General features: G+C 37.1%; 1 protein-coding gene and 1 long non-coding RNA gene across 9 annotated transcripts in view; one reads left to right on the top strand and one right to left on the bottom strand.

The window, feature by feature from the left end:
* The first annotated feature begins 27,104 nt into the window (after nucleotides 1–27,104).
* Nucleotides 27,105–45,317, top strand: LOC128027239 (uncharacterized). Its single transcript, XR_008186658.1, has 2 exons — nucleotides 27,105–27,235; nucleotides 44,972–45,317. It is a non-coding gene; the product is annotated as an uncharacterized LOC128027239 (long non-coding RNA).
* Nucleotides 45,318–65,098: 19,781 nt separating this feature from the next.
* The window catches only part of LOC128027237 (fibroblast growth factor 13), a 119,573-nt gene continuing 112,582 nt past the window's right edge, over nucleotides 65,099–72,089 (bottom strand). For all 8 annotated transcript variants that reach the window (XM_052614629.1, XM_052614628.1, XM_052614624.1 and 5 more), the window contains 2 exons: nucleotides 71,511–71,709; nucleotides 65,099–66,793 (listed from right to left, as the gene is read on the bottom strand). In XM_052614629.1, the coding sequence (XP_052470589.1) occupies nucleotides 66,657–66,793; nucleotides 71,511–71,709 (336 nt within the window). In that variant the 3' untranslated portion in view covers nucleotides 65,099–66,656. The remainder of the gene's footprint in view (nucleotides 66,794–71,510; nucleotides 71,710–72,089) is intronic.

Below are 72,089 nucleotides of genomic sequence, written 5' to 3'. Positions count from 1 at the left end.
TTTTTTTTTGTCCATAGTCACTGAAAAGGGTGTCCTGAGAAAATCACACCTGTTTCTATGACAGAGTTTGTCACACCACAGAAAAATGTGTTATTAACCACCCAGCCAAATTTTAATGATTTAAAAATAGCAAGTAAATAAAATGAGGTATCAAAATCTTGAAAAAATAACTAATATTCTCTACACTAGAACGCTGGGGGCGTGGCTGCTGTCCGTGCTAAAACCACGCCCATTCATGGGAAAGCTGCCGTCTCTCTCAGTTGTCAAATACATCTACAAATGAAATGAATACTCCCTCTAGAAGCTTAATTTAAATAAGGAGACCGAGCTGTTTCGCAACCAGGTAATATACATTTATGTAACGAAGGTATTGCTATCTAGCAAACTAGAAATTGCCTCTTTTACTCAGAAGACGGGTCTTCCTTCGATAGAGCGACCATATTGTTCTTTGAATTTTTCCCCATTTAAAGATATATGAGTAACACGTCTTGGGTATTTTATAGTTTTTGGTCAAACTCACCTCTTTTAGTGTTAGGGGAGGGGCCATGGTCAGTGATTTCAGTGTGTCATCGAGATTTCAGCCACACCCAAAAAAAAATCGTGAACAGAAAAATGGTGAAAAAATATTTATCTCCACATATCAGTAATACATAGTTCACTGTCTTTGCAATGTGTTTTCAGCAATACATTGCTAACATTTCTCTGAATTGCCTTTACATGGACTTTAAATAGACTTTTTAAATATTTAGTAGCAGAATGTTTAGATGAGATGATTGTGTTAATCAGGTGTGAGTAATAAAAATATACCACTCTACCTAAACATACAATCAGACATCATTAGAAAGACGTTCAATGATACAGAGATAATTCCAATTGCAATATTACTAAATACTGGGGCAAAGTATTATTGAACTATACATTTTTATTTTATGTTACTTCATTGTTATTGATTTTTCCAGTCATTGATCATGAGACCTACAGCCCTGTCTGATGACCTGTCATGCTTCTGGTTTCATATTATGCTGTCTTTGTGTGATTATGCGTCTACAGTGAATCTTATTTTATGGTTACTTCAGCATGCGTCTGTTTGTCTCTTACAATCCATTCAGCCAACTAAAATACCTGTACATAACCCACTGAACTCTAGGAACATGAGCATTTCTTCTTGTCCTGTCCTTTTGACCAAAAGCTGGAGAAAATGGATCAAATGATCTGTCCCCTGTTATTTAGGAAGAAAAGCAGCCCATGGCAGAATAGTGTTTGGCTGTTGAGTGGCAATAGAAATGACATGTCAGCTGGATTTTATTTCATAATGGTATCTGCCATCCTGGCTGTCCAGGCCGCGTCTTGTAGAATAGTGTATGGGCATCTTTGTGGTGGTTGTTCAGCTTTGTGGCACCCTGCTTCAGGCTCCTTCAGCAAGCAGTCATGTGGTTCAATCTTGTTATAGCGATTCTCCACCAGTTTCTGCTTGAGCAGGCCTCCCCAAAGTGTGTCATCAGCAGATGTCTTTATAGAGCAGACCAGTGCCGAATGGAATGGAGAGGCTTCATTGGCAATTTTGGTTTGGCAATGCCTTTTCCCCCTCACTCTATCAATCCCAGCAGTCATTTCAATCTGGTTTCTCAGTCTCCGCTGAAGTCAGAAATACTGCTTGCCTCAGCAGTTTCACACAGAAAAATATAGTCCACAGTCCAATTAACCTCAGATTAATAAATTGTCATTGATTAAAATCAGCAATGATTTCATGTTTAAGTAGAACAGGAACATGGGCCAACTCACATTACATTGAAGCTCCACAGCCTTTATTTCACTACTGGCTAGAATATCATTTGTAAGTGTTTAGTTTGACCAGTCTGTACCACAAAATGTCTCTGTAAACAATATTTTGCATGACATGACGAAAGTTGTATAATTTACAATCATTAGTTGTTTAACGGGGTCATATGATGTTGCCAAAAAGAACATTATTTGGTGTAATAAAATGTATTTACACTGTAGGGGAATTTACAGTTAAGACCCAAGGACCAGATATATTTCGCAATGAAGACCAGGACTCAGAGATGAGTTCAATTAATAATAATAATTTTACTTGAAGAAAATAGTTTGCAATTTCATCAGCAGAAGTCAGCTTCAACACTCTCGAAGGAGTTCGCAGGCCGCCCCCAGTACAATACAAAATCAACCACAGTTATACCCTGAAAGAGGATACTAATTGCGTCAATACATGAGTCAACAAAATTCTGATTGGTTCCAAAACCTAGATAAAACTCTCCAAAGACGTAGATCTGATACGCTGGACACTGGCAGTTGATTGTTTGTCCTGGGACTGTCTGAGCTTCTCCCTGTACAGACAGATACTAACACACATACACAGAGAACTTATCTAAAATTCAAGGCTTTCTAGCACTGGCAAGTGTCTTATCATTACGGTTGGATACACACACATAATATGTGGACATTAATCTTGAGGAAAAGAAATACAGCACACATAAGGTTACACATTTCACTCTTGCTATAACTTGATTAATAGCCAAACAAGAAATCATGTAATAATATAATATAATATCAGTATGAAGCAGACATGGGGACTTGGTCCCATCTCTGGTATGAAGGATATGGCAACTCGGCATCCACTCCTTCAGTCCCCCGTTTTAGATCAATGTGGGGTCTAATACCCCACATCTGGTCTAATAAATGAGGTCAGGTGTCGTTGTGATGCATGCTAAGAATGCAGACTGTTGGTCAACTTAAACATGTGCATACTTAAAATCTCTGGTACTGGCTGACATTTCTAGTAATAAACACATTATTTTGTACAAAATACTTCCCATATACATTCTTATTTCCCATATACATTAATCTACTTACTTAATCCCACAATATTGGCACTTGCACTAGTCTTTCTTCACATAATGTCTTTTCCAGTGAATCATTCTGTGTGTCCCTCTACCTGGAAAAGTGTCCTCACTTTCATCAACATATCTTTGTAAATACCTCTCTTCCTACTACAGCTACTTCACACTTACCCTCTAAAACCAAACATTTATCCAACAGCCTTAAGACTAAATTTGCATATTCATTAACCAGATTTAACAAATCATTAAAGAAAAACGCATACACTATAACCAATTCAAAAAAAAAAATTTAACCCTTAAGAAGGATATTTGTCTTATTTGTTTTCTTTTAACATGTCTTATACAACTATGATGAATTTTAGTTAATTTGGTAATATAGTAAAATAAACTCATTACAATAAACGTATATATATTATTCTCTGGAAGCCGGGCTAAATGAATAACCACTGTTATTGCATTCCTGACATATGTCAGACCCTCAGTCACCTCACAGATACCAAATACAGACATTGCTTATAACCTAAATCCCAGTAAAGATACCCTTATTTTATGAAAATCTATCATTTTCCCGATCAATGGTACAATTATAGAGATTGAATATCCATTTTACCCTTTCATTCCAAACTTGGTGTTAAAAACACAAAAATAAACAAACCAAAAATAAGTAAGATCAATATTGAGCCATCTTTAAAAATAAAAATAATCATAATCATTATTTCCTCGAAAACCTAGAGCAGTTCCTAGTTTATTACTTAATAGCCCTTTAATTAAGTTTTACTTTCACCACGAATCCATTTGCAGTCATCATAGTTCACATGCTGTTTAAACATATATTAACCATTAACCCAAACTTGTCATTGTTAACAACATTTGATCAAAATTACATTTTAAGTATCGAAGTGTCTAACTTCAAAAATACAACTAACCTATCCACTTATTGTCATGCATGTATTTTATACCAGGACATTACTGTTAACCATACTCATTGCCTTATTATTACCCTTTTTTTTTTTTTTAAATGTAAGTCTTGTCAATTATCATACCATATTACTGTACTCAGACTATATTAATGACACATTCAGAAGCAAATCCTCAATACCTCGTATTAAGTCAATTTAGTTCTCACTGTTTTGTCAGTTAGAAATGCTTACACATCAGCTACGTGATCAATGTCTTTAAAACCCTCGTTCATGTTTGTCAATTGGTAGTGATATTTATTTACTCATAAATTATTATAAACTAAAAAAAAGAGCACACAGATTTCCCAATACTATTACTAAATGAACAATACTATTACTTAGTTCTAAACGGCCAAATATTTATTAAAGAGACATCATCAGTTTCTGTAAATCTGTATTGAAGCAGTATACATTATCAAAAAGACCTGTCAGTGTTCACAGTATTAATTTGACTTGACAAGTGTTCATAAGCAGCTCCATAGAGCCTATTACAATTGTGTTGTTTAAACAAAATTTATTATTATAATTTTTTTTTTTGCTGTGCTATTTCAATTAATTCAAACCTCTTGTTATGGATTTGCTCCATTAAGGGGCTATCCACACGTTTTTGTTCAACTTATCTCTGTTCTACATAAACCACTACATAAAGCTTTTGCACTATAGTACACAAGCAGGATTCACTCCTTTGTTTTCCCACCAGGCTTCTTTATGTGAGGGTGCTCTCTGGATAATTTGGTTAGTGACGTAGCCAATCTGTCACTGTTTTTCTGCCGTCAAGTCTAAAATATTTACCTTCACCATTCAAACAACAAAGTGTTAACTTGTTAAAATTTAGACCCTCATTTAAATTTAGGCATGGATTTTAAACCCATTTTGGACGGCAAACTTAAATTTCACAAATCCAATCATATAAACACTCTTTAACATATTAATCCAGAGAGTGATTTAAATCAGTATTATAAAAGACAAAACAAGTCATTATTACCAGTAGCAGACAGAGCTGAATAACCAATCCTCTTAAAGCTCGTCCCATGTTTGGCATTGTCTTTTCATTAGTTCCACTCAGAATTATCGACTTCTGTAAAGTAATTTCACTTAACACATCTGTAATGATAAAACACTCATTCCAGAGGTTAGTGACTCAATTGAAACAAAACAGGAACAGAATTGTCCCCCAATAATATATATATAGCCATCCTCATGCATGCACATACTTAACACATTTATATTTTAATAGCTCATATTTAAGGTTTTCCTTTTGGTATTACATCGGAAGGATTTAAACTCAAACATTGTCTGTGCATTTTACCAAGTTTGTACCTAATCTCTTATCTAATCTCAAAGTTTGCCTGTTCATTAATGATTTTTATTTTGAGAAAAATCAGCTGGGTTGTTTTGGTCTTAAAATTATTGCTCTGTTTTGGTTACTCTTTCTTAGCAGGCCAATAATAGAAGAAGAGCACCATCCCTGTCTCCACTCAAGCACTCTCTCTCTCTCTCTTACTGTGCAAAATATTATTTATTTATTTATTTAGACAATTTTTGCCAAACTTTAACTAAATTCATTACAACATATAACCCTAAATTATTCAAATAAGTTAAAAATGTCAAAGTTTCTAGATCTAAAATCTCAGTTTAAACTGTTTAAAATACATAATGCTAGGAACATTTCTTTAAAATTATTTTTACCTTACATGCTTAATTCCCTTAACCTTTGTTATCTAAACCATCTCTTGATTAAGCAGAAGCAGTCTTCATTTTTAGCCACCACCATATCTTGTAATCATCTTATGCCATGCCTAATGACCTGCATGAGTAAAGACTATGATATAGACATATTAGTTCAATATCATTTTAGCCTCATAAGAAATTTTTGTCTCAGAATAATGGCTGTCATCACATGGTCTCAGATGGTTCTTGAAAGCCCATTGCCATTAACTTTTTATAAATAAGCTCCTTGTCCTCAGGGTGTGATCCACTGGCATAGTTGCATCAAGTTGTGGACGCTTGTCACAACAATCAGTCAAGGAATGCGGTTGCTGGTGATCAGGTCTGGAGGAGCTCACATTTTGAGGCAGATTGCTGTACTTCATACAGTTCCCCTCTTAATGATGCTCTAGGCCTATCAAGCATCTGCTCAACTCCACTACCATCTCACATATAACACCTCCCTTCAGGGCAGGTGCCCAGTGGCGGTGACCCCCTGCCTTAGGTTGTCCCCTATTGGCCAGAAGAGGATCTTACCCGTCATTGAGAAATCACCTCATGCACACTGGTAACCACTTTTTCCCGTTGCAACATCCTCGACAGTCTTCTTCCAGAATCCAGTATTTCCTGCAGCTTAGGAAAGGTGCACTCAAGAACCATGAGAGCCATTGACAGCACCTACTAGTGTTAAAACATTGAAAAAGGTTAATCAAACTAATATTTAATCGCTAAACTCAATTGGATACCTCCAAACTATCATGCTGAGATTACTCAGTGAATTTATTTTTCACACCCGTCCATTCATTGTAATTTTCTGTTGCTTCTGTAGCTGCAGCCATCAGGCCCTGTATGATGGTGGAGACTAAAAATAAGACAGATAAGTTACTGGTCATAGAACAAATAGCAATACAACTGTTTAACTATTCAAAATTATTACATCTATAGCTCAGGGTCTGTATTATGATTTTAAAGACCTCATGTCTCTTCAACAATTGCTCCTAAATTGTTATTCATTATTTTTATAATCTCTTATTTCTTACATGCATTGGGCAGTTGAACATTTAACTACCAATTGCCCTCTTAATGCATTAAATCTGAACTCTTTTTAGCATGTCCTTTAGCATCTCAGTGCCTATGATTTGACTGAAACACTGTGCTGTACTATAAATATCTTATCACTTAAACACAAGCTCAGATAACGGCATTTTAGCTTACTTTGAATGAGAGAGAGAGAACTCTGAGGGATTCAGGACTCGTAACAATGCATTTTTCATTCATTTTTAACATAATTTCATCGTACTATCATTTTACTCTAGCCCAGTTTAAAACTTGTCAGAAATTATATGCATTTTAAAAATAAACATCTTTATATTTGTATTTTTACTTTATTTTCGCAACTCAAATGTTTCTCAAAGTTCTTTGCAGTCATTGTCATTACTTTTACATCAACTTGTATTTATCCATTCACTTAATTCTGGCCATGGCTTCTGAATTTCAACATTGGTTTTAAATCTGTCAGAGGTTATCTGACCCAGGTATATTACTTTGGGTCTTGCTAGCATGCTGTCTTCAAAGTTACTTTGAAACCCCCGTTTATGTTACTTGTTTACAACTTTATCATCTCATAAACAAAAAATAATTTTCTTTTCTCTCCTTTTTTCTTTTTTTATGATGCTGCGTGACTACAATTTTGCAATCCAACAATAAAATTACTCTTTTGGCCAAACATTAGTAAATATAGGAATTACATTTTTTTTTTTTTTTTTTTTTTTACTCAGAACATGTTTCTGGTACTTTTAAAGCTTAAGCCAGAGTCATGGTGGGGGCCAGCATGAGATAAAACAACGGCTTCATTGTAGTCAAAGTAATTTTATCTTTTTTAAAGCAAAACATAAGCTTCTAAGTTTTTCCAAAATGCCACTGCCAATTTGTGTGCCTTCAGTTGTTTTTTTCACTAACCCAGAATTCTGTTCAGTATTCCTTATCAGGACTTTCAACAATTATATAGCACTCAGTTATTTCGGGGATTATTTTTAACAAATCGGCACATACATTTATAAATGTTTATTTCTCTGGTTCTGTCTTTGTTTAAAGCCAATACATTTTTTAGTTTTAACTTTCCAATCAGAATCAAAGCTCAGACTGACCATTCTTTCAATGAATTCAGAGAATATTTTTAAAGTCAGAGCTTCAGAGCCAAACTGTTTACAGCATTTGCTCTCTTCTGTTTCATTATTTCTATCAGGGCTTACCAGGTTACCTAATTTGTCAGTCATATTTCTATCATAAACCAAAAACATATTGAGGCGGCGATCTTACCAACAGCACTTGACTTCTGCGTGATGAAACTGCAAAGTATATTCCAGAATTTCCATATACTGGTCCAATCCAATCAGGGTCATGAAAACTACATTTTAGCTCTTTTGGGGTTGTTCCTGAGGCATCCCAGATCAATCAATACTTTCCCTTTGCATATATCCCTATATTTTTTATAGGTGCACATATGAATTATCACTATTTATTTTTAAACACTAATTTTGGATACTCTGTTCCCTAACCACTGACCTGGCCTATTTCTAAGCTCGGGGCGCCCCCGTCTGTAATGGTGGGTGATCGAGAGTTGGAAGAGCGAGATACGACTAGAACCCCCGTCTAGCGTCTTACATTCTTCTCGGGATTTCCCATACCCCTACTTTGGCTTCCCTGGCCGTAAATGCACTGCCCTTTATGGCCTCTCGTGCTTTTCGGCTTTCTGTGCTTGACCCAGCACTGCCTATTTACGGCTCTATGTGTCCCTTGTCCCTCGGTGCTTGACCCAGCACTGCCCTTTACGGGTTCACATGCCTGTTAAGAATGCGTTTTTGTCCCCCCCTGGACTGTGCACACCTAGAAAATTTTTACGTCTCTCTCTAAGACCTATAGGTGTGCACCTGTTCCCTCTGTAACTGTACACATCTCTAAATATCTTATATCAAGACCTACCGATGTGTACTTGTACCCCTTATACTCACAAGGTTACTTATTTACAGGTATATTGTGACACCAATTTACCTTACTCCACCCTGGAGCTGGTGTCTACCCCCTCACGTCTGAGTGAGTCTATCGTTCCTCCTTCTCTCGACCCCCTCCACTTACAGACAGTCCCTAACCAATAATATTAAATCTAAAATCTTTCCTACCTTGGTTTGATGATTGATCAGGGATGTCACCAAAGAACTATTGCCCGCCGATCCTCCACCATTAACTGTAGGGGAATTTACAGTTAAGACCCAAGGACCAGATATATTTCGCAATGAAGACCAGGACTCAGAGATGAGTTCAATTAATAATAATAATTTTACTTGAAGAAAATAGTTTGCAATTTCATCAGCAGAAGTCAGCTTCAACACTCTCGAAGGAGTTCGCAGGCCGCCCCCAGTACAATACAAAATCAACCACAGTTATACCCTGAAAGAGGATACTAATTGCGTCAATACATGAGTCAACAAAATTCTGATTGGTTCCAAAACCTAGATAAAACTCTCCAAAGACGTAGATCTGATACGCTGGACACTGGCAGTTGATTGTTTGTCCTGGGACTGTCTGAGCTTCTCCCTGTACAGACAGATACTAACACACATACACAGAGAACTTATCTAAAATTCAAGGCTTTCTAGCACTGGCAAGTGTCTTATCATTACGGTTGGATACACACACATAATATGTGGACATTAATCTTGAGGAAAAGAAATACAGCACACATAAGGTTACACATTTCACTCTTGCTATAACTTGATTAATAGCCAAACAAGAAATCATGTAATAATATAATATAATATCAGTATGAAGCAGACATGGGGACTTGGTCCCATCTCTGGTATGAAGGATATGGCAACTCGGCATCCACTCCTTCAACACGGTTTAAGGTTAAAAAAACACATTATTTTCCACATACGGGTGCATCTCAATAAATTAGAATATCATGGAAAAGTTCATTTATTTGCTTAATTCAACTCAAATAGAGCTGTATCCAAGGATGTTAACAGAAAGTTGAGTTAAGGAAAAAGTGTGAAAGAAAAAGATGCAACTGAACCAACTGAGAGAATCTCAGCCTTATGAGGATTGTCAAGCAAAATCGATTCAAGAATTTGAGTGAACTTCACAAGAAATGGACTTAGGCTGGGGTCAAGGCATACAGACGTGTCAAAGGATTTGGGTTGTCGTATTCCTCTTGTTAAGCCACTCCTGAACCAAAGTCAACTTCAGTGGTTTTTTACCCTGGGGTAAGGAGAAGAAGAACTGGACTGTTGCCCAGTGGTCCAAAGTCCTCTTTTCAGATGAGAGCAAGTTTTGTATTTCACTTGGAAAAAATGGTCAGAGAGTCTGGAGGAAGGGTGGAGAAGCTCATAGCCCAAGTTGCTTGAAGCCCAGTGTTTCCACATCCACAGTCTGTGATGTTTTGGGGTGCAATGTCATCTGCTGGTGTTGGTCCATTGTGTTTTTTTGAAAACCAAAGTCATTGTACACGTTTACCAATTCTTTTCATTTTCCAGCAGTATTTGGCACCTGCGCACACTGCCAAAAGCACCAAAAGTTGGTTAAATGACCATGGTGTTGGTGTGCTTGACTGGCTAGCAAACTCACCAGACCTGAACCCCATAGAGAATCTATGGGCTATTGTCGAGGAAAATGAGAAACAAGCGACCAAAAAATGCAGATGAGCTGAAGGCCACTGTCAAAGAAACCTGGGCTTCCATAGCACCTCAGCAGTGCCACAAACTGATTATCTCCATGCCACGCCGAATTGAGCCAGTATAAGTATTGAGTACATGTACAGTAAATGTACATACTTTCCAGAAGGCCAATAATTCACCCAAAAAGTTTTTTTTATTGGTCTTATGAATTATTCTAATTTGCTGAGATGGTGAATTGGTGGGTTTTTGTTAAATGTAAGACAATATCATAACAATTAAAAGAAACAAAGACTTAAACTACTTCAGTATGTGTGCACTGAATTAATTAAATACACTAGTTTCAAAAGTTTACCATACCCTTACCATACTGAGATGCTGTGTGTCCCGGGCAACGAGACAAAACCAACAGAACTCATTACAATCGAGGCATTTGTGGTATCCACTGGGGACATAACTACTGATTATAATGACTTATAATGTCTTTTTACGTGTTGTGTTGTGTTGTGTTGAGCCCCATAAACATAAAACCATATCTGCATTTGAGATCAGAGAAACAACAAACAACAAGCACTACTCTACACTGCTCAGAACTCATGTTTGAATTGTCAGTGGCAAATTCTTTAAATATGTAATCGTACTTACAGACTGTGAGTCAGAACAGCAGGCATTGTAGTCTACTATCCCAAGATCAGGAAACAGTCCTCCGTAAAATGCGCTGCACACATCTGAATATTTGGGTTGAAATGTTCTGGAACGGTGTTGTAAATACAACTTAACCACTGATTTCTAGTCGTGTCCTCTTTTGGATGGCCGAACAAAGTATTTTTGCTTTCGCAACAAAACACACAGCGTCTTCACAACATGCCGGTGGTGTTGGGAGCAAAAATAAAGCAACGCTGCCTTTCTTTGCATGAACATTTGTGCTGTGTTATACAAATCTTCCCACATCATGCCGTAGACATGGGGGCATGTTAGAATGAGCCGTTTTAGGGGCATCGACCAGTCTTTTATAAAGAATATCTCTTTGGGTTCTCTTTTGGGAAATCACATCATATGACTTTATATATATTTGTTTTTTCTCCCCACAAATAACTGAATTTATCTTCCTGTGCATTATTTGAATTTTAAGGGGACGCTTTAAAACATTAATAGAACAATTGTTTTTGTGTTTTATGTCTGTCGATTTTATATATAGAAAGAAACTGTTTACTGCATAAATTACAGCGGTCTAAGCACAGGTGAGGTGCGTTGAGTAATACTAATGAAGCACAAAAGTGATAACATAAATTATACATAAATTGTATAATCTTCATCGTAATAAAACAGCAGTACACTGATGTGCCAAACGAAAGTATACGGCATTAACAGGTACATCACCAAACTCTCAGCGTTGAATACTGTATTTATGCTGTCACATTCACAATGAGGGAAAGTGATAATAACCCAAAACAGCCCTTTTATTATGGATGTGCTTTCACACATCTACCGAAAACACCTTGATGTGGCACTTTGTATTGTGCTTCACACTACACGGTAATGGCGTCTTCCCCCTGCCATTGTGTGTAATAAAGCCGTTGCTTGTGACTTTGCGGCGTGAGCAGAGGTCATAGCTGACTCTTCTTTGTTATTGGGCATGGTGGGAAGGGGCCATATCTATTTGATATCAGTGGTACGGGCTCCCAGTGCTCATTCAATGTTAATTTTGCATTAAAGTGCGGAGCCACTGTAAGGTAGTGCTAACACCTCCCCCCTCATGTTTGTTTTTGCTGGCACTTCATTATCTAAAGGTTAACTGCTTTTCGGCGCCTCCTGCTGCTCCACCCAGAGGAAACTTGGGAACATTTGGAATTCAGCCCTCAGATTAAAAGGTAATAAGAATGGCCGGACTCAGCATGTTGAAAAATGTGATCATCCCACATTGTTATTTAACACAATGGACTGCGATCGGTCTTCCCTGTGATTTTTGTACATAAAAATTCAGCGCTTTATGAATTTGCGGAGATACATGCTGAAACTCATGCAGTTCGTAATCCAAATGTGTTCACGATGCTTCCTGAGAGGTTACAATGTCCTGTTTTTGAAGATGCAAGCGTTCCTTGCTTTGCCGTTTTGGATCATTTGTGGAAAATAAAGGAATTTCTTCAGGAATGCTCAGACATTCGATAGGATTCTCCTTTCCTGTAAGTAAATCCTGTCAGTTTGCCTGCATTTCTTTCCAGATGGACCAACTAAAGCCGTGTCTGCAGACAAGTGTATAGTGGTTTTAGTGGGAAGCTGTCAGCTTCGGCCAGGCTAGAGGTGTTCGGTGAACGGGTGGCTTTAGGGGTTCTGGCCACGGCTTCTAGTAGCATGAGGTGAATTAACAGAATGCCTGTGCCCACCATGTGTGACCACCAATGAAGACGCTCCCAGACAGGACCCTATCACCCTGGTAACAGGATGTCTTCATAAACAAGCCGCAGGACATTGGAAGGCCACTTCCTGGTTGTATAATGTGACCTGCTTTTCTGCAAAGGCAGATCACAGACCTTACTCGGGGGATGTGAATAAATTTAGGAGTCGTAGAAAAAAAACAGAAATAATATAACCCACTTTTGTTGCCTTAAATATAGTTTTCCCCAAATCTCCCACCATCTTTTAGATTGCCAGTTACTTTTCCACTGATGTCAGACCTTGTCCTCATTTGCTATTGTGCTTGATTGTTTTACACATTGCTGGAACCTGTTTTCTGAAAGTATGCCTCATTAGTGTAGAGCCAAAAACCTGCATGTCAGTGGTCTACATGCTTCTTCCCGCAAGGGGGCTTTAACATCTTCCCCTCAGCCAGTTTACACTCAGACTTGTCACCTGCTAAACACAAAGTGCTTGACAACAGTAAACCACGGGAGATGCGTTCTTGACAAATCTAACAGACAAATCATAGCATCTGCTGTGAGGAAATATGGTAATATAGTTAAGAGGGGCTCACATACGACATGCAAATAAATTAAAGGCACTACTAGTTTGTTATCAGAAATATTCAAAGTAATTTACTGTCTAATTGTTTTGCGTGTGTGTTTTATAATGGTTCTTTACTTTAGTTTTCAGCATTCGAGCATATGTACTTTCCATAGAAGTAAGTCTAAGGATGTACATTCATATTTATATTTTTTCTCTTCCATTTTCTGCTTGAATTAGAGTAGTATAATTTTAGCAGAAAAACAGTAATGTTCTTGGTTTTACATTGATGTAAAACATGAAAACATGACCTTGACATTGAACGGCGTAATGCTTTTAATCTCAATCTCAATCCATGATTTTCTTTTTTTTTATGTCTTGTTCTAAGGCGTATTTAAACAAGCTAAAATAAATAAATACTCACACACAATTTCATCAAATGATTTTGTATTGAACTGTAATTGAGTACTTTTTTTAAGCCATTCAAGGTCTGTTCCTTGAAACTGCGCTCACATTTTTAATCACTGATTATATGTAAATTGTGTAAACATTCAGTTAACATTATATATTTGTTGAATGCCTAAAATATTATTTTTTGTTTTTAATATGAACAAATTAAAGACCTTTTTTCTTTCAAAACAGAAAAACACACGTTTTATTATATTGTAAATTACAATATATTGAAAAATGTACTGAATTATGGAGTCGCAAACGGCATCATAACATTTATTTGTTCTTGACTGTAAATAATGAAAAGTAATAAAAAAATTATATTCAAAGACAGTGTAAAGATTTATTTTGTATGTGTCATTCATTAATTGAGGGTCTGTTAATTGCAATGATGCAAATGTTAAGCCTACCAATGAAGTCATACATTTTAGTTTTTTAAATAATCATCTAATAATGATTTTAATTTGTTAAAATCAGTCTTGAGCTATAGCAAGATTTAACAGATCTTTTTCTGTTAATGTTAATATTCATGTAATATTATTTTTTTATGTCTATATATTACACTATTGTTTTAACATTTATTTATATAGGAAATTGTTACAAAAAAAAAAAGGTTAGGCTGTTATTGAGGAAAAAATACAGAGAATACATTTGTAACATGTTGAATGTTGTCAACTATTTATAAGTTTCAAAGACAATTATATTTAAAAGACCACTACATACAATTGCAAAAGGCATTAAATTGCATTATAATGTGAAAAAAGCAGATGGCCTTTTTTTGGAAAAATAGATGATTAATTAAAAGCAAAATGTTGTAAACCGCATAACATGCACACTTTTTTGCCCCCTAAATTAATATAAAAAATGCTAACAAATCAGCACAAATCTTTTTACTTTTTAACGTTATTATTTTTTAGAGACCGTTTCATGTTTTTCAATATTATATTATATTATATTATATTATATTATATTATATTGTATTATATTGTATTTGAATATTAGTAATTGCAATATTTGAAAAGTTTTACAATGCATGCCTTGAAAGCTTTCCATGCATGTTTTCTAAATTTTAATTAGTGTAAAGTTTGTTGATTGTATAACAGTCAGACACTTGAAACTAAAGACAGAGTGTTTATTAGCTTTTTTCTTTTTTGAAAATCAACCATAAAGCTGTTAATGCTTTCTCAGATTATTTATCATTTTTTTTTTATTTCTCCATCGGTTTCAGAAGACTTTGTTACATTTCTTGTATTGTTTGTTTGTCTTGTTGGTGAAGTTTACCCACAGCATCAAAAGCTGGCTAAGTTCATTAGGTATTTCATAACAGAATCTAACTGGCGAAACTTTCTTTCATTTTCCAGTGAGGCTTTTTACTTCTTCAAGGAGATGGTCATGAATGGTTTATACTGAGTCATAAACTAATCATAGTTAATGATAGGAGGGAATCGACAGAGGCGCAGGCCTGATCAAAACTGCTCTCTTATTCAGATGGTTCCTCTGTGTGAGAAGGGAAACACTAGGAGAATGCTGAATGAAAGCATACCATCTGTTTTTCACATGTTCCTCAGTGTCGAGGACATCAGACTGTCATCAGCTCATTTTACACTTCTTCACTGAAGTGCCACTCAAACTCCATCTCTTTTAATTGATATTTACAGTCATCTGTTCATTTTCACCATTTTATTACACACCAGTAGATTTGCGCTATTTAGAGATATGTTAAACGCTCATCTGCTAAAAGTACAAAGTGTTTGTGCATTTGTAATTTTTAAGCTTAAGCACTGTGCGGGCTGTAGTGTGTGTGTGTGTGTATTTATACATAATGAATTATATTTATTTATGAAATAGCATGAATATATCTATGTAGATAGTGTACACTGCACAAAAAGTTTTTTATGATAAAAGGGTAAGTTTTTGGAAAAATTCAGCATGATGCATTTTAAATATTTGATTTATGCTACTTCATCCAGCATGTTTTAAATTCCTTATTAAATGTCTCTTTCAGTCCTTAAATTCCTATCAGGGCAGTATAAGATTTCTACAAATTATTGACAATGCAATTTCATTTATTTATCAATTTTCAGTTTTACTTACGATTTTATTTGAAGTGAACTGTAGTGCATGTGTTTCCCTTAGAGAACATTTAGCAAAACAAAATATATAATATGCTGTATTTTTATATAGACACTTGTAGACCTCAACACTTAAGAATAACCCCAATAACAATAACATATGACAAACGTTACGAAAAAAAATGCTCTGAATATCACTGCACAATAAATAAACATCAGTGATGACAAAAACATCAGCAACGGCTTAAAGTCAGCAAACAGCAATCCTATAAGAGTAACTGCAAAATGTATTCTTGCTGCAGTGCATGCTGGGAGCTTGTGAACTCTTAAAAAATTAGATGCATTCTCCTTTCTGAAATAGTCTATAAAAATCGATTTGAATAGTTTGTGTGGTTTGTATATGTAAAATTTCTGATTAGGCCTATCTGTCACTCAAAATGTCCTTTATACTGAATAAAATGTTTTTTCCCCAGTATATAGCGAATGGATTAGAATGAAAGAATGTACACTTCCATATTAAGTCCACATGCTGTTTGTAATGTTTGGAACGAGTCCCTTCTCTGTCCACTCATGAAAAAGTACGAAAACAAACGGTGGGTTCATATTGTGCTGCCGTTCCCATTTCTCCAGTCAAGCTCTCCGGAAACGGGAGATTTGGAAAAGTGGAGGACAGAAAGTTACTCTTCTCTTTCGTCTCATTCTAAATTACGAAAAAAAAAAAAAAAAAAAAACTCTCACATGATCTTAAAGTTAACCTTACATACAGAAAGAAAAGGAGAGAGAGGGGATGGTATAAAGAGGCCTTTCCTTCTCTTTGTATAAAAGCTTGTGTCAGACAGACCCATATATGTGGCTGTCATATTTAACAAACTAATAGGTCTTAATGAAAGTTACTTTTTTTTAGTGTAAAAGTTTAATTTACTCAATGTCCCTCTAGCCGTAAAGACATGCTCCATATATGCACTATTCTCATAGACCACTTTGGTGCAGCGGCATATGTTTATAATTTAAATTAACTGTCATATTTTCATCTCCTTTTGGTCTACAGTATGATTTATCCAAACAAAGGTGGTGAAACTGAATTCATATGGATCCTTTTAGAAGCCGGCTAGCAGAAAAGGAAATAGTTGCATAAAGATTTAATGGAGTTGCATTAAGATGCTGTATTATCTCACAAAAGGAGCAAAGTTTTAGTTTCAGATACTGTGGAATTTTACATCGACCAATTTTTTCCCACTCAAAAAAAAAACTAAACAAAAAAAACAAGGTACCCAAACTGTTACCTTTTCTGTCCAAACTAGATTTTCTCTTGTGTGTGTGTGTCTGCGGGAAGTAATATTCAGGCTGTGGATAAATCAAGAAAGAAATGATAGATCTTCATGTCTTTATTTAGAAAAACACATTTTATTCATATCTGCATGCGATTACTCATGCGATGGGAAATGCTTACTACAAATATATCACTTACAGCTCTCGCTCACTACCAGACAAAGAGGCAGCCATTTTGTCTGGCTTTCTCTGGATATGCCTCTATTCTCATTGTATGACACCTAAACCCTCATTTTACGCAACATTTTTTAATGCAACATCAAGTGTCCATATCACAGGCCCTGGCAGAAAATGCACATTTTGTGGTAGTGCCTATGACTTTAATCTTCGCTCTGAATGTTCCAGACACTATTGAGTAATAGCTATGCCACATGCCTCCCTTCTTTTCTTTCTTTTTAACGCACACACACGAATGCACCAAAGCGTCCAACATGGGACAAGATGAGGCTCATTGAAGAGCCAATCTCACACCTGCTCCCCCACCCGCCGTGTCCACACACACACACACACTTGTGCTCGCTCTCACACTGAGCTTGTTGTCCAGAGGTGACTTTATCCTGAATCGACAAAGTCAGCCAGAAGAGAAAATCTAGTTTGGACGGAAAAGGTAGCGTGATTAACTAGTAAGTGACAAATGTATTAATCAAATATTGATTAAATCTTTCTTTATGCAGTCAAGCCTTTCAGTCAGGTACATACTTAATTTCATCCAATCTGAAGATGGCAAACAGCTAAGGAATTCTGTGTGAGCACCAAATTCACTGAACTTTTTATACTCTGAAAGTCTGATTTAACTTAATTTGACTTTTTTTTGCAATTAAAGGCTTTAGAACTCTTTGAAGATGTATAATGTCCTTAATTAATAATAGATTTATTTTTAACATTTCCACATCTCAGAAATATTTTAACAGAATCAATACATATTTAATTTTTTCTTGACAGGCCGGGTCAGTGCTGAAGTTTTGTAAGTATTTTTTCACAGGAGAACACAAGATCCACATGACCATCTATTTTGAAAATCCCTCATCTGCAACTCATGATCACCCTGGAATAGGGCGAGTAATGTAATCCCCCTCAAGAAACGTTTCTTTCAAGCAGAGCTGTGGATACTGTTGAGCATACAGTAGTAGGTTTTATTTTTGAACATAGATTCATTATTTATTTATTTAAACTTAATATTTTGATTTAGCTGTAGTCCATTTTCAGCTAATGCATCTTCGGCCTTAACAGAATGCAAATGACATCGACTCACAATTAGGGAGTGCATGCATTTACCTGATCTTTCAATCGCAACTGGGCAAAGTCTACTATTGATTTATATGACCGCAAGAACATGCATAAAACAGCATACTGCAAAATGAATGACATGTACATAAACACTCACCTTTCATAATTGATGGTTTATGATGAGTAGCATGGAGCTTGCTGGACCAGATCTTATTTTCCTCTTAATCTTGTGCAACTTCTAGCCGTCTGACTCAAAGTCTCAGGCCAACTAGGAGAGTAAGGCACGAAGCTGAACTTCAGATATCTGCACAGGCCAGGCCTTTACTGGTCAGGAACGCCATGGGAGTGTCAGGCTGGCCTCCGCTGGGGTTTTTGGGGCAGGATTATGGATTGAGACACACAGCTGAGAGGCTAAACTTACACCTTTCATTACAGCTTCAAGGGGGTCTCGATACAATCTGGGAGCCAGATTCCAGACCTTTCATTTTACCCCTTTAATAAATGGACCCTTATGTAAGTTTTTTTTTTATTTTTTTAAATGGGTCATTTATGATGTGCAATTGACAATTAAAATCTCCCTGAGAAATAAAACTTAAAATAACATTTGCCGTTGTTTTTTTTAATGAGAAAAAATTGGGTGCAAGATGATAGAAGGAAGGAGACACGCATGGCATGCTTAAAACACCTTATTTGCCAATGTAAAGAAAGAGCAGTATGCCCCCTTCTGGCTCTCTTCTTTTCTCACTTATCCTTTCTTCTCTGTCTTTTTTTTCCCTTTCTGTATTTTGAAATGTGAGTTATCTTTTGATCTGCTCTGAGTGAAGGTCTTAGGATTTGTGAGAGTGACTGCCGACGGATTTGGAGGGACAAAAAATCTCCATAATAAGATGTTAACAACAAATGGGTGTCCAATAAATACTCTCAATGTCTTCTGGTGTGCCTTGCTCCCCACAAAACGCCATTGATCCTCTGCACTGCTCTGAAATCTTTGTGAACTGTCTTCTTCTTCGCCTTTATAGAGCTCTGGAAATTTGACAGTACATCTTAAGAGGGCCACCTCAATATTGATATGGCTCACTTATTTTCCAGCTGAATGGAAATGAAGACTTTCTCTGTGGAGCTGTTTGATCTTGCTGTAAATCTGGGGCACAAAGAATATTCTCAGTAAGAGTGTTTGCTTTTTACTACTGCTGTGCCTAAAGTATGCTACCAGAGATGCTCAACATCTGCGTCTGACATTCGTTACAAGTGTGGATACTTGAGTCGCCCTGTGACTGTCATCTGAATTGATCAGTGCTATGAAAATCGTCACTTCCTCTCGGTTCTTTCAGGGCATACTGACCCAGTTGCTTTATTTTCTTTGAGCCCAACTATTACCTGATTAGCTGTGCCAAATAGACCCATCATCCTGGGATTGTGCAAGTAGAAGAGAACAGTTGTAAGGCCAGCTTCTTGCTCACACAACGTCCACTTGGCCAGCACCCGGTGCCACAGACTTGAGCTGGCATTGGCACTGATGCCAGTCTGTGGTCCACGTTGCCAGTACTGGTGAGGGCCCAGATTGAAGAAAGAGACAGAGACGACTGGTGGCTTCAGCATGCCCAGGCCGGGTGTGGGTAATTACAGCGGGGAGAAGCAGATTAGCCTAGACCCGAGCAGCACAGCAAGGGGGACGGGCCCACACCCAGCAGGGAGGGGAGTCTTGCCACGGCGAAGACCAATCAAGTGTAAAGCCCAGTGCAGACCCCCGGCCCTCAATTCAGTGGGAAAAGGCTTGGCTGGCGGTTCAGAGCACCGCAACTTTCACGGATTAGTTGAGACTCTATTCTGTCTGCTGAAAGGGGAACACAGCATGAGAGCGGGGCTTCAATGTGCGCGCTTGGGCTTGCACAAACACACATGCACACACACAGACAAAACCTCCCAACAGCTGGGGAGAGGGCTGCAGCCTGCACCATGTCACCATGGCAACGGCATATCTCACATTTGAGTCAAAATAAAGACAATTTGGGCTGGAATTGGAATATTTATTCCCCAACTCTAATGTAGTGCGTTTGTTCTCCACATTTACGCTGAGAGTGTCATGCCGACGACTAGCAAACAAGGCTCAGAAAAAGTTTTTTCCCTTGCTTTTTTGATTTTAAAGGGTAAATTGAAACTTTACGCTCAAATCCCCAGAAGATTACCGTGCATCTAAAAAAATAAACTGTCACAAAGTATAATCATTTTAATCGCAAAACACAATCGTGCATCTTTTTCACAGTTGTTTTGTGTCAAATGCCATGAAGGCAGATAAGGCATTTACACTCGCAGATATAATACTAGCTGCTCAATGATTCGAAGTTACAGCCTTTTGTGAGCTTTTCCAGGCTCGTTTTATTTCATATTAGCCTCTCACTATCTATTTCATACCTATCATTTCATTATTATGTAGGAGAAAAAACTCATACAGCTTGCCACTTCTTTGGTAAATAGTCCAAAAAAGTGCATTCTTTTTGTGTAACAATATCACTGCCTGATAATGGATAAAAGCACACGCTTGCTCAAAGACACAAACACACACACACACACACACACACACACACACACACACACTCTCACACATGTCCAGTTTATCACACAATACCCATAATCATTCCATTACCCATCTGCCAGGCACAAATTGAAGTGGTGCATTTGTTATTATTCATATTTATTTATTTATTTATTTCCTTTTAGCTGAAATTGTTGGAACAATTTACATTCTATTCCAAGTTATTTTACTGGCTGAATGGCTATCAATCTGCCACTTTTAGTAGCACCAAGAAGCAGAGGTGTAATGGACATATGTGCAGAGATGGAATGATAACACCATAATCAGAACAGGTTCTCTCACTTCCAGCCAAGATAATATCTAGCTGGGCTTATTATCTAGATTCGCTTAAGTTGTTTGTATGAAACGTGACATGTAATTACATTTTCAGCCACTAAATTGCCATAAATGCAGAATAAACCATTTTATATATTTAAAAGCATGTTTGAGTTTGTAACCAGTGGTTTTTACTTGTCACTTTGTTTTTTTGTTTTTTTAAATCACAGTTTGGGGCTCATTTTATTTTTGGGGCCGGGTGCTGTTAGTAAGTATATTTATGAGTGCTAGTGCTCTCTCTACCACATTCTGTGTAATGGTCAGTCTTCAGCAGGCTGCTGATTGAAATCTGGTATTCTGTGAGATGATATGATATGAGGAGACGCCCCCACAAGCTTCCAGGGGGCTCTTCGTGCTCTCTGTCCTATCATGTGCACTGCTTATTGCATATGGACTTTGAAGTATTGCTGTTCTCTCTCTCCCCTTGTCTCTTTATCTCTCTCTACCTTTCTCTTTTCTCTTTCCTTCTTTTCTCTTCACTCTGGGTTGCTTTTGATGCATTTGCGTTCTATGAATGGATTTCTTTAACGCCTGCTTCCCCATGCCTCTCTCTGAGTCTTTTTCTTTTCAAACATCGTGGATAAATTACAACTTGTGAAGTGTCATTTCCCTTGTTTACTGCCATTTTGGGCATCTTTTCCCTCCTGGTCCTCCGAGCATTCACATTTAATTGCGCCAATAGAACTCGCAGAGTTCACCAGGGTGGCAGGTTCGGTGCTTGGCTGTTATGGTGGGGGGGACGGAAACTATTAAAATATTTTCCAGGCTTCAGGAGTTTAATGTGTGTAATTTGTATGTATATACCCCACTGTGTTACCACCAACTATGACAGATATAACAGAGTTAATGTAAAAAAAAAAAAAAGTTGCATGAAAAAAGTACCACATAGGTGTTTCTTAGGAACCCCTGTTGTAGCTCTCTTATGCAGACGGCCTAATTTATTACATGTCAGCAAAAGCCAACAACCTTTTATTACCCAACAGTAATTTCCCATATGTTGAGTGTTTATCACCACTCAGGGAACAGAGTTGTAAGAGGTGTAGAACTGGTGGTTCACTGCAGATATGAGGTCTTAAAGCTAAAGCTCCACATAGAGAGATGGTCTAAATTACTATGCAGGTCTCTTTATCGTTATGTACTGTATATGCATTTGTAATCAACATCGGCCATAGAAAGAGGCTAAGCTGTCCACTTGACCATTGTTCATGGAAGTCCGTCTCCTACTCTGTGTTAGTTTTGTGTTTCTAGGTCTCCATCTTCTCATAGAAACAAATAATTTTAACCTTAAATTAGTATTACATGTATTACATTACATTTCAATAAATCCCCTTATGATGCAAAAAGACACTTCATGTTATGGTCCTGACCACCTTGTTGTGGGGTTACTTTTGCATTATTAATAAGGATGCATAATATATTGGTTCTATATTGGTTATTATTGGCCAATATTGGATTTTTTTTTTATTGATATTGTTCAGTATTTAAATTCATTTGTAGCATTTAAAATGGATTGAATTGATTTTAGATGTTATTTTTCTTTTATTTATGCACAGTAATGTAGTAACTGTAATCTTGTTAAAGGCCTCTTCTGAATGCTTTTGATGCTCTGAGGTTTTCTTAGCCTAGAACTATGATCTGTGTACGAAATGACTCGAGTGTTTGGGTGTCATGAACTGAGAAGCATCTGAGTCAGCCTCTGTTTGGTGGTACAGAGGTCTATCCGAAGGATTATAAACATGTCCATGGTATGCTGTCTATAGTAGCGGATTTGAGAATAGAGTTAAGGGGTATGAAAGAGTGTGATGCAAGCTGGGGAGAACAGAAAGCCGGTTTCGGCTATTGTTGGGGAATCCCACAGAGATAATCGATCGGCCAGCCACAGGTAGGCAGTCTGTAGAACATCTATGTGAAATGCCAAACGTCAACTGACTGCGAAAAACACCTAAACACTAAAGGCAGATATAAATTCATACACACACTCCTATATTAACCTTACTGTTTACCAGAGAGAGAAATTCTTATAGGAAAAGACATTCTGTTCAACTTAAAAAATAGATTTTGAAAGGAATATAAAAAAAGAAGGGCATTTCTTTTCCCCGCCAGTGTTGATTTGCTATCTCATTAGGCCACAAAATGGTATCAGATCCGTCCATCATGCTTGCAGCATCCAGCAGCGGTTGATCTCAGAGACTCCACAGTCCATTTCATTCTAATCCCCCCACTCACTGAACAACATGTTCTCGCTCTGGCTTTCGGTCTCTGGCCATGTACAGTAACGGCCGCTCAGCGTGTGCCAACTGTGTTTGATCAGATGTCACAAAGCATGACTTAAACACATAGGAACAAAGTCATTAAGAATCCAGCTCTCATATTCCATGGCAAGTAGAAGTCTGCATCATCAGGTTCTGCTTTGAGCTCTGCTGTGATACTGCAGCTCCTTATTCATAAAGAAATAGGTTAAACCTTGATGTTTAAGTCAGAGGAGGCAAGTGAATCTCTTAAAATCTGTAAGGATCTATCTATTGGAACAAAGCTTTTAGTTTGTCACAGCAGTGTCTGAAGTCCAGTCAATGTTTTATTTATTTTTTGTCCTGCTGTTTTTATTCATGCTTAAGAATTCTGTTTATATACATTTCTGGTAGCTTTACTGACATAAGGCATATTAGTGAAATTCAAACCGAATGCCTGTGGAGTGATGTCAAAAGGATTTTGTTCCCTGATGAGTGTCTATTGTTCTTCCTTAAAACTTAAGGGAAACAATCAGTCTTTACATGCCGGTGGCTATTGTTTTCCCCATAATTATTCTGTTATGGATAGCTGGGCTTGTATATTGTATGTTCATAGACAGACATTGTGTTTTTCAGTAGAGTAGTACTGTAGGCGATCAGGTTTGTTGTTAGTAAGGTGTGGAGAGGAGTCACAGTCTGACCAGCAGCATGGGGGAGTTTTACGGGACTGCTAAAATGAAACAAACAGCCTTTATTTGCTCTTTCCTACTGAGACACAGGGAAATTATTAGCCACAAAGTGCTGCAATAAAGAATTGATTTTCCAGGCCTGATGAATCCAGCATGTTCCAGCTGAGGCTGCTTCTCCTGGGCAGCAGCGACCCACTTTATGGGCATTGAGAGCAGGAGGAACTGGAAATTGGATCCTTAAAAAAGCCCTACCTTTCACTGCAGGCTTCATGACATACATATTGTGTCATATATTGATGTTAACTGTTTCCAAAGCAGACAAAAATAATTCCAAAGATCTCAGGCTTTTTGGGTGGGTGTTTATCTAGCTTGAGAAGAGGCCAAAGCACCCGTCGTGGGACTGCTAAAAAGTCTTGTTTCATTAATAGAGATTAATAAGAGCTTCGTTATACTACTTTCCTGAGATATTATTAAAGACTCCTTTTATGTCTTAATTGCAATGGTGATATCTGAAAGTTCAGTTGAAGCTTTTTCATGTGACCAAAACAGAGTGAAATATTTTTAACTTTGTTTTAACAGTTGTGCATATTAGTATGGATTTCCTGAATTTCTCAAATATATTTACTTCCTTTGTAGTTGTACCGTGTTCTTTCACTTGGTTCTCAAAAGCTGAAGTGTGTCATTTTTTTATCGTAGTAGTACTGCATCTCACTTTCTGACATCGGTCACATTATCTCGGACTGTACCAATTGTATCCAACCACATATTTACTCTAACATATCAAAAATACTTTTCAGTTCAGTTCAAGCCTTGTGCTTGTGCAGGATTTACTATCACTGGACATTTGTCTTTTGAAGATTCCTGTAAAAATAAAGAAAAAAAATGATTAAGAAACTTTATTGTAACTATATTTGATTGTATTACTCTCAGGAAAAAAAAACACCATATCTGATGCATCATGACATAATAATGCAAATGATCAAAATATGTAAAAAGTCTACCTGCTGTTTGTGAGCCAGCCCTGTAAGACAATGCAATGCCAAGAGCGCATTCATCTTCTGAAAGAACACTGTTTTCATTCTTTTCACCCAGTGCTATTCTGTAAACAGGGGGCTTAGTCAATTCTCAGTCAAACAAGTTAGTGTTCCAAAGTGTTTTCAATGGCCCTTCCCACACTCTGACTTACTACAAAAAGGCAGTCAGTGACTTTAAGGACATATGCTCGTTCAAGCTAAATGTTCATCCACTGGCTAATTAAGTGCTCTGAATGAGGGCGCATCAAAAGGAGCCTTGCATTTGGAATCACTCGCACCGCCCCTCGGGTACAGAGGTCATTCCTCTTGGAGAGAGAAGTTAGGATATTCCAGCTCCAGACCTTTGCCTGGTAACCCCTCACCCCACCGGAGATATCAAAGCTCGGGGAGCAGTGGGATGCGCAGCCATCCCAGAACAAAAACAGGAACTCTTCAAAGCGCCAGCTGGAAAAAGAAAAGAGCGAATGGAAGAGGAGGAGAGAAAATAACACAAGTCAGCCGATATCTAATTCCCTCTTATTCTGAGCATATTACAGAAAATAAATATAATTGATATCTCTGAGTTGTCATGTGTCTTAAGTGTTCTTGCTGTGCTGTGGCCTCGGTAGAAGAGAATTATACAATTTAACAGACCTGAGCGTTCTGGACAATGGAAGAGAGAAGAAATGGCTTTTTTCCTCCAGTCCTGGCCGTGGCCTTCAGCAGCCTGCTCACAATCTGTTTAATGATGGAACGGGGCCGGCAAGTGCCCCAACACTTCCCAGTGAGCCACAAAGGGAGCGTTTTGAACAGGCAGAGGGGCTTAATGCTCATCGACCTTTATGAATCTGAACCCTGGTTGGAGAGAGAATCTCCTTTCTGGAAGAGCCTACACTTAACCCTGTACCCGGTCAAAGAAAGAACATCCTTATCTGTCTCTGCAGCACTTTAGATTTTGTTGTATTTCTCACTTAAAAGGATAGTTCGCACAAAAATCACCCTCATGATGTTCAAGACTTTCTTTCTTCCCTTTGTCCATATTATGAAAGATAGTGGGACCTAAAGTTCCAAAAAGGACATGCATATAGAAAACACCAGAAGAGTTATATGGATTCATTTCTTTTTTATCTTTTGAAAAATGCAATCACTTTATATGATGAAAAGATTTAAATTTAAGCCTTCATTCATTCAAATCAAAGCAGCTACTAAACATAGACTACATCAAATATGGTGATGTTTGGTCACGTGGCACATGAGAACCAGTGAGGTTTGATGTTAGTTGACACTTGGAGCTGGTTTTACCATATGCATGCATTATGTATTAATTTCACGCTACCTTTATGTCCATTTTGGAACTTGAAAGTTTTGGGTCCTGCTGACTTTTTATAATATGGACAAAAACTGCAGAACAATATTATTTTGTGTTTGTACAGGATTGGAATGAGATTTAGCTGAGTTAATGATAAGAGAATTTTTATTTTTTGGATGATCTGCATTTTTAACTGTCAATTATGATAAATAGATTTGTGAGTTTTAATTTAGTGTATTTAATGAAAATTAGGTTTGCTTGCGTCCTCAAAGCACACAACTCAAATGCATGCAAATTATCGACCACAATGGTATGCACAGCTGCACCTGCGCAGCCCGCTTCTTTCATGTGTAACCCTTGATCCCATCACCACACCACGTCATCTTCACACTGGCATTGTCGTCCCAAAAAAGACATGCCCTCTTTGCTGCCATGTCCAGAATGACGGATGCTACATTTACGCCAGCTTGTTCAGTGCAGCTTTGCGAGGTTTGGAGGGCCGGAGGAGAAGGCAAAAGCAAACAGTCCGTTTCATCCCTTTTCTTTTGGACCTTTTCTGTTTATTGTGAGCCGAGTGTGTAATGTGGTGGTGAAGGGTGGGGGGAGAGTGGGGAAGCAGTATGGGGGTAAAGAACCTGATTGCTTTAATCTCAGTGTTGTGCGGTTTTGGCCTTTCATGGGGCACTGAGGCTGTGTGATTCAGAGCTCTGGCCCCAGCTCCTCTCACCCGCTCATTGTTCTCTGCAGAAAATCAATTCTCCTGAAGACCCCTCCTTAATCCCATTTTTCGCCGACCACAAAGGCCACTTGTGTGCGACCCCGCTGGACTATGGACTGGGATGATGTGGATGTCTGCTCGGATTCCAGCCCTTTCAGGTACTGCCGGCTCGCCTTACTTTATAGTGCCAAGTACAGGACTCGACAGGAAGACATTTGCGATCATAATTTCCTGTGGAGTGCTGTCCAGCCCCTCCCCCTCAGCTCACCCCACGCCCCCAGAATAGTTTTAATTAGGCCCGACAACCACAGAGAGGAGGGATCAGTCTGCAACAATGACTGTCCCTATGAACAGAGGACACACTGACCAGAGCCTTTACTCTGCAGAGAAGCAGAGAATCAAATTATTATGCATTTCATAACAGTCATGCATAGGGAAGAACTAAATGAAGCACAATCAACTCAGGATTCAGAGGTATATGGGTTAATGTTGTATAATGTGTTCAGTATATAAAAAAAGTGTCACGTTCTTAAAAATGTACACCTTGTATTCATGTTAGTTTTCTGTGGTTTAAATTTAGTGAACCTAAAAATGCAGTGTAGTATAATTGTCAAGTTGCTAAGTAATGAGATATGTTCATTAAACCTTGAACATGTGAGTGTACACATCTTAATACTTTTTGTTAATAATTCATGCAATAAAAAAAAAAAAAAAACAATTCAACCAATTTTTTAAGAGTAAAAAGTATTTATACTAACATCAAATATTAATGATTTATAAATATCTTAACTTTTTTGGGGGGGTTGGATCACAGACTGTAAGGCCTCTGCAGTTTCCTGTTGTCTCACATTTATTATACAGGTGCTTGCATGTTAGTTGGACCACATTTTTAAAATATTAATTAGTTAGTTAGTTTTGTTAAAATATCGATTTTTTTTTATAATAATACTACTATATATTTCCAAACTATTTGAGATTTTCTTTTCAAGGAGGTATTTTTATAAAATGTTTAAGTTTACAATTATAATGCACTGTTTCTCTACACCATTTTAAATAAACACAACAAAAAAAGAGATTGTTACATTATAAATACCTATATGCACACAGCAAAAACAGCACACATTTTTTGCACATAGAACAATGTATAGTGCCCTCCATGATTTGAGGATATCATTAAATCCGTTTTTGATGAAATAGCTAGAAGTCAGTTCTTTCTATATATTCCCAAATTGTCCAGGGATCAAAACCCCAGTTTGACTGCTGGGAAAACGGAAACCAAACATCCAAACGGCTATCAACAAACCCCCAGGCCCTCAAGGTGCATCTTGTTCATGTTTCAGGTAGAATTTTAGATGTCCTCGTGCCTGTTTACTTCATGTTTGATGAGAGGATTCTTCACCTGTCAGGTACAGCCTTTGGACCGGGCCTGACATCTGATGATCTTTATATGGAATTCATACAGTACATCAAAACCTTAACCTGCTCCGGCTCTGTGACTGCTGGACTTTATCAGTCGGCTTTGATGAGGCATTTCTAGCACTCTCCAAAGAGTTGGCAAAGAACCCATCATCACAGCACCCATCTCTCTTAATTACAGTCAGTTATATCTCTACAAGCAAAAGCAAAATAAACCTGATCAAGAAGACAAAGGAGTAAGTCTGTGGAGGAGGTTTCATTACCCTTCCCTCTCTTTACCTTTCTATGTGTTTCTCGCTGAAAGGGAACAAAGACGGAACCCTACCGACTGAAAACTAGCAGAACAGTGAAACAACAGGACACAACTGATCACTCATGCATGGTTGGGATTAGGATAAAAGTATAAAGAGCATGGAGAAGAAAGAGCACAACAAAAGGGGACTGACTAACTTTTTTCTCTTTCTTTTGATGTGAAAGGAATCAAAAAAAGGAAGGTCTGGCCATATGAAAAGATAGAGAAAGAGATTAACAAATAGAAGCAGTCCTTTTTAGCCTCGCTACGCTTCCACTTCTACTTCTTTTAACCAAAAACATGAAAGGCAGGACTGAGGTCTCTAGCAACCAAACCCTCGGAAGAAGTTGTTACCAGAACTTTTCATCCCGAATCATCATATTTAACTTGAGCCGTGCATTTGTGCAAAAATCAACCTCCATGGGAATTTTGCCATGGCACAAGCAGCGTTTATTGTGATTCCGGTTGACCAACTGGCTTGTGAAGTCTTCAATGACACACCAGCTAACAAGACCGCCGTCCTTACAGCCCCTGCCCCTGTACTAAGTGGAAATAATCCAGAAATACTTTGCACATCTAGTCTGCTTTGGCCTTCATCCAAATTGCACTCTATTCTTTTTAATCTCCCTTAATAAAAAGGAGGGGATAAGAGAGAGATTAACATCTGTGCCTTTTTTCCTCTGCCACGTTTGAGTGGACAAATGTGAATGAGGGGAGGTAGTGACTAGCCCCTCTTTGACGTTGGCATCACTAAAAGGTCTGCAAGGCGACTATGTTCGGGGCACTTCACAGATAGGTGCTCTAAAGGGAAAGTGGTGGAGCGTTTGGATGTCAAGAGCTCTTCATCAAGGATGAGTTTAGCAGGTCAAGCTCTCTACAGCCTTTAAAATATTGCCTGTTAAATGTTGTACTTGTGGTTTATTGCTCTACAGCTCTGTAAGAGGCAGTTGCTAATAGCACAGTTTAACAGATGCCTCTCGCAATGCAATGCACTTGTGGGCTCTCCTAAACACTCTGATATGATGCAGCTGTTTCGTTTTACTGCTGGGATTTGTGCGAGTTTCTCAGTGGCAGACAGTGTTTCTAACTACGCCTGAAGCTACGTGCTCATTAGCGTCTCAGTGTCATAGTGGACTCAGCCATTATTCAGTAGTAGACACACATTCTGTTCTGCGCTGAGGCCAAATGCAATAATACATGCACATTGCTCGTCAGCAACAAGGATCGCAGCATGAATTTTTAAACAACACACTCTTAAGTTTACTACGAATTACAAATGCACACGTTTCATCCACTACTTTGTAGACTTGGCTCACTGCCTGGCACAAAAGGAATCATTCAGCCAGCAGCTTACTTTTAAAGACACATTTTATGGCACTAAAGACGTTGCTTGTGATTAGATTGGATTTATTTGGAAGATGTCAGACTGTAAGTACAGTATTATCCCTCTGTTGGCAGTTGTAATGCCTTTTATAATGTTATGAGTAAAAATGTTTAACATTTATCAGTAGTATAGCATCACCTTGGTTTAATGTTTGTTTAACTCCTCCATTGATATTAAACACATGCTGCTCTTGTTTATTGACGTATACAAGTATGCAGTTATTTGATGAATCATATAGATTATTTCTGCCCCAGCAATGATCATTTCCAACTATTCAAAGTTTTATTTCAGTGACTTTAAAAATCTGTCTTGTTTGGAAGCTTCTTTTAAATTACTAGGTAATTTGTTAGATATCTCAATTCGTATATTTATTTCTTTAATATTATGAGAAATTAAATTGCACTTGCAAGATATGAAGTCACTTTGAAAGTTGTGATTATGATGAACAAAGTTGCAATTGAGAAATATAAACTGTGAGATATAAAGTAGGGATACACAATATATTAGTATTGATATCAGTTATGGGCACATAAAAAAAAAAAATCTATATCGCATGCAAGTTATTCTTTAAGAGACTTTTAATTTAGGTTAATAATTGTATTCTTAAGCAAATCTCACATAAATATCAGTTTTCATATTGTACATTGTGTTGTCATGCCTAAATTCACTTGTAGAATTTAAAAGAAATTATTTTAGTGTTTATATTATACCGTTTATGTCAGGATTGGACAGCCCTGATTTATGTACTATATACTTAAGAATAATAATAAACTTAGTATAGAATTTTATATCATCCAGTTATCTAAAACTATTTAGAATATCATTGAATCAATAAATTAAAGTCGCAATGTGTGATATGAAGGTCCAAAATATATATAATTAAATGACAGTTGTGAGATATATATATATATATATATATATATATATATATATATATATATATATATATATATATATATATATATATATATATATATATATATATATATATATATATATATATATATATATATTTTTTTTTTTTTTTGTTTAATCTTAGGTGGAAATAGGCTTTAGGATCTTTGTAAATTCACAATTTGACTTATTATAATTACTGTAATGCACTTTAGTGCTATTTAATTTCAAGATTTATACAATAACAGTATATTTTAACAGTGTATAAACATTGTACTGCACAGAACCATATCAGTCACTATGGCTACTCATTTTTCACGTGTTTGTGTAATTCACAGGATGCAGTTATAATGTAGCTGTGTGTTTCCGGTCTGTTTGCTAAGGAGTAACATACTGCATACCTCATCATGGCACATCAGTCCTGGGGGTCTATGCCAAAACAGCTAGTGTCTCAATAACCCCGTCAACCCGTGAAAGGTAATTCTGAGAAAATGAGAGGGAGAAGGGCCAGGTTAAAGAGGCATCTAATGAAGTTACTGTCACTCATGGGCCTGGGGCTGCCACATGTGTGGAAAATTGCGGGAAAAGAAGCTGAGTGGTCTGGGCACTGGGGTCTCAGCTACAGGGGGTCCCTCCTCAAGGCACATTGTTTGCCGTCGTATACATGTTGTGCTTTGTTTTAAACTCAGCAAGATTTTAGCCAGTTGAGGTAAGACTGCAGAATTAAACAGCTTTAATGACATTACAAAGAGGGACTGTAACTGCTAGTGATGGAAGACCCATTATTTTACTGCCTTACCATTTTCTAAGCATTCAGGTGAGGTGAGCTTTGAGTTGGTGAAAAGGGGTCTAGATCTCATCTAAATCAGTAGTCCTGAGCTGGTTTGGTTTCAGGATCTATATTTTACATTGGACATTGAGTTTAAGCCACAGTACAATACAGTAACAACATTGTTTATTATATACTGTAAATGTTAACAAATCAGGGGACATTTCTTATTATTGTCTTGAAAACAGCTGAGCTGCTTAATATTTGGTGTGAACCGTGATAGTATTTTCATGGTTCCTTAATGAATAAAAAGCTCAAGAGAACAGTTTTTACTTTCACTTTTAATCCGTTTAATGCCTCCTTGCTGAATGAATGTCTTTTCTTTCTTTCTTGCAAAAAAAAAAAAAAAAAAAAAGAAACAACCTCTTGAATGGTGGTGTACATAAACTTGTTTTAGCATATAAATATTGCATTACATCAATTAGACAGCTAAAATTGTCAAAATACAGTTTTTGATTGGACAAGAACATTTGATGTCATCAAAAGCTGTAGGAAACGTGTCCTCCATTATTTATTTTTATTTTTATTTTTTTTACAGCTCCTCCCTTTATGATGTTCTTGTAGCTCTAATAGTAGAGCAAGGTGCTAGCCATGAGTTGGATTCCCAGAATGCAATGTGAGTGTCTTTTGGATTAGTGTCTGCTAAATGCATAAATGTAAAAGTTAATGTAGAAGTTGATGAGGCATTTTATTTACTTTTTAACATTATCATTGTCTTTCCTGTCCATGAACAAATTTGAACTGTGAGCCACCAGTTAAGAATCAATCTAGATCATTGTTGCTGATGTAATAATAGATAAGTAGTTGTGATAGTGTAGTTTGTAGTTAACATGTCTTGTCTAAATAGCTGCAATGATTCATCAAAGCTAAACACCTTTTAACATATCTATTTATACACAATTACTATTGTTATTCTAAGTTGTATAAGACACCCTCATTCTGAAGCTTAGTAGCCAGAGCACTACAGCTCTTCCTCTCTGGGGTGCAGTTAATCAACTCTAAGCAAATATGTCTGCTGAAGCATGAAAGCCCCATCGCTCACTCACTTCACAACAATCCTCTCTTCCACACATATACCACCACATCGTCCAGCATGTAGTACAGATCGACGATTACTTTACCGTGACACAGTATGTCCAGAGTGTAAAATAGCATAGAACATACAGGTATCCTTATTTGAGTGTCAGAATCTGAGCGCTCAAGCTATTTCAGCTTTCAGTCATGTCAGGTTAGTATCACTGCGAGTTCTCCTGTTTAATGCTATGACATATGCTAGTACTGGTGTTTTTGCCTCACGGGTCTCCCAGTGCACTAAGCTTTCTAATCCAAAATCATTTAGGGAGTGCAATCTATTGTTATAGGGATGGTGATCTGTAACCTCCTACCTAGTAAAGTTTATCTTTCACTCGGGTCTCCCTGACAAACAAAAACAAGAGCACAAAAGGGAGAGGGTGTGTGCGAGGGTGTTGTGGGCAGATGGGTCACATGCAGTCCTTTGAGAGTGTCCCCTATCAACCCCATTCACCAGGCCCAATAAAACTGACAGCATGCTTAAACACCTGACACAAGAAAAGAGGAAAAAACAAAGACGAGAAGAGGCAAGAACAATGGTAAAAATAAATAAGACAGCCCTCGGTGACTGATGTGTAAAGTCTATGGCTGACATCTTAGTGACCATTAATAAATGTGGCTGTGGTCACAAAGGGCGAGACTAAAAAGGGAGAAAAGAGGCGAAAGAGAAAAAAGTGAACGTTGCCTCCAGCTCTAAATTCCAATGCTTATTCATCAGGGTGGATGGAGCTTGCTTGGCTCATTTTTTAAATGCCGCTCGCTCTTAGAACCCCTTTAAGGTCTTTGTTTGTCTTTTTGGAGTCCATGAGAAAAGTCAATTATATTTCAACAACCATGCTTAGTTAACATCACCATGCAAATCTTAAAGGGTACCATTACTCTTAATCATAGTTTGGAGGGGGCGAGAAGTTGCTCTGAGATTGCTGCTGCTCTTCGGGCCTTTAAAGCGAGTAAGACGTTACGCACTGGGATGGCAAATCAAAAAGAGAGATGCGTGGAAAAATAAACACAAGTAGGAGATTAAAAACCCATGTTTATGCAACCCCGGTTATCCTTTCCTGAGGATTTCACACATGCCTCCAATTGATCGGAGCAGAGAGACCAAAAAAAAAAAAACGTCAAAAACCAATGCTGAAACCTCAAAACTTCATCAGTTATATTGTAAATTGCAGAGAGCAAGGGGAGTGAAGAAATATTTAAAAAGCAAAGTAATAATGTAAATTAGCAACACACACACACACAAGGTGAACAGGTTGCACCGTTTTAAGATGGATTTCTAATTACAGTGTCATGACATCTTGTGTAGTTCATAGCAACACACTATTCACTTGAGTATAATTACATAACCTCAAACTATATGTACCATAAACCAACTATTAGAGGTGATCTGCACAAGTGATTGTAACAACCTTAGCAGAATTGTTTGTTTAGCTTAAGCACATAGCTTACAATTACAAGTTGTTTGAGTAAAAGCTTCTGGCAGATGCTAAAAGCAACAGTTCTACCAAAATTGAAAATTCTATAATTATTTGCTCACCTTCTTGTTGTTCCAAACATGTATGAACTTCTTTCTTCTGTGGAACGTACAAAAGGTATTTTGAGACATGTTTCATCATTTATTTTGACCATTCAGTGAAAATCAATGGTAACACAAACTATTCAGTAGATTTTCTTCATACTGTCCTCTTTTGTGTTCTGCAGAAGAAAGAAAAGAGAAGAAGGAAGGAAGGAAGGAAGGAAGGAGGGAAAGAAGGAAGTAATTGATTGATTGATTGATTGATTGATTGGAACAAAATGAGGCAAAACAATGATAATTGTTTTTTTCCTAATGCGAACAACATTTTAATGATATGAAGAACATTTTTTGAAATGGAAAGGTTCCGTAAAGGTTCCTCATGGAACCGTAGAAGCCAGTAAAGTGCCAACAAAGTGTAAAGTTGTTTTTAAGAGTGTATCCCTTAAAGTGTAATAGTATGTAAGGATAAATGAAAATAACCAAGAGAATTGCTAAATAATAAGAATCCAAATTGTTAAAATAAATGATATACTGTACATTTTTTTGCTTGGTAGCGAAGGGCTCCTGCATAAAAACTTGAGTCCCAATCTGAACAGAGACATCTAAATGTTGAGTCAAAAATAAATGGAGTGCCACTCCCTTTGAGAGCTTGCTATAAATCAGATTGAAGACATACAGCCCTGTGGAGAGCTCCTCGGTCGGGTGTCAGGGTAAACTGTGCTGAATCCATCTGTGCAATCTCATCGTCATTATGTCCCTGCTGTTATCAGAGCCGTAAATCATCCAAACAAACTTTAACTTCTGCACATCCGCTGTCTGCTTACAGAAATACATGCTCTAGATGTTTCCAGCGATTCTCTCAGAAGCACTTGTAAAGTACATCTGTTTACAGGTCTGTGAGTCTGAGGTGCAACTTTCAGTGTTATTGTGTTGAATCAATATAAACAAACACAGGTAAATCAACCACACTTTAATTTGTTAATTTAGGTAACTAATTTATCACACGTGATGATGGCAGAATAACATTTACCTACTGCTTAGATTCACTGGTATGTGCTGAGTGTTGGTAAAATATTCACCCTATAATGTATTTGGGAACTGATGTGTGTTAATCTGGCTGATAGACTGTGCTCTTCTGTGATTCTGTGCTGAGATACGCCTGGCTTCTTCTTTGATCTGGTGCACTCACCAGGAAGAAATAGATTACAGGGTTTGTGAAATCAAAATACATCACAAATAGATTCTGGGTGCAAATGCTCAGGTTGAAAATGAACTGAAAAACTGCACATCACCAGTCATTTAGGTAAACATAGCCTTCGTAATTAAAGGTTCGGCTGAGCATTGTTTTAACAGTTTAAAGTATTGTATGATATTTGCAGCAGTGGATATAAATTAATCGTCAAACACTGAGCAAAGCTATTCGAACTCAAGAAAAGTTTTTATTTTATCTAATTTAATGCATTTTATGTGTTTGAGAAGCATTGCTTTTGTATAATTTCATTTTTTTTATTTTTCTCTTTCTTTAATGTCAATAAGAAGTTAAATATTAGTATTTTTTGTCATTCAAAATTATGCATACCTTTGGGAATCCAAGGTCAGATTAAGTATGCTTTATTCAGTGTTTGTATCCAGAACAAAAGTGCATTAGAGCAGTTATCTCAAGCATACATGTTGAGATGTGGAGGAAGTCTCACAGCGCAGGTGTCGTATGCACCAGACAGACACGAGGGGTCAAAGTTTGCTAGGAACACAGGGAACCCTGCGGAGAACAAGCACGTGCTATTGTCCCATGACCCAGGACGTGCTTGTGGCAGAGATGTGGCCTCTCTGTCTGGTCTCGGCACTCATGGCTGTTGTACTTCAGAGAAGAGTAGAGCCTTAAGAGGAGACAGACTGACAAGTTGTGCTGTTTCTCAGTGGCTAGTTGCGCCCTCTTTTGGTTTGTACAAGTTATGGTAGAAATGTGTTGTGTCAAATCACTGTCCTTTTGCTTTTTCATTGTTTTTCTGCTTAAAAGATGACAATTAAATTTGAAATGGAAATGTGTTCAGAATTCACAAAGTTCATCGGTTATTTTGTATATCTTCAGAAGATGAAATACCGATCACTTAATTACAAATGCTGTTAAGAAAATGAAAGTGTGTTTGAGTGAAGTATTTTGTTCACTGACTGTGATGATTTGCCAGCTTGTTTTATCCATAATGTAGGCAGTTACAAACTGACTTGAAAATGGATTGACATGCCTCTGGTACCCTTAAGTCATGTGAATTTGGGTCAGGCCTACCAAGTGTTTCTGTCTTTTGGGGGGGTCTTTTTGTAGTCATAATAATTGTACATAAATATTTCAATACAACAGCATCATTGGTATAAATGAGTGCATCAGAATATTAACCAGCTGCTTTGCTTATTAATTAAAATTATTGAATTTTTGTTTACATTTAGGTATAATTAGTTTATATACAGTATATGGGTTTTGGTTTATGTTTTGGTTTGCTTGTTGTGTTTAGATGTATTTGAAAACTCACTTGTATGACACGGATGGTCATGCGTTCTCAAAATGGCAAGTGTCATGATGTCCAATATGTAGAATAAAATGGCTTTTTCTAAGAGAAAATCTTCAGCTTGTTTGAATATAAGTCATTTTAATGATATTTCACTAGTGCTTCTTTTGCATAAAACTTTAAAACCTTTTAATACAGTCTCCAGGAGGAATGTTCAAGAAGCATCAAGATCAGACAATGACACGCTGAAAGTTTGCATCTCCATTTAACTGAAACACTCTAGCAGGGGGTAACATTTCTACATATAAATCACATTCCTGCTTAAATTAAATGTTATTAACTTTTATTCTGCATTGGGCCCGGAATAAAAGCGTGCTAAGTGAACCTGTGTTTCTATAAATAGTTTCTGCTAGAAAACAACAGGTTACATTTATCATTATAAGTCGGCACCGTGTGACGCACCATCTCCTAGGGTGCATGTTACCGCATTTTCAGAAGAATTGTTTAATGTGGAGACAGAGATATTTTTCAAATCTAATGCCCTTCTTCGCTCAGGATAAGAGCTTGATTTTAAACCTGACAGGTTAGAGAGGAGGTGGAGGTTCTTTGTTCCCCGATTCCACTCTGCACACGAGGCTTTCAGAGCTTAGTCTATTTGAACATGCAACAGTTTAAAGCTGCTATCAATCAGCATGGGGTCCCAGAGTGAGCAAAATGAGAGAGGCTGATATAGAAGGAAAGAAGTTATCGCACTGTTTATTCAAAGCTGACATGAGACAAACTTGTTACTGTGTTTCGTGCCTGTTCATGCATGTCAGGAGCGCTGTGAGGAGTGGAGGGAGAGATGTAAGAGGGAGTGGAAACCAGCACAGGTTTCAGGCAACTTTGACACCCCAGCTAAAAACGAGAGCCTTCATTCGAGCCCCTTAGCTGTCTTACTCTCATCAGGAGTGCGGGGGAGTGGCAGACACACTTTTTTTTCTCTAAACTCAGAGCTTATTTTAAGTTAAAGATGACAAAACCTGCTGGCACCGCTGGAGTGTGTTTACTTCGGTGAGCTCCAAACTCCAAGCAGATGGTCACCTGGATTCATTTTTTCCATTTAGTCATCTCATCATTTAAATCAATTTAATCCAGCCCATAAGATTCGGGTGCCAGTCACCTCATTTAAAGACATCTTGGCTTGTTCATGTCAGTGTTCACATGGAGGCCGTCAGTTTGAGTGGTTCCCTTATATTCATGTTTAGTTGTGTAGACCGCCGATTGTATAGACATGCCAAATTGCCAAAACTTTCAGCCTTAGTAAAAAAAATAGTTTATGACAAATAAGGATATTAAAACAGCTGTTGTTGAAACTGTAAAACCATATTATATTGACATTAAATTTCAGTTGATTATCTGTCACAAAAAATTTTAACTGTCCACATCTGCAAAAATTTACTTCTCAGCAGATGTTTAGGAACGTGATGTAGTCGTTTTTGTTGCCAAGTAGTGTGTTTGTTGAAAATTTCACCCAAATGGCTTCTAGCTCTATCATAGAGAACAGCAGGGGCTACATATTAAAAAATCTGAAGTATTTTCATTGTTTTTTATTTATTTATTTATTGTATTTTTTATTTATTTACTGAAAATAGATCCAAAATGACCTGAAGATATATTTTGGAATATTTTGGACTCCTAAACTGAAAGTATTTATTTTTCCTTTCATCCTTCATATTAATGAATTCATATTGAAAATATTATGTTGCTATATATGTCAAACTACAACAAAATTAGTATGTTTTCATGGCATGCAATAAAAATGTGATGATTAGTTAAAATGGTGATCTTTACATGAAATTTTAATGCCACATAGACTATTGACTTTGTCTCCTCACTGAACACTAGCACAAAATTGCAAAAATATTATATTATATTATATTATATTATATTATATTATATTATATTATATTATATTATATTATATTATATTATATTATATTATATTATATTATATTATATTATATTATATTATATTATATTATATTATATTATATTAAAGGAGATTTCAATGGCACAGACGGATGAACACTAGAGGGCGCCAAGAGAACATCTCTTTCCCGAGATTTAGTTTTTGTTTTGAAAATGTTGAAGATGCTTTATGTTGCATGAGGTTGGACACACTTGTGCTTTCCATAAATGAGCACTGACAGTCGTAGTATGAGACAGCTCTGAGCTGACTTCAGAAGCTCACCTTGTTCTGAGTTCATCACTCAAAAGTTGTTGGATGGAAAATGTTAGATGTTGAAATCTTCTAAAGGAATGTTAATGTATTGCTAATGAAATTTCTAAGAGGATATGCATATCAAAAGAACCACACAGAAATCCTCTATGAACTGAAATTCTGAAAAAAAAAGTATGTTCATTTTAAATTAACCATTAAAATAGTGTTTGATTCCCAGATGATTCTTGTTTGATTTATTTATTATTAGTTAAAAATTATAAAATTCCAATTAGCAATACATTAGCATTAGCCACACATTTTGATAAAATCTAATGGATTCAGTGCTTGCATGCAGATCCATGAGTGTCTTTTTTGTCCTAAGAGGGAATTTATCACTGTGCTCTGGAAGTGTATTCTTGTTTTCATGTGCACTTCACTTCAGTCCTGCGTTTTTAACAGTGATGACGGCAGTAGAGTGTTAATCACGGTCTGTCTGTAGTATACGCAGCCTCTCAGACATATATTTATGTCCTAATCACGGGTTCCACTTTGAAGAATATGTTCTGTGAGACATCTATAATATTCAGACCCGAGAAGAGATCTGAAAACACACACACAGGCTCAGATCTACTGAAGCTCTATGCTTATGTCTCTATAACACATCTAGATGAAATAGGTTCAGTGTAGAGCTGTATGGTGTAGATAATCTACACTGACTTCAATGCAAAAACTGTTTCGGATTTAACAGCATTTTCAGTGTTCAGTGTTCATTTGAATCTGAGCATGTGTTTAGTGCAGTGCTGGTCTCAGCGAGGAGGGGACTCAGTTAATCTCATGCACTCTTATTAATTACCCCTCCGTAAGCCTCAGGGCTTTCACACATATCAGGGAGCACACCCGCTCAGATTTAATTGAATGTACGCTAATGGGATGGGATCAGAATCAGGACTATTAAAGCTGATCAGAGTTAACAGGACAGTTAGGCTTGTCTGAGACGTGTCTAGTCTTGGTACGAGATCTTGTTTTGTGGATTTTAAAACCACTGTTTGCTAAACTGTTGTGTGGTTTTATGGCCTAGACTGCTGAAGTTGATATTGCAATTTCAGAACCTTAGATAAAAGGCAATAAGGACTCTGTTATTTGTCTGAAGTTCTTCAGTGCAGGTTAATGTTGTCATCGGGGATTTTAAGGGATGTATGATGGTGCACTTGAGTACTGCTTTTATTTTGTTTAATAACAGACCTGCAGTGTATGGAACCTGATTTCAAGAGGGTTTTTATTATAAGTAAGATGGATTATTGGGAGGCCAATGGGGATGTAAAACCGCAGATTTAATAAATAAAAAAAGGGCCTCCATAGGAAGGCGGGCATAAGTATGTCTTAATATAAATAATGAAAAATAATATATATATATATACAGTACAGACCAAAAGTTTGGAAACATTACTATTTTTAATGTTTTTGAAAGAAGTTTCTTTTGCTCATCAAGCCTGCATTTATTTGATCAAAAATGCTGCTTAATATTTTTTCAGAACATGTGATACTTTTTAAGGATACTTTGATGAATAAAAAGTAAAAAAACAAAACAAAAAAAAACAAGCTATGTTTTTAAAATATAAATATTTTGTAGTAATAAAATACATACTGGTCAGTAATTTTCTTTCTTTTTTAAAAAATAAAATCAATACTTTTATTCAGTAAGGATGTGTTAAATTGATAAAAAGTGATTGTAAAAAAAAATATATTATTAGAATATATATTATTCAAATTTTTATTTTATTTTGAAAAAATGCAGTTCTTTTTAACCTTTTATTCATCAAATATATTAGACAGCAGAACTGTTTCCAACACTCATAATAAATCAGAATATTAGAATGATTTCTAAATGATCATGTGACAGACTGGATGTTACATGTGACACTGAAGGCTGGAATACTGATGCTGAAAATTCAGCTTTGCATCACAGGAATATTTTTTTTTAATTTTTTTTAAGTATATTCAAATAAAAAAACTATTATTTTAAGTTGTAATAATATTTCACAATATTACTGTTTTTTTTTCTGTATTTTTGATCAAATAAACGCAGGCTTGATGAGCAGAAGAAACTTCTTTCAAAAACATATAAAAAATAGTAATGTTTTCAAACTTTTGGTCTGTACTGTATATATATATATATATATATATATATATATATATATATATATATATATATATATATATATATATATATAGAGCTGTCAATGTTAATGTTAAACCTAAACATTCAATTGTTTATTAATTATATATTTTAAGTTAAGTTTTAAACTATAAGCCTGTTAGTTTTTTTTATTTAATATTTTATACATCTTGAATTATTCTAATTGTGGATAGAAAAAGTCATTTTTATACATTTACGTTTTCCATATAATATAATTTATACTATAATAATAATAATTTATTTTGGCTGTAGTGCATTGACAATATAAATGAGAATTATTTATAATTAAATGTTTATATATATATATATATATATTTTTTTTTTTTTTTTTTTTGTGGAATTATTTAATTACTAGTACAATAGGATTTCTTGAGGGGTTAAACCAAATCATCTAGATTTAAGGCTTCAGTGTCTTCCATGCTTCTGAGCACTGCCTTGGCTTATTCTGTTCAACCTGCTCTTCAAAACCTATTTGGTGTAGAATATCTCCCCTGAGCCGCCCTGACAGTGGCCGCAGTCCTCCATTTATAAGCCTGTGTTTTCCTGCTTTCCCGTCCTGCCATAGTGCTGAATGTCTCTTCCTCTGCTGCTGTTCGGCCTTTCTGCAGCACTACCCCACTAATGTTATTTTCCATGGTTAAAAACCATAAAAGCTACCCTAAGTACTTCAGTGGTGAACATATGCTAACAAAAGTGAAGCTGTAATTACGGTATTGATCGTGTGGAATGCATCCATGCACTCTTTTACCTGCAGAAACAACCAGTTCTTCTCAAACACTTTCTATTACTGTGTCCATGTTATCTGTATAATTCAGTATGTGTATACTTAAGTGTACTGCTTAACATCAACAAGCAGCACCAGAAGCTTATTGTGTACTTTGTTCATCAGTTTTAGTAACTTAGTTCATATGTAAATACGTTGTCAGTGCTTTAATGTTAAATGTGACCTTGTTTTTCTCCATCTTTATGTACATAGTGTATTGCAGCAGATTTGTTGAACACCTATGAATCTACCACTGATTTACCATATCAGATTTTCACATTTAACACTGTTTCTAATTGTATATAACTGTCCTATTTTATCTTCATCTTTAGCATTGCAGGTGTAGAAGATCAGTTTGCACCTTATGTTAAAATTAGTCTTAAAATGGCAGCTTTCTCATCCTCCAAAGTGTCCAGCTTCCTCCTTGTCTGTTCTGGCAGACAGGAACTGGCTTTCTTTCTGCTTGATCTCAAAAATGCATCTAAAAGCCTCTAAAATGTCCATCAACGCTCTCCAATCTGCCACCATCAATGAGATCAATGCTCAAAGATGGTGAATATACTGTAATTCATGTACCTATAAACACATCCAAACATGCTACAGATGTTTATTTCATCCTTCCAGCCATCATATTGATCTTTGTGTAAATTAACATCTGCACTGACCTGTTTCCTGTCTGTTTGTTCCTTTATCATAATAGCCACATTATTAATTGTTGACTCTTATGGTTTGATACAAGGCCAGCAGTCTACTTTACATCAGCATGTCGAGCAGACTTCATCTGACCAAGAGGTGGCAGTGTAGATCTCAGGATCCCACATGGCAGACCCTCCTGTCGCTGTAAAAGATCTAAAAATCTATAACATGTCAGATCAGTTATAATTGAATTTATCTGTCTGACTGATATATTTATACCTTCTTCTTTGTGTCTCATGGAAATTAAGCCACTCAAATGGCAGGATGATTTGATTCCTTGGAGTTAAAGTAGGGGTTTTTTTCCCCTCTTTTTTTTTTCTTCCATGTACGCAATGCCATGTCTGACATGACTGTCAACATTAGCTTGTGCTTTACTGAAAGAGTGAAAAAATTACTTTCTCTAACAAAGCGGTCTGTTTTCTGTTATTTTGAGCTTACACGGGTTGATTTCAGTGAAATGTTTGTTACGTAACCGAGATGTAGAGGAGGATTGAGATATAGAAACAGTTGCTTGTTCCATCTGACACACAAAGACAGATGTTAATAGCAGAGGGAGTTAGATGGCACCACAGTTGTGAGATTACCATATCTTTATTGTTTTGCTAAAAATATTTCTGTAAGTGACCCTTTCAAAAATAGCCTGCTGTGAAACTACAGAATGTTTTAGAAGGACCAGGACACTTTTAACTCTATCTCGTGTGGTACAGTGTTGACCCCTTTGTGAATAATGCATCTGCCTATCAGGCCTTCGACTGTTGGGAATGTGCCAAGTGATGGCCTTCTGGCAGGGTCTTCTTCTCTGGTGATGTTGGAGATTGTGAGCAGATTCATATTAGGCAGCCTGCTATTATGCACATGTTTGGATGTTCATCTCGTACAGCAGCCCATTTCTTTACTGCATTTATTCATGGAGGGTAATTTATAAATATGCTATTGTTCATTAATTCATGCTTGTTCATAATACATGATCTAATGGGGCGGCAGTGGCTCGGAGGTTCATGTAGGTTGCCTACAAACCGGAAGGTTGGTGGTTCAATTCCCAGCCCCACTTGATCAAGTGTCGTTGTGTCCTTGAGCAAGACACCTAACCCCAGCTGCTCCCGACGAGCTGGATGGTGCCTTGGATGGCTGAAACCACCGCCGTCAGTGTAGGATTGAATGGGTGAATGGGTGAATGTGAGGCAACTTGTAAAGTGCTTTGGATGGCCATGGGTCTGTTGAAAGCGCTATGTAAATGCAGTCCATAATGTATAATTTGAACTATTATTATAAATGTATAAAATGTATTATTATATGTAGAATATACACTATTGTTCCAAGAATTTAGTTTGGTAAGATTTTATATATGAGCTATCTACTTTAGTTAAAATAGATCTAAATATGATCTAAATATACAAAACATTAACAAATCTTATTACATGCTATTAAATAAATTGCCCATAGTTCATGAACTAATTTTGACACACAATTTCATGTTTTTAAAATAAGTCTTGTATGTTCACCAAGGTTGCATGTATTTAATAAAAAATACAGTAAAAAAATGATTAGTTAAAAATAAATGTAAACATAATTTTCCTGTGATGGCCGAGCTAAATTTTCAGCAGCAAAGTCTTCAGTGTCACATGATCTTTCAGAAATCATTCTAATATACTGATTTTCTGCTGAAGAACATTACTTATTATTATCAGTGTTATCAATTTGTTTTAGGATATTTTGATGAATAGAAAGTTCAAGAGAACAGTATTGATATAAAATGGAAATATTTTGTAATGTTATATATGTTTGTACTGTCGCTTCTGCTCAATTTAATGCATCCTTGCTGAAAAAAAATACTGACCACAAACTTTACTGAACAGTATGTAGAGTACAACATTAACCAACATAATAAATGTTGTAAAAGTATTGTGTTCTAAGAACTACAAACTAACCATGACAGATTAACTTTGGCTTTGGCTAACATGCTGCTTATGGTTGTTATCAGCAGACATATAGAAGCCGTAGCATAAAAATGACCCTTTTATGTATCCTTCACTTTCTCTCGTGAGCCCTCAGCTCTGTACTTGCCTCTCCTGCACATCACCATATAAATAAATAAAGCCAGCAGGTCATTTAGTGTGTCTGCTTATTTTCAGGAGAGCCTTTGAAGATGAAACAACTGCATTCCAAGTCCCAGTCTCCCTCCCTGGAGACATGCTTTCCAAAAGACTACAGCCGCAGCACAAAGCCAGCCTTGACATTTGCATAAATCCATCAGCGTCACCACGACTGCACTGACTCCTAGGTCGCCATCCGCCATCACATTTTGAAGAAAAAAATAGGCAGGAATGGTGAAAAAAAATCACAGCAAATGTTGTAAAGCTTTTGCACTGCTATGCTGCAGTCAGATGATTACACTAACAGGTCTCAAATAAGCGCTTTTCAGGTACAACAATAAAAAAAACAGCCATGACTTTGGTTATTGCCTTGAGTTTTGCAACATGACATGTGTGCGTGAGATTGTTTATGTGTGCGAGAGAGTGCTGCTTGACGGAGGAGGCAGTGCATATGAATTCATCTGTCCAAGATTCATGAGTAAATGCTGTGGACAAGGCCAGTGGCCTCACCTGGCTGTCGATTGTCTTGATTTCACTGGTGTCACTTTCAATTTAGCCGGCGGCTGAGATGAGAGTTAACTCTGCAGCCTGCACGCACACCACTCCACCTCCTGCTCTCTGGAGCTACAAGTCTGCAGGCTGCAACAGCAGGAACTGTATCAGAAAAGCTCATCATCAGACTGAACCGTTATAGTATCTGGATCGTGCCGTTTCTGTGTTGATCCACACTTTTTGACACAATTAAAAGTTTTTTTTTTTCCCATTGAGGTGCTGTGGAATCAGGATTAGAAATCAAATACATTACTTGTCACCTATGTCTCAGGCTTTCTCTTATTCTGTTCTTCTGTTAACCAAATATTAGCGAGGTTGGCTAGCTACCTAGCAACACCAGAGTTGTCCTAGCAACTGACAAGTGAACATTCATGAGTTGCCACAAAACTGAAGCTGTTCCACCATCATGGTACTTCTGTTCAGAGTTCGGTTAGCTATCCCTGCTGAGAAATCTGTGCATTAAATTATTTGTAATTGTACAATGCTGAATCTTGTGCCAATGGAAATGCTACTGATTATCTCAAAAGTGGTCTTTGCTTTATGATGACTGACGTGATTGATATATAAATACTGTGCATAAATTGTGCTCATAAGTTTACATACTCCTTACAAATAAATAAATAAATAAATAAATACAATTGGAAAAAAATAATTTGTTACTCTTTACAAGGGATGTATGATGTTGAGATCCAGCTTTGCCACTCGGGACAATTGATGGCCTCATTCAGAATTCATAAAATGTTACAAACTTCTGATGCTTGAGGAGGCAAGGTGCAATATTAAAGGTATGTAAACTTTTAAACATTAAAAAGGTATATAGTTTTTAGCTGTGGAATACCTAAATATTGGTTATGCAGCTACTATAGTGAGGATCTGCATAAAAAATAAAGTGAAGTGACATTTAGCCAAGTATGGTGACCCATACTCAGAATTTGTGCTCTGCATTTAACCCATCCGAAATGCACACACACACAGAGCAGTGAACACACACACACACACTGTGAGCACACACCCGGAGCAGTGGGCAGCCATTTATGCTGCGGCGCCCGGGGAGCAGTTGGGGGTTTCGATGCCTTGCTCAAGGGCACCTAAGTCATGGTATTGAAGGTGGAGAGCGAGCTGTACATGCACTCCCCCACCCACAATTCCGTCCGGCCCGAGACTAGAACTCACAACCCTTCGATTGGGAGTCCAACCCTCTAACCATTAGGCCATTAGGTAAGAAACTTGTATACTGTAGGTTGGGAACAACTTGAGGGTGAGTAAATAGTGACAGAATTTTCATTTTTGGGTGAACTATCCCTTTTATTAACAATGAGCAATATATTTGTTACATTATTTAGTAATTTTCATATTAGTTCAGGCCCTTTAAATATTAGTATCAGGTACAGCTGTTGTTTTTAATAATGTGGTAGTAAATGTTGAAACGAACAAAACTGATGCTTAGAATATTTTTCATTGTTAGTTCATGTAATGTAGTTAACTAAAACAAAATTATTATACAATGTCACCTGTTATTTTAATTAATTATCGTAATTATAAACACTGATTTGTAGTGCAAATACATTTATCGTTTACTGCACTTTAATGAGAATGGTTGTTGTTCTAGTAAATCTGATATCTTGCACATTCACAGGAAATAGCTTACTCCTGCATCAATATATTAGGTGGAGAGCCAGCATGGATATTTCCTTGACTGCAGACCATAGAAATTGATCAGAATTCTGTGTAATTGCGTGGGAGTGACTGGGTATTACAGAGAAAATGATCTCAGTTTGAGAAGAGATCTCTACTGATAACACACATCACACGTATCTGAAACTAACAGTGAAAGCCAGGTTTCGATGTGACCGAGAGTTCACTAGTGGTCCTTCTGATGTTGGAGCTTAATATCTGCAGTCTGGAACATCACGCCTCTCTTAGTTCTTATAAAGCAGACTTCAGTTATGTAATCTCTCTCTCTCTCTCTCTCTCTCTCGGACTCAGACACCCAAGAGCCCTGTAATGCAACTGTCAAGACCATCTATCATAAATGAGCAGGATAGGATTCATAAACAGATCTCCCTCTCTCTCTTTCTACCTTCAGAGTGTGTTCTGTTAGGGACTACATGGGAAAGATGAGGAGATGGGATACATGAAGGTTTAAGGTATAGGGGAAGCCATGGATCAAATGTCAATAAATGCAGACTGAGAAGTCATTGAGGCATTTTATACGATATCTGGTTGGTTGGGGAATGGTGGAGTGTCGACCACAGACAACACCCCATGGACCACCTACAAGCCATGTTTGGACAATTTAAATGTCAGTCAGATGGTCTTTTACTGTCTAAATATATTATTCTTAGCCAGTATAGGCTACAATAGCTAGACTTTGTGCCGCAAGTCAAATGTCTGGCTGCTTGACATTAAGTGGATCTTGACCTTCTTATGGATTTTGTTTCCTAAGAGAACAGAGGAATTATCTACTTCAAATGGGTGGCATCTGATAAACAGTCAGGTTAAATAACATTTATTTAAGGTAAAGTTATCAAGAAATCTAATAAAACATTCATAAATAATACTAAAGTTGGAGGTCAGTAATAATAAGTCTCTTATGCTTACTGCATAAAGCTGCATTTATTTGATCTAAAAGATAGTAAATATTGTGAAATATTATTACAATTTTAGTTTTCTATTTTAATATATAAAATGTAATAATAAAACAAAAATCACTTCAGTGTACTCCAATGTTGAAAAAAGCTGTGCTGCTTAATATTTTTGTGGAAACTGCCATACAATTTTACTGGAGTCTTAATTTGAAATAGGATTATTTTATAACCTTATGAACACAATTGCTGTAATTTTTGGTTTAAGGCATCCTTTCTGAAAAAAAAAGTGTTAATTTCTTAAAAATAAATAAAAAAAAGATTCAAAATTTTGACCAGTTGTGTAATTTCACTCCATGTGATACTCTTGTATCCAGTTATAAAACATTACTGTTATTCAAACATATTTAAAAATATAAAATATAAAAAATAAATGGATTATTAGAGTGAGACTGACAAATTATCAATATGAGAATGACAAAGCAGATTATTAACCTATTGTTTCTGTTTTTCCACTAAACGACTTCTAAACGACTAAAGCTTTCTGTTTGCCTGGCAGCCGTTCCAGTTGCAAACACAAAGGTCAGTCATTGTCCCTTCAGTCTGACAATTAGAGACCATACTGAAGACACAGCTATTGTGTGCCACACTCACATCCTCAGGAGTGTGGATACCAAACATGAGCAGTTAGGGGGTACAGTTTGTTCTTCCCACTAATGCTAATTTTATAATAGCCATTTTATAATATTCTAATTATATAATAGTCATTCGTTGTTGCAAAGTTATCAGAAAAACAGGACAAAGAGTGCCTCATTAGAACTCATTAATCTAACATCTACGACCGACAGAGGAAGAATGCTTGTTTTTTTTGTTTTTTTTTTTCATATAATAGCATACTGTAGGTACAGGAGCAGTGCACACATTTTCAGTACAAAAGAGCACTTTGGGGAGTGTGTGTGATAATGGGGAGGAAGGAAGTTTCTGACATGACTCTGAGACTGCAGGGGCATATTAGAGAGTTTGTTCTCTCCTGTCAACCACATCATTAACATAAAAAAATTAATAAAAACACTGCAGTAACAGAAAGAAGCTCTCACACAAATGGAGCTAAAATCTCAGAGGAAACGGGGGGCATTTGGGGTCAGCAAAAAGTAATGTCAATACTTCTGAGCATTTCCCCAGTAGCTAATGTATGAATTACGTGTCTGGTCGGTTCTGCTTATTTTAGCAAAGACTCTATTTTTGAGTCTGTCCTGATGTCACTGAAAACATCACATCATCTCTCAATTCCTACTTCTGCGCAGCTTTGCAGGGTGCCGCTGTCAACAGTGACGTGGTGGGGTTTCTGCAGCATGCAGCTGTGGATGTGAGTCACAGGGAAATAAATAAATGATAAGGACCTGAGCTTCAGAGCCATTAAAGCTGCAACATTATATAAGCATATAATCTTTCTTTTTCTTTATTTAATGGATCAGCATGTGGTCGATCCCCTAACCAAAATGCATTTTGTGTTTTGCAAAAACATAATGAGTCATGTGAGCTGTTGCAATGCGAATTATATTTTCTTTTGTAAAAGGGAAGATCATGAACAGAATACTGTATTAATGTTACTTACAGAAACGCTTTCTGAAGTGACCCCTCATACAATGTCTAAAAGCAAAGATATGTTAAAATCAACATTTTGAGTCAACACTAAAGGAAAAACCATAAGTTCACTTAGGACTGCTGATTAGCTAAAGCTCTGGAAATCAAGAAAAGGTAAATGGCAGCTTATGTGTCCCAGGTGAGAAGGAGGGCGAAAGGTAATCATAATTAAGCTTCCAGAAATCAGTGAGGACACAGATGTCTTCCTCATTATGAATATTCTGGTCATTATAGTGAGGAGCCGAAGGCAGCTGTTAGAGGTTCATGGCACCAAGCCTCACTCACAGAAAAAGCAGTCTGTCTGAAGCCCAACAGCAATGTGAAGATTATTAGTCATCGACGTGTGCATCACAGCTCAAGTATGTGAGATACTGTAAAGCTCTTAAGATGTTAGAATGGATGTTTTTTGGGGGAAGAAGTGGAACTGAACGTTGTTTGTGTTAAGTGTTCGGTATATCGGTATATTAAAAAACCTGTAAATATTTTCCAGATAATATCTTACAACTTTCTGTATTGCAATGTTGGTATAAAAGCTGGTTATTTAACATTTTCTTTATAATCTTTCACATAGGACTTTTTACATAGGTCAAACATCTTAAAAAAAAAAAAAAAAAACAGCAGTTCCACATTCTCATACTTCTATAAAGTATACTGTAAACTATAATGTAGAAGACCAATTGCATTTCTTGTGTGGTCCATTATTAGCCCATTACTATTGAATTAGCCTTTCAGTTTCCAGTCTAAGTGGGACTAACTATACTAATGAACGGCTTGCAGATATATGATAAATTTATGACTGGCTTTGTTGCAGCACCATATCCTAAAGGACACCATCCAGACACAGCCTTGCTAACCAGACGGACTAAACCTGCATCAGTCTGCCAGGACAACAGGTCCTGTGCCTGTATCATCAGTAGATTACAGTATTGTGCATAATTTTGTCAGTAATGAACCAAAATTGTGTTTGTCAGAGTTTGCTGACTTCTAGTGTCACCTCTCTTTCCTCATCTCTCTTCTCCACTTCAGAAGTAGACTGAACGGGACAGTTGCACTTTTGATTAAGTTGCACTTAGACACTTGGTGTTGATAAGTCATATCAATCTCTTTTAATGGACTCTAAATGGTCTTCCGGCTTGGCAATAGGCACTGCAGGACTGTATTTGTTCTCATGTTCATGTAATTAGATATGAAAGAATGATAGAAAGAGGCAGGTGTGCTCTGGTGTGTCAGTAAGCAAATTTAGAAGACCCTTCAGGAAGGTTAAGGTTAGAAGGGATATGCATGGAACTAGCTACTGGGCATGCACACATCAATACAGCGTAAATTTCTGTCACACTGTACAACAATAAATGATAGAGAGAGAGATGAGCTTAAGAAGCACAATTCATTATACCACTGTTTTCACATTTTATGCATGATTCATATTATTGATACTTATTTGGCCTTTCTCCATTCCTGCATTATATTGACTTAAATGGATTTTGGTGATATTCTGCTGTATTAGACAAATGGAGGCTGAAGCATCTTGACTTCCTGTAAGATGGATGGGCTATGATTCGAATTTAATCACAATATCAGAGTCCTGAAGAACAAGCACAGGGACCAGCGTCTAAACTTTGATTCAGGCCTTTATTGCTCTGATAATAGTAAACTATGTGTTCTTAGTGGAAGAGAAAAAAAATAATCAGCTAGAATAGAAATATTTAACCACAACTTTTCCTCCACATATGTATTGTCTGTCATATTATTCTGTGATGGAAATGACAGCCATGGACATTGCATTGTAAACATTTATTTATTTATTTATTTTTAGAATAAAATGGCTGATTACTTTGTTTTGCTAAGGCTCACGGCTAACATTTTGTGTATCATAAATGCTCTTTTATGAATATTACAACTTGACTGGACATGATGGACAATAAAATAAAAAAATATTTATTTCGGTTTTTCTTTCGTTCAATCAGATAATGTCTCATTTTCACCCTAAGCTTATTCTTCACTGACACTGTTGTCTACTTCGTATACGAGTACATTAAATAAATAAAAAAATTAACCCTCAGGACATAAAATATGGAAGTAATGTTTGTTGGGAAGACAAATGGGAAGACAAACTGCATTGTCTGCTTATCATTTACACATGCAGCAGCCAGTGACTCATTTTCTGTCTCTCTCACTCCCTTATAATGTTTTGACAGAGAAATTCAAACCAGTACAAAACAGTAAAACTCGCTAGAGAGAGCTACTATCACACTTGTAAGCATTGTTTTACAGGAATTTAATGAAGTCATATATTGTTTTCAAAAGCTGCACAAAATTTAGGTTCACCTCATTTGAATACATTTGTTCAAAAGCTTGAGCAAAATGACTCTCCCCCCCATCTTTCTCTCCCTTTCACACTTGTACGTCCTGTATTCCTCCAATACATTCCCTAGTGTGATCATTAATGCAAAATCAAGAAGTGAAGTGCGAGGAAGGTTATCATAAGAACTGATTGGCAGGCCATGATTTGGACTGTATTCATTTGCAGAACGTTGCTTGGTTTCGTTAGAGGCTAATATTGGTTGGGATGAGTCTACTGCTCGGCCAGAAAGAGATGGTTGCTGGGCGGACATGCATGCTGTGTGGGAGTGCTTCATGCTGCCTTGAGACCACCAATATACAATATGTTTTCTTAGTTAAATCATTTACTTCCCAAAAAAAAAAGAAAAAAGAAAAAGAGCTTTTCTTTTGTACTAGATGTAAAAAATGTCAGCAGGCAATGAGTTATGAGCACCGGGACCTGCCCACACCGAAGTAAGAAAGATCTAAAGTGATCCAAACATGTAAAGAAGAGCCCAGAATGATTCAGGTTTTTGTTGATTGCCTCCCACTGCTGTCATGTGCCTGTCTTCTTAACATTCACTCCTCTAAACATCCACAGCCTCCTTTGACGGACTCGAGGGCCTCATCTGTTTCTGCTGACAAAGGGAGGGTGGAAATGGTTCAGAGAGTGGAATTATTCTCATTAGAGGATCTCATTTACTACGAAATGGGCAAATCAGAACGGAAGACGTATATTAATATTGAGGATTCTGAAGGGCTAAAAACAGCATCTGTTTGACAGAGACAGAAGAGCAGGTTGTTAATCACACGTGGGGCTTGTATCGCCTCTAGACTCTTCAAAAGGACCACTAGTACCCCTCTACCTGCAATTTTATATATTCATGCAGTTATTCACACTTTTAAACATGGGCAACGTTCACACAGACCATATAGAGTCTCAGTTTATCCTGCTTGTACAAAATCTGTGTGAACGGGCAACCAAAGCCAATTTTTAATGCTTGAAACCACAGTGACAAATTTTGGTACTATGGTTACAGATGTTGTGTCTTAAGTTAAAATTGTTATTCTAAACCAGGGGTAGGCAACATCAGTTAGCAGAACTCTGCAGGACAGTGACACTCCAGGACTGGCTTCGCCTATCCCTGTTCTAATCTATTGTGTGCGATATTGTGTATCGTTTTTTTTTTTTTTTTTTTTTGCTGTGTGAATAGCCATAGATTTTTTTGCAGTATATCCTTTAGACACAAATTGTTCATTCATTATTGATGGCTTCCCTATCCCAATCTATCATTTGATATTTCAAAATGTATCTTCATTGAATATTCCTCCTAGGGGTTATGGGTTGGCAGAAGCATTGTGGTTTCTTTCCTAAGAGCTCTGCAATGTTTGCACAGGATCAAGGCATCTGAATTTAAGTCGATCTTGTTGTGTGACCACAATGGGTTGAATTATTGAAGAAGTTTGGTTCTCAATCAGTGGATGAAAGGGTGAAGAGTTGGCGTGGAGCTGATGTGTTCCTGTGTTTGACTGAAACCATCAGGTCCTGCAGCTTGAGCTCATGCTCATCTCATGATGTGACAAGAGAACCACAGGACAAGTTCTCTCTCTCTCTCTCTCTCTCTGCCTCCCTCCCTTCTTCACTTTTAGTGTTCTTTTATTTGCACAAAAATTTTAAAGTACAATATACAAAGAATATATAAAAAAACACCAACGTTCACAATAAAAAACACTTACAGGATAAAAAATGAGGTCACAATAAAATAATATAAAACAAGGAAAAAAGTTACTAGTGAAAAATAAAATATAATGCATTTGGGATAAAATGTATTATTGAGTATGGATTTCACCCATAGTATTGTTTTATTTAAAATATGTAATATATATATATAATATATATATATTAAAATATATAAAAGCATTTTCAACTTTGCATCACAAGAATAAATTACATTTTAAAATGTATTAAAGATTATACTTAAATTGTTCATTTTAAATAATATTAACATTTTACTTTACTGTATTTCTGATTAAGTAAATTCAGTCTTGATGAGCATAAGCCGCTGATAAACTCAGACTTTTAAATGGTAGTGCAGACATGAGAGACGATTAAATGAAAGTGTGTGGCTGTTTAAGTATATGCTGTTTAAGTGCTTGTGAGTACTCGGCTCTTTTAGAGTAATGAATGGTGTTGTACGTCTCCTTTAGGAATGTACCGGTTGTGTGTATAAGAGAGTGTTTAGTGTATGCATTAGTGTTTATGTGCTTGAGATAAGTGCCTGCGCTCACTGTAAAAGAAAGTGATTGGCGAAGCAACAGCAAGCCCCCTGCTGTCTCTCGGCAGGGGGGATTGTAAAGGTGAGATTCTCGGGTGCGGCAGTACAATGTCGGACCCCTGGTGCGGGTAATCACCATGAGGCCAAGAGCATGCCACAATGCCACAAAGACCCCGTAACACACACATTACTCTTTTGTGCTGTTAACTGCACACCCGGCCCCCTCCGGGGGTCCTAAGAGCCCCAGTGGGGGGCCGATTAAGGAATTAAGCACAGGGGGAAACTAGTAGTGTTGACTAACACTAAGTGGAGGCCCATCTTCAGTCAGAAAGGATTGACTGAGGACGAGAGGTGGAGGTATACAGACAGAGCTCTGTGTGCATGTGTTTGTGACCTCTAGGGACAGACTTTCTCTCTCATGCTGTTAGGAGTTCACTGCCCTCCTCCAGGGAGTCTGCAACATGATGTCGAGACCCAATAAATAAAAAATCTCACTGCTGAGCCATGAGCACACAGGGGTTTCATGCAAAATTACATGGAGCAAATAAACAGCAATTACTGTCAAAAAATGCAAGTCCAGACCAGCAATAAGCAAAATGTGTCGATTCTGTTAAGTTCATACGATGTCAGGAACTAGTTAAAGTATTCAGTCATTCAAAATAAAAGCAGATCAGCAAAAAAACAACCGTTTAACTGTAATGTGCACTCTTAAAAATAGTGATTTTTCATTGGTATCTGTGGTTACACTGAGAATCTTTAACATCCATTGAACATAGGGTGACCATATGTCCTCATTTTCCTATCCTAGCTGGGATTTTTAAAATGGTCTAAAATCTCCAGGTTAGGGCTTTATTTTCCTATTGTTTTCATACTTTCTGAACATAATGGCTGAAAAGTAGTTTGACCAAGAGTGTGCAGGCATTGTACTGTACGTAAATGACCAATCTTGACGTGCGAAAAGGTGGAATCTTCAGAGAACGGACAAAGCGATGCAAATACATGTACTAATACACATCGATTCTTAAAATGCTCTTCTCACTAAGGAAAAGTTGTTTTTATAAGAACTATTCACTGATTCACTGAATTCATCATGAATGGTTAATGGCAGAGAAGCTGTTGTGGCAGCAGTATGCTGATGAATAGAGGAAGTGGGAGAGAGAACACACTGAAAGAGAGGCCTTACCGCTGAGGTCACACACAACATCCAGAAGATGAGCACTGCCGTCACCTTACATGCCCTGTCCTGCATACCACTACACTTACCACTGCCTTATAGTCAGAGCACAGGAATGAGAGGAAGATGGAGAGACGATATGAATACAAATGCACAGACACTGTTTCTATGCACTACACATACTAATACCACTGAAAATATGCTGATGAGACACATATACTGTGAAAAACAAGGGGATTTCGGTGAGCCAGGCATTCAATTTGAAGTTAACTTTGACAGCACATTTGATTAAATATCCTCATTTCAATGCAGTATGGTATGCGGCTATTAGCATATTAATGACTCCTGTGCATTGTATGAAGGAGAGAAAGAGTGAAAATTGGAGAAAATGTGATGCTGATAAGGAGACATGCTCCTGTGGTTCTTATACTCATTATTAGTGTTGCTCTTCCCTAATATTTTCTTATCTTTGCCTTTGCCTTTGTACTTAGCTGAACCGTGAATGCATTTGATGTAAACCAAATATGCAATTATTTGTCATGCCAATATTAAAACTGAGAGCTTGACATTGGACAAAGCAGAAATGGATCTTTACCTTTAAAAGAAATTGAATAACCTTTACATATTAGCTATTTTACACAATGAATTTGTTTTATTGATTTAATAGGGCCCTATGATTTCTGCGATGCACAACCCATCAAAATAAAGGATATGTTTTACTTGAAGGCATTGTGCCAGAAATATATTAGAATTGTTCATTAGAATAGAGTAGAATATTAGAAAAGAGTTCATTAGAATGTACATACTACTACTAGTAGTAGTACTACTACAAATAAAATGATTAAAGCCAAATTTTTAAAGGAATAATCTCTCAATAATTCTTTCATGTTTGAATTTTATGTATGAAAGTCTCACTAATTATAAATTAGTAACAAATAATTCCCCATAACATTTCCTGTACCTTCAATGTATAAACAAAGCACTTAGCAGCTAATAAAAAATCTATATTCTGATACATTTAGGTGTGATTTGCATTGACCATGAATTTTATGGTTGCTCATTCTCCACTTTAATCAAAGTCTTACAATGGATGGTACACTAGCCCCTGCTGGGTTATTGTAACATTTATTTTAAATAGCAACAGAATAAGAACTTTTTTAATTGAATTAGTTTTACATAACAAACATCTAGTGATTCCGAAAAAGGGTTGTTAAACGGTACCGGGGGTCAAATGAATGAATAAAAATGAAGCTGTCCTGGACTGTCAAAGTAAACATGTAAACTTAATATAACTTAATATTTTAATAAAATAGGTTTAATATACTTTGATATTATTATTTTATTCTGCTTTTTTAAGAAAAACTTGAGAAACAAGATGATTTTCTATTGGCTTATTTTCTAATGTACTTACAGTTTTTACACACACACACACACACACACACACACACACACACACACACACTCACACACATATATATATATATATACAATATACTACAATAATGTTAATCTCAGATACTCGTCAAATGCTGTGAATTCATTAATTACACTGTGCACTGCTGCCCTGAAGGATGTAGAGAGGTTAGATCTGTCTCTAACAGATGGTGAGGCTCTTCTGTTTAGAATACTAATGTCGGTACGTCTTACAAAACCAACTCTGTCATACAAGAGTAATCACTGTGCGTGCACGAACCGGTCTTGCTTTACAGGGACCCATATTAGGGAACAGGATTCTTCTTTCGTTCTTAATTAACAGAGCTGTAAGACGACTGAAATCTCCTGAGACTTTTTAATTGGGTAAAGCAGTGATGTCTGAATGTACTTTGCCAAGAAAATGACCAGGTCACAAAAACAAACAAGGTTGTTTCATGAGCAGGTATTTGAGGGCTCTGTTTGCCCTATCACTGCCCACCTACTTAACATTTTCTTTGCATTTGTAGCAGTTGTATTCATGTTATTGTAAAAAAAAAAAAATTATTTGTGTGTACTACAAGCAGAATAAACACACACACACACACGTCCACACACACACACACACACACACACATATAAATGCACAAAATTCTATTATGAATTCAAAAGTACTTTATTGCACACTTTTATTTGTACTGCTGTATGGACAACCCATTATAATCAGTGATGCTGTCTACACTGGATATGGCATGGTGCAACACAAATCATACATGCTGTCATTTGATGCGATCCTAGACACCGGATGCGACCGTTGTTGCGCCATAACAGCTAAAGTCTACAATTACTGGATGTGTCACGCCGCATCACTGATTATAAACCAGTACTGATTAACGTTCTACACCTCCCAATGACCAATGGTTTATCTGTATCTGTATTCAGAGCCAGTGAACAATGAATTTTCAAAATAATAATAATAAGTATAAAAGCTGTTAACGTGCAACAAAAATGTGCACTAAAATAATTTTTATAAAGTTAATGCATGATAAAATAATTGTCTGCGTTAATTAATTAATGCATTAAAGAGATTATAATGCATTAACTTGCCCAGCCCTAATATATATATATATATATATTAGGGGTGTAACGGTTCACAAAATTCACGGTTCGGTTCGATACGATACACTGATGTCACGGTTCGGTTCGGTTCGGTTCGATACGTTTTAGATACAGCAAAATGTAAAAACATCTCAACTTTTCAGAATGCCGCAAGCGCACCGCGGGTCATGTGACAAGAACCAACCAATCAGCTTCATCCTTTCCCGTAACAACGTTGAGAGCTCAGCCAAGATGAAGGATCAGCTGATCATAGTTGTATATGGATTGCAATTTTGAAATAAATTTAGTAGCAGAGCTACTGCAAGCGATTTTTAGAGCTTCAAATCCATTTATCCTTCGCTGAAATTTCCGCGTCTCATGGAGAGAGCACGTCATTGTTGCTTAGCAAAGACAGACGCCTCATGAGCGCTTCTGCCCGAGCGCTTTGGAAAGGAAACCACTCTCTTGCCATCACCATTATAGCTTAAAGGGAATCCAAAGTGCACCCAAACACCAGACCTGTTGGTTATTGGAGGATCTTCTCATTTCTAGTCTGTTAAACGCATTGGCTATTTTGCAACGAGCCTTCAGCGTGTACTGAGTGAGCGAGCGCCTGCTGAGTAGCCTAACATAAACATATAAGATGGTGTTTTTTTCTTCTTCGGGAGTGTCAGGGGCGTTGCCTGTTACGTTGTTTGGGTTATTGGGCTACCTTGTTGAACGCATATCATTATATTTCTCTCTCTCTCTTTTTTTTTTTTTTTTTTCAAATATAATTAAATACTCCAACGAACCGTTCGGTATACATAATGCGTACCGCGTACCGAACCGAAAGCGTCGTACCGAACGGTTCAATACGAATACGCGTATCGTTACACCCCTAATATATATATATATATATATATATATATATATATATATATATATATATATATATTGCCAGATGTAATTTATATGCTTCAGATGGGAGGGTGTTTGTACATCAGAGTTGTTTTCAGATCCATTTCTTGGAAATCTTGGAATGTCCATCTGGCTAGAGAAGAGGCAGCGTGTGGTTCTCTCCTGACAGAAGAAACCGTGACGCACAGTGGCACCATGGCAACAAGAGGCTCACCCCCTGCCTGACCCCCATCCTCCTGCACACTCCTGTTTGTGCTCAGCCATAGAGGTTACTCACACAGGAATAATTAATGTGATGAACTTATTTGTACTTCCAACATTTAGATCTCAAAGAGCAGCTTTTTATGTGTCCTTATACCCAGAAAGACAGGGCCAAAAGAACTTTTATATCCTGTTGTGGGGGAATAACAGGTATACTAGTGTAAAGTGTAACATACAGCACCTCAGACCAGAAGACAGAAAGAACGTGTCAATGTAGCAGCTCTGGCTCAACTAATGGCTTGAGTCTGGGGTGGGATTGTCTGTTTGACTGACTAATGGCAGATCAGAGTTTGGGAAACCTGTTGAAATTATTTAGCTGTTTTCTTTACTGCAGCAGAAATCACACACTTTCCCAGTGTTTGAAATGTGTTCTTTCAGTTCTTATTGAAGTTACAAACTGTCTACACCACCACCACGGGTACTCTCACAGCCACTTCTTTTTCACGTCTTGTCATGTTGCTCATTAAATGGCTGAAAAAATCTTCTCACACTCTCGTTCTGCTGGAAGCACAAGTCTTCTCTATCTGCAACAGGAGCAGCTCAAGTGTTTCTACCTCTCTTTTTTCCTCTAGCTGTCTCATCAGATGCTTATATCATTTGAATGCTCTAAGCTCTACATTTGACACTTTTTTGTTTATCTCAATATGTGACTAAACAGAACCGATTCAAATTTTAGACCACCCTTGAAACTGCAGAATAATGTATCAAAATAAATTTGAAAGAAATGCATAAACTAGTAACAGGCACAATGCATTTATACTCTGTGTATAGAGAGAAAAACAATTGACTTAGAAGTGGATATGAAGACCATGAGCATGATTCATCCTTGTACTGCTAAATGAACAGATAAACATGAATGTCTGCAAAGATCCTGCTCTTTCTAACAGTGTAGTACTGTATGTATAATATACCTCATTTATATACTTATCATCCCTTAATGAAATTCAGTAGTGATTATGAGTCTGGATTGATCAAGAGCAGCATATTATATATTACTACCCGTATCTTTATATCATCAGTGTGAGACCTTCACGCCAGCCTTTGTTGATTTGTCATTCAAGTAGTATGACATTAATGTCAACAGAAAAAAAAATGTCCTCAGATAGAGCTTTTTTCCTGTAGTAAATTACATGTGTAAATGTCAGCTATGTGAATCACAATGTTTCATCAGTGATTTAGACTGACCTCACATAAATGCATCTTAAAAAGGAGAGTAAAAGAGAGTCAGTTCATCCCATTGGTGAGTTCTTCGATTATCTGTGACATTTCTTAGTGTCTAAATCGATGAATCCATCAGTGAGCCCATAAGCAAAACCTTAAAATGCATTAGTAAACTTTTCAAACTGGACAACCTCACTGGGGAAGATGAATCTATCCAATGTTTAATTTACCATGAGCACCAAGATGCTTCCTAACATGCCAATGAGTTTATCAGAGAACCACTTTGAAAAGCTGATGGTACAGCCAGAGGGATCACTGGACTCATTACTGGAGTTATTGATCTGCTTGTAGTGAATGTTACATCAGGAAACTCGCTCATCAGCAAACTCACACATCCTCTCATCTATGAGCTCATTACCTAATCAATAAAACCATATTTATTAGCAAACTAATTGATAAACTTGGTGGAGAGGCATTCACTATTAAAAATAAAAGGTCCAAAATTATTATTATTATTATTTTTCTCATTTAAGATCAATTTGGGCTCCCCAAAGAACTTTCGGTGAATAGTTATTTTACTGTGCTGAAAATTCTTTACCTTTTTGACTATCACATGGAAAAAAAACTCAAGCCTTGTGACAATAGCATAATGACAACTTTATAACCATTATCTGAAGGCATGTTAAAAGGTTATTTGCCAATAAGGAACCTTTATATTTAAGAGTGTTGATTAAAGCAGCTGAAGAACTGAAGAACTAAAGAAGCTGAAGATGGGAAAGGTATATTTGGGAGTGAGAGACAAGGTGTGTAAATTCTTCATGGTCAGTGTGGCTGTTTCCTTGCAGTACCATGGAAGTGTCAGAAATAGGAATGCAGTTTTGATGCAGAGAGCCTCATGAATAGTGCATGACTGGTGGAGAGAGAGGAGAGGCCTGTCTGCTTCTTATGCAATCACATCCCTCCCACTGCAGCAGCACACGCAGTCCGGGATTCCCTACTGCACCTGCTCACAAACAGGGAAGAGATAGGCGAGGCGGAGGAAAAAAGGACGGGTAGAATCATGAGGGTTAAAGAGATTCTAAATCAGACATACAGAGAAAACGTAGGGATATTATAAATCACTAAGCATGAAGGTGTTATATAACAGCAAATTCATATGTAGGTTAAACTATAATATGCAGGTCATTTTTTTTAAAGAATTACATTGTATACTTTTCTCAGGGCAAAGCACAGGAGTCAAAGTGCAAATGATTAGTGCTGGATTATGCATTCAGAGCGGATTGTGCTTTCTGCCCTGGATTATGTCTATGAATTAAACATGTAGACATATAAACTATCTCCATATGATACAACATTTGATCATCACATCAAGAGCTTCACATCATGTTCACATCAGTGAACTCAGCGCTGTACAGTACATATGTATGTGTTCCTCTGAGCCTAAAGAGCTATTATATGAGCACATAAACAGCTCTTGCATAACATCTCAGTCGCACATGTGCTTCAGATGTCCCTAATCAGTCTCATATGCTCCAGCACTCTCAGAGATCAAACCAATATCTCCAGAGGTTACTGCAATTATCAAACCACACGTATGAAGTCACATACAAAGTTCTTTAGGTAAGGCATGACCTGAAGAAGTGTGCTGTGGGCTTCAACATAACAGGTTATTATGTAGAATGTCATATTATAATTTACCTAGACATAGTTCATGTTCATTTGACTTCAGCCCATCCAGCAGACAGATATATACTTTATCTTTAGGATCTATATTAGGGTTGAGTCAGAAAGTTGACATTTTATGATAAGAGATGATGTAGTGAAATGTAATTGGAGAATGATGTAAAAATGTAAGTGGGATGATGACTTCAATACACTCGTATCATTCGAATTGAATCATTTTCCACACATATGATACATAAAGAGGTTTAACAAATAGATGAAACTAAGAGAAATGGCACTTATAAAGAAAGCTATAGATGTAATTCTTATTCCAATTGCTGTCCATGGTGCTGAAACTGAATGATGAAAGATAATTCATTATTTCAATGTTCTTAGCTTCAAGAAACTGCTTTAAATAATTTTACAGTGATGTGGGCATTGTCTTGCATGAAAATTGCAAGCTGATTGGGAAATGCTGGCAGGGAAGGAAGGAACTGCATTGTTGCTGATGGAGGTTCTGATAAACATTTGCTTTCACTCTGCCATGTAGCAGTATAAGAGGCCCAAATACTGCTGCACAAAACATCCCCCTAACCATACCACATCCTCCTCCACCTTTTACTGACTTCTTTACACATTCAGGGTTCAGTCTTTCCCCAGTTTGAGACAAACGTAATGTTTCCCATCTGACCCAAACAAATCAAATTTGGACCAGTTCTTCTCTCTCCACACAGCATGCTCCTCAGCAAATGTGAGTCTAGCCCTTGATTATTTATGTTGATGAAAAGTTTGGTCACTGCATCAGCAGAAGGAATCAACCCTATATCAGCTGATATGTTTGTTTGTTTTCATCTAGTTAATCTTTTAGAGAGTGGCCTAATGGCCTAATGGTTAGAGAGTCAGACTCCCAATCGAAGGGTTGTGAGTTCGAGTCTCGGGTCGGCAGGAATTGTAGGTGGGGGGAGTGCATGTACAGTTATCTTTCCACCTTAAATACCACGACTTATGTGCCCTTGAGCAATGCATTGAACCCCCAACTGCTCCCCAGGCGCCGCAGCATAAATGGCTGCCCTGTGCGTGTGTGTGTGTGTGTGCACTTTGGATGGGTTAAATGCAGAGCATAAATTCTGAGTATGTGTCACCATACTTGGCTGAATGTCACGTCACTTTCATTTAATATAAATTCTCAGAATAAACTAAAATATTTGAACATCATACTGTACATTATAGTATTATGATGCCTAAATTCAGTTGTAACATTTATGATTGGTTTTGTTTTTTAGTGTTGCAAACCTTTTACATTCTAAAAAGCATTTACATTGAGAATTTGCTGTCATTTGCTGTTTTCACACTTTGTTCATAAGACTTGTTCAAATGACTCTAAGTTGCGTTGGTGTATAAAGTCTCTATAGTGAGTTACTCGTATCCCCGAGGGTTTGTCTTCATAATGCTGGATGTGCAGTTGGCTTCAACCTGCAGTGCTACAGAACTGTGTTCCTGAAGTTCATGAAGTGTATGAAGAGTGTGCTGGCTAATGAACAAGAACAAAGGGCCACAAAGAAGAAATAATGGGAGTGCATAAAGCAGCAGGATAAGAGCTGAAACATATCATACCTGCTGCTGTGGAACAGACTCCTCGTTAGTTCATATCTGCTTACTGTGCTAATAACACACAGGGCACTTGATTGCTGTATATACAGTACATACTACGCTGCAAATATTTCTACCATTGTTAGCGATCCTTATATTCCCTCACGTTCACACACATACACATTACATTTACAGTCATTAAAAGTGATTAACATTTTACAGGAATTTACTAATAATAAATTCTACAAGTTAATTTAGGAATCACACTATAATGTTCAGTATAGGATTTCTTTATTTTTATTTTGAGATTGGCTAAAGATTATATTTACAGTGTTTTTAAGGATAAACTTTTAACTGACCAATAAATAATGGCCGACAAAATTAATGTAAATTTACACTATGATTCAAGTTTGGTATTAGTAAGAACACATTAGTAAGAGCACAATAAAAAGTGACAGTAAAGACAATTATGAAAAAAATAATGGTTTTCACAAATATTAAGCAGCATAACTGTTTTCAACATTGATAATAATAAATGTTTCTAGAGCAGCAAATCATCATATTAGAATGATTTCTGCAGGTTTGTGTGACACTGAGGACTGGAGTAACGATGCTGAAATCATTACAGGAATACATTTAAAAGATATTGAGTATAGTGAACTAATATTTCACAATATTAGTTTTTTTTTTTACTGTATTTTTGAGTAAATCAATTGTGCGCTTACGCTTTGAGCATAAGAGACTTCTTTCAAAATCACATAAAAGAAAACTTTCTAAAACCAAACTTTTAAATGGCTATACACAGTACTGAGGTCTTAATATCAACATAATATTATAAAGGATGAGGAGTATCGATATCCATATTGTGAACTGTATGGATCTACAGTGCTGTGTACTGCTCTATAATATGAGTTTCTAATATAAACACACTACATTATTCTAGGGAACTACGTCTTGGTCACAATGCTGTCTATCACCATATTGATTTATATGGATTATATGATTTATATTTATGGAATTGCTCCACAAGGTAGAAGGCATGCAAGAGTCGTGACTGCAGGCAATTAAAGCTTTTCGAGGCATGATTTATCTTGGTCCAGAGGAAGTGACTACAGTTGGTCCAGAGGAAGTGATTACAGTTGGCTATATCACTGGCTCCACTACTTGCCAGCACCAGCCAGGAAACCATCAAAAACAACATTCGACCCCCAGTGCAGTGCTAGTTGTTACCTTACAACACAGTCCTCTTTTAAGTGCCATTTTACTTTTGTTCACACTGGAAACAATGTAAGAGTTTTTTGATTCCCAGTGTTTTTTTTTTCCTCTGGTATCAATCCGATTGCTCTGTTGCATAGTATTTGAATTTGTTGGCACAATAGGACTATTTAATATCCCAATTCCAGAAGTAAGTAGATTAAAATAAGATGTAAGACGCCATTAGAACAAACTGAATTGGTAAAGAGAAAGACAAGAGTGGCTGCCCGGTGAATGGCCTCGAAGAGATCGAAGTCAACAAATAAAGCACAAAAACACATTTTAAAAGTATCTTAATATAAACATTTTATTCAGTGCATTGTATGTACACAACAAATACAAAACAACTTGAAGGTACGTGGCAGAGTGCCAGTCAGTACATACATGTTGTTTGTCAGTTTTATCCTGGTAGTTTGGAACATATGATCCACGGGGGAGTTAATACACACAGCCTACATCATGCAGCTCTATTCCTCACCACCCTGCAGTCTCCCATGCAACAGATACTGTATGTTCATCTAAAAGAAGAAACCCCGAAAGAAACAGAAGAGAGAAGAACCCCCGTGTAGCATAAATGACGTTATGTTGCTGGAGGGAAAGGATATATACTGTATGTACTGCAGGCCACAACATTTTTTTCTTTATTGTACACAACCTGATTTGTACATGCCCTGTACAAGAATTTTCATTTTTTTCATTTTTTCACAAATTAGACATACCCTAAAAAAATTCAACCAACTTAAGTTCCACAGTATACTTTTTTGTTTGCTCATTTAAATAGAAAATTGTCACCACCATAAATTACTTATACACAAAACGCAGTCCAGGTGGGAGTCCCGCCATGTCTCGAAAATCACTGGCAACGGTGACCAGCATTGACCAAAGGAGAGTTGACATGTGCGGGCATAAACACAAGCACACAGACTAAAGGAACTTAGAAAACAGACAACAGGACGCAATAAGAGACAAAAGGAGTGACATCACACAGCCCTCATAAACCACACATCCATCTCCTCAAATACTGAACCTCTCACTAATCAGAAAAAAACCTGTTCATCGCTTACTTTCTTGGGTATATATTTAGCGGTGTGGTCTGACGGCTCAAGGGGAAACTCTCAGAGTTCTGTCTTTGGTGCGCTAGATCTCCAGTCACTGTTTAAACCTCAGAAAACACTGATTTGGGGAAGAAACAAGAGGAAGAGAAAGTAAGAAAAGCTCACGGCTAATTCAACCAATCAGCAAGCCATGGCCTCTTGCTTCTGAGAGGCACAGCTTCACTCATAATGTGAGCAGAACGCAGGCTTTATATTCCCATGCTAGAGAGACAAGCCCTCTAAGCGAGTGCACAAGAACGCAGAAGCCCCCCACGCAACGGGATGGGCGTTTCTCTATCGCTTCACACATTTAGGAAGCATGGAGGACAGGGGTGCCTTCCTTCCACCACACCCGTGCAGCTAAAACCCTCACTGACTGCCCTGAACTCTTAACAAATGCATTATTTGATCAGGACCTGCAATGCTAGGAAATGAACCTTGATGATTGAAGTTCAACTGCTGAGAGGGACTTAAACGCAACGTCCCATCGTAAGAAAGGCTACAATTTCTGTGTTTCACATGGAAAAGGCTATTATAATGGTGATTAGAAAAAAAAGTTAAACATAAAAAAACGAGCTAATAATAAAGAAGTCCAAATCAAATGTTACTGTAGTTTGCGAGTGGTTATGTTATGTTTCATGTTGTCCTGAACCGCTGAGAGCTTTTTGGAGAGAAGTCTGTGTGAAGTCGCAAGCATTCAGAGGTTTTGGTGAAGGCGAAAGGTAGCGGGCCAGGAAAACCGGGCTACGTTGACTCGTTCTGACTCACAGCTTTGCCCCCGTTCAGCACAGCGGAAGCACTCCGGCTCTTAGTGGGTGTGCCGCTGCCAGAACGTGAGAACTCGGTCAGGTCGTGCAGAGAGGGTTCCCTGTACATGGCCACTGAAAAACAGCAAACAAATAAAGAACGTGTGGTTAGTAAAAACATCCCAACATTTTATGCTAGATGGGCACAGAGAAAATGCTAATGGAATGCAAATGTGCTTGTTTGCTTCATGAATGCCCCTGATTAAATATGAACAGGCTGAACATTTTCAGTCAGTTTTAGTAAACAGAATGTATCACGTATCACGGAAAAACAACAACAACAACAACAACATATGTTCTTGTATTGTGTTTATATTTACCCATTTGCAATTTTTATATATATATATATATATATATATATATATATATATATATATATATATATATATATATATATATATATATATATATATATATATATATATATAAATCAATAAATGTTAAGGAACAAAACTCATCTATTCAACAGCAAAATCTGAAATCAGCACTCTAGACAGTAGCTATTAAGAAATGTGAGATACTCCGTTTCCAGTATGACTAAATTATACACTACTGTTTTAAGATTTTACTGTTAAGATTTTTTTTTTAAAAGAAATCAATACTTTTATTAAGCAATACTGCATTAAATTGTTCAAAAGTGACAGTAACAGACTGAAGGATCATTTAACTGTAAAAACAGGAATAATGGCTGCTGAAAATTGTTAAAATGTTAGACAGTCCCACTGAGTTACAGCAGGGCATAGCAGGCTGTGAAAAGTGATTATTGGAGAATGTGAGTCAAGCAGAAAAGCTTCTGAGAGGCACCTGTTCACTCCGTGTCTTAACCTTTCAACAGAAACATTTGTTTTAGAGAGCTAATATCTATGTCCTGCTTTTTAATAAACGTGACTCCTGTTATCTGACACAAAAATCAGACCCAAGCACTTCACACAGTACTTTCACATCATCACTCCAGAAATCTACAAGGCAACCAATATGCTAAACTTCATCTGTCCGATTGTCTTAATGTTGGATGTGCAGTGCAGGGAGCATCACAAAGACTTCCTTTAACCTCACACAAAGCTTCTTCTGCCCGCAACATGCAATCGATACAGCACTTAAGAAGAAAGCTCTACAAATCGATAGTTGACATATTGGTTGTGCAAACGAGTGTCAAGCTTCTCACCAGAAGGATGCAGGAGTTTCAGAGACCGGTGGCCAGGTCATTATAAGAGCACTCTGTAGAGCCTTCTCTATGGGTTTGTCATATACACCAGCTAGTCATTAAAGTCAAACCATCTGGAACAATGTGCTTCAAAGTGTGACCGAGTCAATATGGCAATGCATAATTGAAGTGTTATACACTTTTAAATGTTAAAAAAAAATCTTATTATAGTAATTGAACATAAATGAGGCCTCAAGCTTAGGGATTATGGATGCAGATACGTCAGATGTATGGTATCCTGTTCTTTGGCAATGGTAATGATCATGCAGGCTGACTTTGTGTGTGTGTGCGTGCGTGTGTGTGTGTGTGTGCGCGTGCACTGAACAGAGACTATAGTGCTGTGTGCACTGAGAGCTGGCAGCCGAAGCCATGTTCACAGCGAGGAGACAGATCCTTAATTGGTCCTTTGGAAGAATACTGCTGGAGAATATTTATAAGGCGGCAAGCAAAATTCCAATTCCCGCTCTCTTTTCAAATTACATAACTCTCCTCGACAACAACTAAACTCATAACTGAGACAATCATTGCTGTTCTACATGAAAGATTATGGTAACACTTTGCAATAAAGTTGCAAGTTGCAAGGAAGAAAATTCTGATCTTGAATAGGTGTATTATCTATTGTTATTTCACTCTTTACGGTATACATCTCACTCAATGGCCGTGCAATGGCCTCTGAAATCAGCTCTAGTAAAGCATCTCCGCAGTGAATTCAGTGTGGAGCCAGTAGTATCAGACTGTCCTTCCAAGCTAATGCATTACTCCTGCTGTCTCTTACATCACCATTATCCTCTCACCACACTACAAGCCTCTTCAGAATAAGGAAATGCATTTTCAAGGGCTTAGACGTTTTCACTAAGAACAAATGTTTCTCAGCTGTTAAGCCTCTATTTGTAATTATAATCAAATAAAAGACCTTGTTCATTGACCTTGTTCATTATTGATTTCTTGTTAATAGCTGAATTGTGACATTATCAGACATTATGTTCAAAAACTCATTTGTGCAGCGTGAGTCATCTGATAAATTACTGCTTTACATAAAAAAAAAAAAACAGCTCATAGTTCGGAGAACCGTCTCTTCTTCATTAAGAGAAAAATCCCAATTATGCATCCACTAAATGACGAACAAGGCATTAAAAGGCAATCTAAAAGCAATTCAATTAAATGTTTACCTTGAAATTGGCACATCTTGGATGCTCAGAAATAAACTTGCTATTTATATGTAGAGCCTCTTAATGCTTTAAAATGTAAGCTTTCATTCATCCTTTTTCCAAAGCAACAAAAATAACAACTAAAAACTTCTGGAGGGTTAGGACTTGTGCTTTGAACGCACTCCCTCTGTGTTTACTGACAAAAACGTATGCAGCCATCAGATGAAAGCTACCAGGAACTTTCGCACTTGCACAAAGCTCTGTTGTGTTCTGCTCTGAGATGGCTGCCTTGGCCTGGATGGAAGGGGTACAGTGCTGTTTGCTGTCAAAAGCTGCTTTATCATTCCAGAGCCTTCTGCCACAGACGACGCTTTAAACTGTCTGATTGTGCTGGAGTCTGCAGCGCTCCTTACGGACGCCACTATCCACAGCTCATCACCTCAGCAAAGAGCCTAAGACCAGTGTTTGCCTCAGGTGTGTGGAGAGAACAGCATTAGGGATGCTCATTTCGATTAATTTTCCCAACCGACAACCGCCGCTCGTTAATCGATTATTAACCGTTAACTGATAAGATTATAATATTGAATTGGCATTAAATACAAATAAAATTAACGCGTATCTGTGACCCTTTAAAAAAATACAAACAATTTTTTTTTTCCATCAAAGGGTTTATTTTAACGTGCAAAGTGCAAACAGCAGCATACAGAACAGATCAACAACAGAACCTGGATTCCGTTTAAATTTCCACGCACCTGCAGCATTTCTGACAGTGAGAGAAAAATAGAATAAAATAATACAAATTAAATACAAACTAGGCCTAGACTAAATCTATATATTTTTAACTTAAATAATTAACAAATTAAGATGACAAAAAGAAAACACTGAATCCGTTTGAACGAAGCTTTCAAACCGGATTTTTTCCCGTTAGATTAAGATTTTTCGTTAAATAAAAATAGCAGCCCTACCTCAAAACCTTGTCCAATTTTTATGTAAAAAAGCAACATATCAACGTGATGTGGGGTCAGTCTGGAGCGCAACCTGTTGACAGTTAGACCCGCGGCAGAAAACACCCTCTACAATGGGACAGATGTTTCGGGAATACACAGGTAACGTCTCGCTAGAGTGGCCAGCTTCGGGAAGCGCCTTTATTTGCTTTCCACCAGTCAAGAGGATTAATATCCAGAGAAGGAGGATCGTCTCTCATGTAGATGTCAACATCTGCTTCTGGATAATCAGTGCGTCATCTCCTGAGATCGCCGTGCATCGCATCTTCTCCCTGATAACATGGAGGGCAGAGTTTGTTGCCCTTCATCACTCGAAGCTTGTGGGTGTTTGCTTCGTAAATGTTACTGCATCGTACTTGTGCTACTGCTGTATTTTAATACGGCGCCGCATAATTTACAGGTAACTTCGTCGCCCTTTCTGTTAAAATAATCCCACAAAGTGCTTCTTTTCGCTCGCTTCATTTTGCTTCCCTTGCTCAGAAAAAAAAAAAATCTGCAGGCATGTGTCACGGGTGTGGTTGAGCGTGCCGACGCGCTCCGTGAGTTAATAAATAAGCTATATAGTAGCCTAGGCTATTTTATTTTCGAAACCATGCAGCAAACTAAACAAAAATTACCTAAAAAAAAAACGTCAAACCGTTTAACTGATAGTATTAATCGGTCAAAATTTTTACTTTCGGTTAACGGTTAAACGGTCAATATGAGCATCCCTAAACAGCATGCCACACTAAACACAGGTGGAGGGACAGTAAAAGGGCAGATAGTGTGCTCACAGTTTTGGAGCCTGTAGTTTAGAGCATTCAGTGACACATATAAAGGATTTTCATTTTGACAATGAAAAAGAGATACAATACACAATAAAAATACGTTTTGTGTTTTATTTCCCGCCCAGTAGATGAATCATCAGGGTTCCCACATAATAACAAATTACTTTTCCAGTCATTCGTGGTTACGAGAGGCTTTTTAAGAATAATTTTACAGAGACTGCTCTATTTTTTAGTTGATTAAATATTGTTGAGCTGAATAGTGATGTTCAAAAATCATTTTATGGAGTAACTTGCATTGTGGAGCTTGTGCACGATGTGCATTTGTGGTTAAAAAGTACTTATTTTTTTAAATGACAGATCGTTTTGCTAGATAAGACCCCTATTCCTCAGCTGGGATTGTGTAGAGCCCTTTGAAGGTGCAATGAAAATGCAGTTTGGACCTTCAACTAACTGGCCACCATTGAAGTCCATTATATGCAGAAAATTCTTGGAATGTTTTCCTCAAAAACCAAAATTTCTTTGTGACTGAAGAAAGAAAGAGATAAACATCTTGAATGCCATGGGGGTGAGTAAATTATCAAGAAATTTGTATTCTGCAAGTAAACTAATCCTTTAACTGCATCAACAGCAATAAGACTGACTACATAGTGTGTTGAGGTAATGACTTACCTTTCAAAGGCTTGGGAAGGAAGTGTGCAGCGGGCTTATTCTTTTTCACATGGTTGCCCTTCATGATCTCTCCTTCCTTGTTCAGGCCTAGGTACCAGCCCCTGCCCGACTGCTGCTGTCTATAGATCATGGAGGAGTACGTCACGTAATAGTTCTCAAACACTGATTCCTTAAACTTGCACTCTGGTGTGAAGTGTTCCTGAAAGGCAAAGGAGGGAAGACAAAAAGATGCAAGATGAGATTAGAAATTTAAAATCCTTACGTGACACAATTGATATTAAGAAATAATATGATGATAAACAAATAGACAGACAAACACAATTGTAAAATAATTGTATTTCTCAGCTTTGTATGCAGTGACAATTATAACTAAGCCATTTTATATGCGGATATCCCTGCAAAGTAACATCAACAAATGGCATGAGTTTGGGGTGGGACTATCTGTCTAACTAACCAATGGCAGACAAGGGGGAAAAATCTATTTGAAAACCAGGGTTTAAAAAAAAACTAAAATTTTTGTAAATAAGAACTGAAATCAAATATACAATAACTTTTTTATTTTAGGTAGAATTTACTTTA

Source organism: Carassius gibelio, chromosome A14 (genome assembly GCF_023724105.1).
Source record: "Carassius gibelio isolate Cgi1373 ecotype wild population from Czech Republic chromosome A14, carGib1.2-hapl.c, whole genome shotgun sequence".
NCBI lineage: Eukaryota > Metazoa > Chordata > Actinopteri > Cypriniformes > Cyprinidae > Carassius > Carassius gibelio.
The sequence above is the reverse complement of the archived record's forward strand: the minus strand, read 5'-3'. Positions and strand labels throughout refer to the sequence as shown.